The following is a 72,089-nucleotide window of genomic DNA, read 5'->3' as shown; positions in this document are numbered from 1 at the left end:
CTTCTACCACTAACCTAGCTCCTAGAATAAATGCATCAAAACTTAGCACAGCGTATCGGAACCTACATTAGTTTAGCGTATATCTACCTAGTAATGTATAACACCTAATTTAGCGTATTGCAACGTATTATAACGTATCACAGTGTACCAATGCGTACATCAACCCCTCATCTTTCAATACGCTAGGGTACACTAATAGCGCAACAATGACCGGGCCTTAATGTACTAAAATACATACATATACACATGTATACAGTTAAAGAACATGCCCTTACCTATCTTATAATTATCTGCTTCAACATATATTTCAGAAAAAGTAGACATATATGAAAATGTCAAAAATGAACGACATTCATTTCTGGAATTGTCAACTATTCAAATGCATTGTATGTTAAATGATCATGATGATATCATGCTTACCTTACAAATATCACGTGATCCAATTAATAAGTAGTTGTGTTAATCATAATCCCCTCTGGCAATCACTTGACGATTACAAAGTTAAGTTCGTTGTGTTACATATCACAATGTTCATAAGTGTAAATTTAAGTCTAATAATTTGCAAAATAACCAAGAATATAGGAATTAGACAATGAATGTACCAGTAAATAAAGTATCAGCTTTCACGCTGATATCATACAACGTAGAGATCAGAATCAGCAAACCATATCTCGTATTTCAACATATGATTAAAGCACCTGTTGAAAGGCTGCTTTTATGACTGCTGATGACGTAACACTGATCACATGACCTTGCTGATGCTGTACCCGGGTCGGCAACTGGGTAAACTGTATATATTTCCATGGTATAATGGTGGAATTTAACACTATTTCTGGTCGGTGACAACATTAGCCATAAAAGTCTATTAGGGTCATAATGAAAAATAAAATGAAATACTTCATGATATACAAAACGCGATACGGAGAGCCAAACGTTGACAGTAGAGTTTTAAAGTTTCATTTAAAATGGACTTAAGAAAACACCTTCGTTTTTGGGTATATTGCTGAATCGGTTTGATAAAAAAAATCTTGTTTATAACACACACTCCCTTTTAAGCAAGACAAATATCCCTTCACTAATCTGCTCAGGCTTTATGAAAGCATGCGATAGTTTACGAGATATCAACAAAATTGTAAACAGAAAACAGGTCCCTGACGAATTTAGTACACATGGCCAAACAGACATGCGACGGACGACGGACGACGGACAAAAGGCGATTAGAATAGGTCACTTGAGACTTAATCTCAGATAACGTAAAAATTGAAAATACCACGATTATATACTGGGGGTAGTAGAATCTTGAACAACTAAATTATAATCTCTTTGGATATGTTAGTGAGTTTGGTCACCCGAAGGCATGTCTATATTTAGTCAGAGCCTTCAAAGAGCATCCATGTCATCCTCAGTTTCAGGGGAGTATTAATGATCATCACATTATTAAAAGTTGGTTTCCTTATCGTCCCAAAGGAAATGCCAGAAGTATTGCAAATACGCTGATATGAATCTGTGCAGACATGTGCGTTCTATTCTCATAAATAAGGTTTTATAAAGTATAACAGAGTACCAAAGCGTACATCAACCCCTCATCTTTCAATACGCTAGGGTACACTAATAGCGCAACAATGACCGGGCCTTAATGTACTAAAATACATACATATACACATGTATACAGTTAAAGAACATGCCCTTACCTATCTTATAATTATCTGCTTCAACATATATTTCAGAAAAAGTAGACATACATGAAAATGTCAAACATGAACGACATTCATTTCAGGAATTGTCAATTATTCAAATGCATTGTATGTTAAATGATTTATTGATATCATGTTTACCCTACAAATATCACTTAATTATCAAATTAGTTAGTAGTTGTGTTAATCATAATCCCCTCTGGCATTCACTTGACGATTACAAAGTTAAGTTCGTTATGTCACATATCACAATATTCATAAGTGTAAATTTAAGTCTAATAATTTGCAAAATAACCAAGAATATAGGAATTAGACAATGAATGTACCAGTAATTAAAGTATCAGCTTTCACGCTGATATCATACAACGTAGAGATCAGAATCAGCAAACCATATCTCGTATTTCAACATATGATTAAAGCACCTGTTGAAAGGCTGCTTTTATGACTGCTGATGACGTAACACTGATCACATGACCTTGCTGATGCTGTACCCGGGTCGGCAACTGGGTAAACTGTATATATTTCCATGGTATAATGGTGGAATTTAACACTATTTCTGGTCGGTGACAACATTAGCCATAAAAGTCTATTAGGGTCATAATGAAAAAAAGTATACTTCATGATATACAAAACGCGATACGGACAGCCAAACGTTGACAGTAGAGTTTTAAAGTTTCATTTAAAATGGACATAAGAAAACACCTTCGTTTTTGGGTATATTGCTGAATCGTTTTTATAAAAAAAAATCTTGTTTATAACACACACTCCCTTTTAAGCAAGACAAATATTCCTTCACTAATCTGCTCAGGCTTTATGAAAGCATGCGATAGTTTACGAGATATAAACAAAATTGTAAACAGAAAACAGGTCCCTGACGAATTTAGTACACATGGCCAAACAGACATACAACGGACGACGGACGGACGACGGACAAAAGGCGATTAGAATAGGTCACTTGAGACTTCATCTCAGATAACGTAAAAATTGAAAATACCACGATTATATACTGGGGGTAGTAGAATCTTGAACAACTAAATTATAATCTCTTTGGATATGTTAGTGAGTTTGGTCACCCGAAGGCATTTCTTTATTTATTCAGAGCCTTCAAAGAGCATCCATGTTATCCACAGTTTTAGGGGAGTATTAATCATCACATTATTAAAAGTTGGTTTCCTTGTCGCCCCAAAGGAAATGCCAGAAGTATTGCAAATACGCTGATATGAATCTGTGCAGACATGTGCGTTCTTTTCTCATAAATAAGGTTTTAAAAAGTATAACAGAGTACCAAAGCGTACCTCCATCCCTTATCTTTTACCTACGCTAGGGTACGCTAATAGCGCAACAATGACCGGGCCTTTTGTTCTACAATACATTAATATACACATTTCTAGAGTTAAAGAACATGTCCTTACTTATCTTACAGTTATCTGGTTCAACATATAGTTCAAACCATATAGGATTACATGATATGGTCAAACATGATTGACATTCATTTCTAGAATTGTCAATAATTCAAATACATTGTATTTCTTATAATTATAATAGTATCAAGCTTACCTTACGTGATCCAATTAATAATTAGTTGTGTTAATAATAATCCCCTCTGGTGGTCACTTGACAACTTCAAAAATTTTGAAAGTGATGTCAAAATGTTCAGATGTATAAAGTTAAAACTAATAAAACAAATCCGAGGGTATATGAATTAGACTCCTAATTAAAGTGTCCCAGCGTTTACGTTGATATCATACAATGTAGAGATCAGAGTCAGCAAACGATATCTCGAATTTCAACATCTGATTACAACACCTGCTGGGAGGCTGCTTTTATGACAGCTGATGACGTAATACTGATCACATTATCTTACTGGCGCTGTACCCGGCAACTGGGTAGATTGTGTACATGTTTCCACGGTATAATGGTGGAATTTAACACTTTGTCATTTAAATGGTCTATGACAATGTTAGCTATAAAGGTTTATTTGTGTCATATTGAAAAAAATGAAACATTTTTCTTAATAAAACGTGGAATTATCTCGTTTTAACGCGGTATCTTTGTCGTTTAAACACGTAGTCACTTCGTTTTAACGAGTTAGTTGTATCATTTTAATGCGATTTTTTTTTCTCATTCGTTTTAACGCGTTAGTTATCTCGTTTTCACGCGTTAGTTTTCTCATTTTAACGCCTTAACTATTTCGTTGCTTTTAACGCGTTCGTTACCTCGTTTTAACGCTTTAACTATCTCTTTGGTTTTAACGTTAGTTATCTCGTTTTAACGCCTTAACTATCTCGTTTATTTTAACGCGTTTGTTATCCCGTATTAACGCCTTATTTATCTCCTTCTTTTAGACGCGTTAGTTATGTCATTTTAACGCCTTTGCTATCTCGTTTCTTTTAACGCCTTAACTATCTCATTAGTTTTAACGCGTTAGTTATTTCATATTAACGCCTGAGCTATCTCCTTCGTTTTAACAGGTTAATTATCTCATTTTAACGCCTTAACTATCTCGTTGGTTTTAACGCGTTAGTAATCTAGTTTTAACGCCTTAACTATCTCATTCGTTTTAACGCGTTAGTTATCTCGTTTTAACGCGTTAACTATATCATTTTAACGCGTTAATTATTTCATTGGTTTTAACGCGTTAATTATCTTGTTTTAACGCCTCAACTGTCTCGTTCGTTGTAACAAGATAGTTATCTTTTTAACGCCTTAACTATCTCGTTCGTTTTAACGCGTTAGTTATCTCGTTTTAACGCCTTAACTATCTCGTTCATTTTAACGCGAAATTTACCTCGCTTTAACGAGATAATTAAAAACGAGATAGCTAATGTGTTAAAATGAAATACTTTAATCAGACAACTAACATGTTACAACTAGATAATTCGTTTTTATCTCGTTATAACGTGTCTGCTAACGCGTATTAACCATATATCTATCGCGGTTTAACGAGACAATTGTTTTAGTTTGTGTGACTCTACTAGGATTTCGTAAATGAAACTCCTTTTTATCCTAAAAAAGTTTATATGGTGAGTTATATCAAGAAGAAAAAAAAAAATTTTACTGTGGAAGTAATTTCTTGGTTAGAAAATATCTTTTAGAGTTTCAACAAAGTTAAATCATTCGCAACTTAAAACAACCATGTTGTATACAAAATACTTAATATTAATAATTAAACTACAATGAAGTTAAGTTGTTTGTTGTTTTTTGGGCTTAAGGACTTGTTAAGAGCCTGGTCCATTGCTTTATATACATAATTAGCTAGGTTTGTTAAAAAGATGCTCCACGGCCTACAGAGCATAAATGATAATCATCATTGGGATAACTGATGTTTAATCGTGTATTTATGTCTCTATTTAACACAAAAATACAAAACTAATTTCTTTGTTTTTGGTTCATGCGCAATTATTTTCTCATTCCATATAGCGCTTTGTGCCATGGATTTTTGGTCGGGACGGAAATGATTAATTTTAATACTTTTATCTTGAAGTAAATTAAGAAGCTCAAACTTTTTACTGATAGTAATGGTGTAAAGTAAGTAACTGGAAAAAAATACTAATTCGTCTGCTTCTGTTTTTGATAGAGAAAACATACCATTCATCAGCGGAGGAGTATCTTTAATGAATATTTTGGGAGTCTGCGGTATACTCGTTTTGTGTCTATAGTTGAATTATTGTCATGTTATAGTGATAATCTCATTGAAACATGCTGTTAAAGACACCAAACGTCAATATATGTTTATCTATTGGAAGTATAACAGTAAACAGTGTAATTTCCATTAATCAACTACACCATGCAATGCTATTCGTAACATATTCAATAATGAAATTAAACATGTCAAAAGTACACCATGACAAAAGCGAGAGAGGAACAAAGGATACCGAAAACTCGCATACGGCGTCGTTTGCATTGATTAACTACATCATGTAAGGCAAAAAATGTCTGTTTAGGATTTCCCGACCCCAAATTTTTTCCCATTTTTTACGAAAAAAAAGTCGGGATTTCGATCTCAGACTCCGGTTCCGGCCATTATTTTAGAATGAAAGACACTAAAAAAATCACCGTGAATTTTACCAAAGAAACATCGCCACCAATGTCATACCAATGCAGAAATATAACATATGTTTAAATACAAGTTTTCGGAACAAGATGGCTATATGCATCATGTGTATCGCACACGTTCCAACCCTATATGTGAAAATAGTTTTAATGGTGTCCTTTTTTCAAACAGTTATGATCGATGATAATCGATTTGAATTTTTTCAAAAAACGCACTGAAAAGCTTTTTATTAAGTTTCAATTTTGGTGCATATTGGGTTATTTTTACATATTGGCACGCTTCATACCTGCCATTTTGAAGGAAGAAAAAATAAAAAAAACAAATACCAGTAAATATATAAAGCCATGGTTATATGTTTGTTACATGAAGCGACGGATTTTTGGAACAATACCTAAAGTCTTGATACACATGTAAATTGAAACGTTTGTTGGTATCCTACACCAGTCCATCCGCGGTCCCAGGTGTACAGGGAAACATCGACAGTCGGTGTGACGGCGAGACGAACCTCGATCCCAGTGTATATCGCACTGACATTCATTTGCTGCGTTATCATGAAAAATTTATCATTGAAATCCTTCCAATATGATTGGTGTCGCCAGACGTCGAGGCGGAAATATTGGCCAACAAAAAAAAAGATATTTTTCCAGACACTGCATATTCCTATTGGCGCAGACAAGAGTTCAGATAACTTCCACGCTTGGTCATTGGTGTGCATTTTTGATGCTATCTATGTACTGTACCCAGAGGTATGATATTGCTACAGTGTATTTACACCTGGACCGTTGAGGACCCCAGAAAGTTCCAACCTTATATCGGAAAATAGTTTAAATGATATCAATTTTTAAAACGTTATGATCGACGATAATCGATTTAAATAAAACAAACACACTGACTCAGAAAAAGCTTTTAATTAAATTTCAATTTCGGTACATATTGGGTTGTTTTTTACATATTGGCACGCCTCATACCTGCCATTTTGAAGGAAGAAAAACTTAAAAATAAATACCGGTAAATAACTAAAGCCATGTTTATATGTATGTTACATGAAATGACGGATTTTTGGAACAATACCCAAAGTCTTGATTACACATGTAAATGGAAAAGTTGGTTGGTATCCTACCCCAGTCCATCCTCGGTCCCAAGTGTAAGGGGAAGCATCAACAGTCGGTGTGACGGCGAGGTGAACCTCGATCCCAGGTGTATATCGCACTGTGTCGCCAGACGTCGAGGCGGAAACATTGACCAACTAAAAATATTTTTACAGACACTGCATATACCTATCGGTGCAGACAAGACTTACACGCTTGGTCATTGGTGTGCGATTTTTTAATGCTATCTATTTACTGTGCCAGGGGTAGGACAGTGCTACCTTATATTTACAACTGGATCGAAGGGACCCCAGAAAGTTCCAACCCTATATGTGAAAATAGTTTTAATGATATCCATGTTTAAAAAGTTATGATCGATCATAATCGATTTAAATAAAAAAGCGCATTGAAAAGCTTTTTATTTGAGGTGTGGTTGCAAAATCCGCACACGCTCCGATTTTTTTTCAAATTTTGCATTTTTAAAGGTCTAGGTATATATTATAAGACTATTTCATATGTGGATATGAAGGATAGGGATATTCTACCCGAGGGTCACAAAATGTAGTGAAACCTGAGGCTTGCTTATCGTTTTTGTCCACACTTTTAAACCATTCTAAAACATTCTATATACAATTTTTGTATATAATCCTGTAACAAATACTTTACAATAAGAGAAATCCGGGAAAATAGCATTTTATAGGCTGAAATGTAGCTAGGATAAGTTTATAAAACATCAATATTTGTCCAAGATGACTGTAAATTTAAAATTGATCATGGAAACCATAATAAAACAGTTAGTGATAGAATTTTGTACACTTACATAAATACTATAAAATTAGTGGAATTTTATTCTTGCATTTTCCCTATCAGTACAAAACAACCTAACAATAATATATGCTCTTCGGTGGAACAAATAATTTCTTTTTACATTAAAAATCAAATAGTTATTGGAAAGAAATATATTTTCGTCAGCAACTTAAAATCAAAAGATACGAATTCAGGTTGTTCATCACTCTTATATAGATACAAACTATTTTGAATTGAATTAAAAATGATTCAAGAGGGGAACAGAGTTACGATTGATTTTCAAATAAAATAACTTTAATCTAAAAAAAAATACCAGCACCCCAAAGGCTACAATCTTAACTTTGACAAATCAGGGGGCCTTTATTTCGTTACAATGACAACAAAGTATTTTTAAAACCGTTAATACCTCATTCGGCATGTTCCATAACCCATATGTACCAATTTCCACTTATACCACATAATATCTAAATTTTAACCAATCAGAGGGCTTCATTTTTTTCTCCATGGCAACCAATTTTTTTGAAAGTGATACCATGCTATTCAGCGTACCTCATAACCTCTTTATACCAATTTTCGCTTTATTATGACATCATTTAAATTTCAGCCAATCAAAGGCCCCCGTTTTGTTACCATGGCAACCAATATTTCGAAAGGTGTTTCCATGATATTTAGCATCTGAAATTTTTATTGTACAATAAATTTCGCTTACATAGGACTAAGGGATCAAAAACTTGAAATATATAGCTAGATAAACTTACAAAGACGTTGTCCGCTGCTACCAGCACTTTTTATTTTCAAATCACTCAAAAACTGTTTTCTCGGATTTTAATTTCGAAACTAATTCACAAAAAGACAGAAAATGAAATGAGAATATTTTTAATGCGTGATAAAATTGTGGACAAAACCCGTGACAGGGTGAAATAAGATGACAAAAAAAAAGCAATGTTTCGTTTTCGTTTTTTCCCCAAAGTGCTAATTTTTCGTAAACAATATTATTTCAAACACAATTTTGCGTTAAAAATCTAAAGAAAACGCCTTAGATATAAAGTATACGATCTACTCAAATGATTTATGAATAAAAAAAATGTAGAATATTTTACAAAGGCTAACCTATTTTGGCATGTTTGTGCAGGTAATTTTAATGAAAATAAATATGAAGAATTCCAGCGCTTTGGGCCTTTTTAAGATTACTAAAGGAAAAAGTAGTGTCCTTTTGAAGGAATAGGTAGTGGAACTTTCGATATGCAAAGTTTTAAGAAAATTTGACTGTGGGCAGTTTTTATGGGATTTTTAACATAAGCTTGAACAACCTATTTTTTAATAAAAGTTTTAGTTCCAACCATATATGTGAAAATAATTTTAATGATGTCCATGTTTAAACAGTTATGATCGATAATAATCGATTTAAATAAAATAAAAAACGCACTGAAAAGCTTTTTATTAAATTTCAATTTTGTACATAATGAATTGCTGTTACGTTTAGAAGGAAGTAAAATTTAAAAATAAATACCGATAAATAAATAAAGCCATGTTTATATGTTTGTTTCATGAAGCGACGGATTTTTGAAACAATAAACAAAGTCTCGATTACATTTGTAAATGGAAACGTTTATTTGCTTATGTAAAAGGAAGCATCAACAGTCGGTGTGACGGCAAGGTCAACCTCGATCCCATGTGTATATCGCGCTGATATTCATTTGCTGCGTTATCATGAAAAATTTATCATTGAAATCATTCTATGATTGGTGTCGCCAGACGTCGAGGCGGAAATATTGGCCAACTAAAAAAAGATATTTTTACAGACACTGCATATTCCTATTGGCGCAGACAAGAGTTCAGATAACTTCCACGTTTGGTCATTGGTGTGCGATTTTTTTTATGCAATCAATGTACTGTATACAGGGGTATGACAGTGCTACAGTGTATTTACACGTGGACCGAGGAGGACCCCAGAAAGTTTTGAGGATTTTTTTCATCCACCAAAACCCAAGCATGTCCTGAATAACGATACTATTTAAAAGCCCACTACCTTTCCGATGAACACTATATAGGTTTCTTAAAAACATTAATAACATAAGAAATACATATCGATGGCCTAAGATGAGGTAACAATACCAAACATATGCAAGATTTCCTGCGTAATATATGATAACTGTGGGTATTTATCTCGCTGTTTTGCTGTCTGGCGTAGTAGTATTCAACTACTGCGCGGTATTTAGGACGACGACGGGAAACATAAGACGGACTCGCGTTATGAAAATTAACATTTTATTTATTTTAATTTTTTTTCATGTGATGATGATGAGTATAGTATTAACGGTAATTTAATAACATTTGAGACCCTACAAAATTATCAATGTCGTTTTACACTGCCATTTTCAAAATTAAAAGCCATTTCGGAAGGTAGTGGGCCTAAAGTCATGGTAATAATGCGAACGACCATTTCTGTCGGATTCATATTTGCGCGTATGCGATTTTTGCCTAAACTCAAATATATCTTATATAGTCTTTTTTTCTCTGCAGAATATTGCCTATTGATATATATATTATAAAATTCATGTGAGTGTGGCGCTCATACACGTGATCATTTTGAAATATTCAAGATGACGTCCAAGATGACCGCCGAATATTGAAATTTTCAATAGTTCCTTCAGAAATCACCTAAAACTATCACTGTAAAAGTTCAAAATCATATATAACAAACATTGAAACTCTCCTTATCTCATTTTAAAGCTTTCTATGATACAACTGGTAATAACGGAAGTAAAATTTACTATTTACATGAATACAACAGACCATGTTGACGAACAAAATAGCTCCAAATAAAACAAAACGATTAAAAGTTATCCTTCGTACAAAATACAGGTTTGATAAAAACACTAATGACAAGTTGAATGTCAAATACAAGGTTTAACATAATAACGAAACGGGAAAAAACTAGCGAGTTCTGCTCCTGTTCAATATGTCTGATATAGGGTTTTTTTCTCTTACGAACATTACCTATTGCTATGTACATACATATTATATATATATAAACATCGAGATAAGTGTGGAGCTCACAACCTTGAGTATTTGTTTATTTAAGATGGCGTCTAAAATAATCACTAGAATCATAAAATTGTAATCATTCACACCGAAGAACGATTTCAACTGTTTACATTTGCGCTTTATGAGTTAAATCAACTGTTTACATTTGCGCTTTATGAGTTAAATGTAAAGTCCTGGTCATACTTGCGCATATAGCGTACCATAACGTATTGGGAGACTAACTACCGCAGCGTAGCTTATTCTACAAAAGCGTACATTAACGTACTTTAACTTATCTGAGCGTATAGACTAGCGCACCACGATTTGACGTAGCGCGATTTTAGATTTTGAACATGCATAAAATTGTGGTACGCTTATCAAATTTGATATTAAGCGTAGCGTCTCGTACCGTAACGTAATACAATGTACATTTGCGTGCCTGAACGTATTGATAAGCGTGCCGTAACGTACCGATAACGTAGCACCGCCGCCTGCTTCAACGTTAATTTTTTTATTATTTTAAAGTACTCTTAGGCACATTATAGTACGAAGAACAATGTTATGTTAGCTACATGCTACATCCCTAATCATGCATTGATGTAGGATGTGATGCACTAAGATACGCTATGCCATGCTAGCTTCTAGGCTGAGATAGATGACGGTATGCTGATGTACGCTAGTTGTGAATCCCTGCAGACGTATCCGTTGTAGTCTCAAAAATAAGGTACCGGAACGTGCATTAGCGTATTACATCGTAGGACAACCTAGATCAATGTACAATGTAGCGTGTCACTGCGTGTCAAAGAATACCTCAGTGTAGTTCTACAATAACCTAACTCCTAAAATAAGCGTATCAAAGCGTAGGACAGCATATCATAACCTAAATTAGCGTATTTCTTCCTAATAATACCCTTTAGAGTAGCTATTAATGCTCTTTATTTTTCAAAACTCCAAGACTCCATGGCGAACAAATATAGCTGCTTATATTTGTCATAGTCGTCCAAGATGGCCGCTAAATATTGAAAAATGACATAGTCCCTTCGAAAAGCCAACCACAAAACAATTTATCTCATTTCAAGATTTTTATGGTTCAACGGTTAATTTCTTCAATGATATACAATATATATGGCAATACAAAAATATGACGGATGAAATAGTACAAAGTTAAAAAAAAAATGATTAAATTGTGATCTTTACTCTTTAAACTGGAAGTATTTCCATGCATGTTGAATGCCAAATACAAGATTAAGGTAATTATATATAATATATAGGGACGGAACTATACATATATTTTTTAAAAGTAATCTTTGATAATTACTCAATCCAAGATGGGTGACCAAAATGATCGCCAAAATCTTTCATAAATCATCTATTATAACTTGGACTCGACTTTTGCCCTGTCTTAAATATCTTGCTTACTTTTTCCGCTGGATGTTAATAAGTATGTAATAATATCCAGGTGGGCGTGAAGTGCACTTTGACCTCTGAAATCGCGAATAAGTTGTTAAACATTTAAGCCCAATGAAACAACTTTTATGGATTCATTAGCGATGTGTTTGGTTTCCATTAACGCTTTTATTATTGAATATCAAGGTGGCAGACACATGATATGGCCGTCAGTAGCTAAGGATATGTATTGCCTGCCTATTAATATTCAAAAATTACTTTTGGTCTTGTCAAACACTCAGAATGATCTTATTTTGAAGGTTTATCTCCTGGAGGTGGAAAGGCGGAGAAAGGGGACAAAGCACAATGTAGAACAGCCTTCTGTTTGGCTTGTGAAACAGGTGGAACTGAGGAAAGCAAATCGTCCATGAACATAAACACAGAATATGTATATGAAGCCAGTCTTCTTCGATATTGCGTCATGAAATCATGGATTTAAACCTCTCATCGCAATAAAATTCACAGTACCATGGGGAAAAAATTGCGAGGGAACCAATAAAAGGAGAATATCAAGTATGACGAGTTGATGACAAAGTGCAGGACTGTATGTCTCTTCATTGTTGCAGCGGTTTATTACTCAATCGACTTGAATGCAGCGGGCACTTGAAGCGCAGCCATCAGACGTTTGGAAGATTCTTCAGTCTATGGGAACGAGGATTCGACCCAATGTTGAAGTCTACGTAGACGAGTGTTGGTTGGCCACCATTGTTTTCCCATCAGTCGCTTCATGCTATAGTTAAAAGTCGAAACCATTCACGTAACAGCCAAGGGCATCATCCATTTATACGAAATGTTGTTAGTTGTCATAAATGACGCGCTTCAATGTTTATCTTGTAATATATAGACATCTGATCAAAAGTATGGCAATGGTTTCAATGAAAAAGAATGGGATTGCATCAAATTGAAAATAACAAGTTCAAATATAAAAAAACATAAGTGGATTCCTTTACAGACTTAAATCATACATGGTTTATAAAAGTCATTTTTATTTATTTTCATAATCAAGCAATTAAAGTATGCATTAAAACCGTAGGTATTTTGTTCATTTGCAAAAATTGTTAGAATTGTTAGAATTTAGTTTACTTTTCAAAGTCTGTTTGGTTTCATTTCATTATTTATATCTCTAGATTGATTCATTTAATTTGACATGATCCTTATCTATCTTTGAATGTAAATAAACAGGCAATACATATCTTAAGCTATTGACAACCATATGTGTCTGGTATCTTGGAATTTCGAACAATAAAAACGTTCATGGAAACCTTACATGTAACTATTGAATCCATAAAGTACAAATGTTAATATCACCTGGTGTTTATTTCGGTGTGAATGTTTAACATCAGATTCCATTGGCCATCTTGGACACCATTTTGAATATTTCAGAATGCTCCAGAGTGTGAGCTCCACACCACACCGACTTTGATATTATTATATACATACTAACAGGCATTATTCAACAGAGAAACCTATTAGATATTTGTGGTCGGTCTAAAAACCGCTAGTTAGCGTCCAGACTATAACAGATGATTTATTTAAAATGTTTGCGGCCATTTAGCCCGCCATTTTCAACCAAGTAATTATCAAAAATTATTTCCAAAATACTTACATTGCATTATGCCGTCTCTTTATTTTTTTTAACCTTGTATTTCACGTTGATCATGCATGAATTTACGTCTATTTGAAAGTAAGGAGAACTATCAAATCTGTTTTAGGACTTTTTTTCTATTTTATCCGCCATCTTGTTTTTTTCGTATCGATGTACATAATCGCCTGAAATGAGATCAATATATGTACAGTATTGCGGTTGCCTTGTATCTGCGTTATGAAGGAAGTATGGAAATTTCCAAAGTATAGCGAATATTTTGAACACACATGGCAGCTACGGCCATTTTTATGTTCGTCATCTTGAAATTGTAAATAATAATGGATAATCTACATATAGCTAATAATGTACAAATGTAAATAGTTAGTAATCTTTTTATTAGGTGTGACTTATTATTCAAATGATAAGTATTAAGATTGTCCGATAATTGTCCAAAATCACGTTAGCTCTTTTGATCACTAAAGCTTTCAGACATCTGCCATGTAAGCAAATATTATCATCGGCGATAAATATGTTATTGACATACCATTAGCTGTCAATCAAACTAACAGTGTCCTTAACTATATACTCTGTATTGCATGCACGGGTACATGTGTATAATCAGTATGGGGCGTAGGTGATCAGGCATTCGAATTATTTTTTTTATCGATTGAGCCATAATGATCAGATAGTGATAATGAATGACGTTCGGCATGGTTTATGTTGGGTATCACTGTTACGGAAACCTTTATTGAAATTTTATCGATCTGTTATCAGCTTATTGTTTATTCATATTGACACAAACAAACTAAACCATAAATCATAATGGCATAAATATCAGAAGTAGTTTTAAATCACGAATGCAATGAATTTGATATGCATACAGCTTATATGGCAGTTATCGTTATTACCCGGAATTTGTTTCAAATCAACTACTTTGAACGTGAGGACAATTAAAAATGTATACCACAGTCGACATTATATCCTACATTAGTCACACCAAAGTCATTGTCTGACCATTGCCTCCTTGTCTGACCATTGTCTCATGGCCTGACCATTATCTCATTGTCTGACCATTGTCTCATTGTCTGACCATTGTCTCATTGTCTGACCATTGACTTATTGTCTGACCATTGTCTCATCGCCTTATCATTGTCTGACCATTGTCTCATTGTCTGACCATTGCTTCATTGTCGGATCATCGTCTCTTTGTCTGACCAATTGGATATTTGATTATATTTAACGTAATATAAAGGTAAATTCATTCATGTTAGGAAATTTGATAGTCCTTTATATCAACGTACTAGATGCTCAATATCATGTATCTAGGCCTTCTAGAACTTGACAAGATGTTGCTTAAATATTTGAAAATAAGGACTGATTCCAAGTGTCAATTACGTGTGTCTGGTAACGTACTTTTAAATCTATTGCATCTATAATGTATCCTCTCACAAGAACAGAGAAAAAAACAATCAGTTAACAGGTTCTGTCTCGAAATGCTCTTCATTCTTGTTACAGTGGAAATGTTATCAAAGAGGTATCTTAGCTAATTGTTGATTTTTTTCTTAATTCACTCTGTGGATTAAGACCCCTAGCCATCATCACACAGGTATTGAACTTCAAACGTCAAGATCGCTTGATGTCTCTGCACTTCTAGTCTGTCCTCTCCAATATTTCTTGCTGAGTGGCTTCTCCTGTCCTGCATATTGCTTTTGTAAATTACCCAAAGATTTGTTTTCCTCTCTCTACCTTTCACGTCTGATTCTGTAAGCATAACGTTCAGGAAAACTTCATCTTCTAATTCCCACTGGAAAGCACTTAACACTCTGGCATACAACCCAGGAATGAACATTCTTTCAGTTAAGGCAATCACTTGACCTAACATCTCTCATAGGAAATCTTCACAGAAATAAAGGACATTTTTGCAACTTTAGATTGTATTCTTAACACTTCTGTAATGATGAAAATATATCCAGAAATTAAGAAAGGTTCCTCAAGACATTTTCGCTTTGACTTAAGATTTGTAATGCTTTCCTGTAGTTTAAGATACGAAATTTACTTAAATTAAGAAATCTTCGAGAAACTGAGCCTTGATGACTCCTGCTACGTAGCAAATCTCACTTTGAATAATTCAGTCATCAGTTTTCGTCTGCTTGGAGTTAATATCTTAAATCATCCTTGTTTTCCAGGTGCATGATCTTTTGCAAAATCATCCCAATGAGGTATTGCTGAAGTTGTTTGCACTCTAGAAGACTTGAAATATGTATACCACTTTGTCTTATCGGGTCCTCATCTACATCGTCCTTAGAATAGGTGGCATTACATAGTAATTGAAGATCGTCTAGCTCAGCTTATAAACAGTAGGCTGGACTTTTGGTTAAGCTCATTCTCATTTCTACTAGTATTTAAATAAAGGTTGTACGTTAAGAAAGCAGGCCATTCCATAGACTGACTGAACCAAGAATTCATTCCGACAATTTCTCATACCGGATTTTCCCTTAATGTTATGAGTGAGATGTTGTTGCAACTCGTCTAAGATCAGTTTGTAAGGTATACAGACGAGAAGGTCCGGCCAAGAGACAATGATATCCCATTCTTGATCCTTCTTTCCTTGATGAGCTGGCCGAAATCAATGATATATTCAATACAACCCTGTAAGTCTTCCATTCTATCGATATGAATAGTGCCATTAATCTGTCAAGTATGGCAAAGACCATCTCCTCTCACATTCACAAAAAAATCTTCTTGATTCAGTTGATGTTTCTTTCAAACCAAATATTCCCTACCATTTTAGAAGTTCCGAACATATTCTACATAGATCGTGTACGTCAATTATACCAATGACGATGTAAATCTATTCCATCATTGGCACCTTTCCTTAAATCGCTAGTAATTATCCAATAAAAACCAGACTTCTGCTTTTCGCTTTTTGACCTTGTGTTTGTCATATGATATTATCCATACATGAACAGGTATCGTATCAGGAGAATCCACACATTTAGAGAACATCCTGTGAAGTCTTCATAACTAGTTTCAAAGATAGCAACATGTTGAAAATGCTGTTTTCAGATTCATTTCAATACACTCATTGATTGATTTTTCCCATGTATGCACAATATGACCATGGTCAATGTGCATGGAAGACTAGAAGAGTTTTAAAGTTCAGCGGCAACAACTATTTGCAGACCGATTACAAAAACAGAATCGGATAATGGTGAAAGTATAACAAACATTTAACAGAATCGAATTAGTTAACAATCAACTTTAATGATATTTGTATAAAGGTATATACACCATTAGCTTAGAAGTTAATCAATCCTCTCCACTGTGATTCCTTTATCAGGGTACAGTGTCCAGATGAAGAAGGAATCCCTATAGATCTAGAGAGGCCTTAATTACTGTTAACAACCGCTAACAGTTTGTAAAATATGGGTTTTTTATAGAACAAATCAAATCAAAAATATTTACTTCCCTGTACGGCCGAGCAAAGGTTACGTACGTACATCCTCTATCCAATTGTACCTGTAATATTTATGTTTACGTGCATGCACCACAATTCTTTTATTTTTCTCCAAATATGCAGCAAACCATATAGTAGTTGAATAAACTAGAACACTAACACGTCAGAAAGGGCCCCGTTCAATCTGCTTTACGAACAGGAAAATAGTAATATACTGTACTCTCCCAAAACACGCATACCTCACACTTCACACACGCATGACGCAGTATACATGGAGGTCGTCCTTAAATGAGACTAGTTGTTAATAGCACGTTAATAAAGAAATAAAGAGGACTTAACTTTTGATGTTACCCTTACAATACACCATTAAACTCTTTTAAACTTTATGACACTATGACCCTAAGTGACAGTCAAGGTCATGCATATGAACAAGCTCAGCCTATTTGACCCCCAAGTAAATTGCAAGTCCATTGCCAATAGCAGGTCTCTAAGACAAGGAGTCAATAGCTTTTCAAGATTTTATTTTATTTGATACCAAACAAGAGAATGCCCAATATCAGGTCTCTAGGCCTCTTTGTTATTGACAAGAACTTTGAAACTTTGAAATATATTAGTTTGTTTGACCCCGGTGAATGACAGTCAAGGTTATTCATTGAACAAACTTGGTTACTCTTTATCCTTGCATGCTACCATCACAATATGAGTAGCTAGGCCTTTCTTTTATTGAAAAGGAATCGTTTGAATGAAACGTTCACAAGCAGCAGACGGCTGACGACAACGGACGAAATACGATGACGATAGATCATCAGATGACCTAATAAAAATTGTAGATATTTAGATTTCGAGACATCAACGAGACTGACACCTCAGAGGTGTGCATCCGTAAAATGTCTCGACATATTACCACAAGCCTTCCACCATTGGGTTTGAATCCCATGTTGGGCAACTGCCAGGTACTGATCGCTGGTCAGTGCTTTTTTCCGAGTACTCCGGTTTTCATCCATCATCTCCCTAAATGACCCTGGTTGTTGATAAAACTTTAAAATAATCAACCAATTACAGAACCCGGAGAAAACCAACTGATCTAATAATGTACATTATAAGATATAACTTTAACGTAACGAAGAAAATGATATATAAGTGTATCTTATAGAGTAGTTGACACTCAGTAAATTTATTACTTTAATTGATGTTATTGACGTCCAGACCTGTTTTGTGACCGTTATTAGCGCCCCCTTTTGTTGTGTGGACGTTATTGGCGCTCTTTCCTTGTTGTGTGGGCGTTATTAGTGCTACCTATTTGTAGTGTGGACGTTATTGGCGCCCCTGCTTGTTGTTTGGACGTTATTGGCGCTCCCTCCTTGTTGTTTGGACGTTATTGGTGCTCCCTCCTTGTTGTTTGGACGTTATTGGCGCTCCCTCCCTGTTGTGTGGACGTTATTGGCGCTCCCTCCCTGTTGTGTGGACGTTATTGGCGCCCCTGCTTGTTGTGTGGACGTTATTGGCGCTACCTATTTGTTGTGTGGACGTTATTGGCGCTCCCTCCATGTTGTGTGGACGTTATTGGCGCTCCCTCCTTGTTGTGTGGACGTTATTGCATTAATGACAGTGACAAATACTTATTCCTCTTGTTGTTTAAAATGAGATACTACTTTCCAATAAATCAATTCGTTATTAAAAGAGCATAAACACAAACTTCAAAAGAAATATTAAGTAGTTTATTCCATAACATGTGTTAATCCCAATAAGCACTATCTATAACCTCCTGAATTTATTTTTAGAAAATAAATATTTGCAAAATATTTTTTTTATAATTTGATTTTATTTTCCAAAACGAAAATATTTACATATATATTCATCTAATTGTTCAGAATTTTTGGTTGTTATAAATATGGTACAGTAATCATTTAAATATAATATCAAAATCAAAATAACTTGGTACACGATTCACATGACAACATTGTCATAGAGTCCAGCTCTGTTCACTTATTTCAAACTAAATGAAGTCTCTGCTCGGCATTTCTTGGCACCTTGTAATTACATTTACGATCACAACAGATCACCAAAACTGGAGGCTGATGCACTGTGTATAAACAATCCTGACGTCATCAATGTGTTTATAACAATATTCTGTACCACTCCTTCCTGTTGATTGACCCTTGACCTTCGTCCAGTTTAGAAGTCTAGTCCTTCAGAGCCCGAATCCCCTGTAGTGAAAAAATATTGAAAACTTAAACAACTGCAATAATATTTGATGTTCGCCTACATTCAACATAGCCGATGTAAGTGACGAATTGATGCTTTTAAAATGGTTCCTGTGCATACAAGTATATGCCATGAATTGTGTTTGTAGCACTTTTTTAGCTAGTAAATTTTGAATTTCTAAACCATATTGTTTAAAAAGTAATGATGCCGACAACAAATATATGAATTAAGCTTAATAATATCGAATATTACATTAGAAAAAAAGTTCAAGATTGCACCTTTTTCCGAAATGGTATTGACAGTTTGAGTATACCACACTCCCCCTCCCTTGTTGATTCAATCTAGTGTTGTATGATATTCTAGTATTATTTATAAACAATGTGCATGTATCATTCATTTCAATTGAGAATTAACTTGAATAGATTTTCTATGTTATGGACATATAACACAAAAATCTGAGTGTACTTTTAAAAAATTGCCAAGCATTATCTCAGCCAATCTAAAGCAACAAGCTGGTTTGTATTACTGATTACATTGGTAGAAAGGTATCGATTTTAAACATATCTTGTTTAACACGATTCGATTTCCGTAAATACCCGATAGAATGATTTAGGATATACACTTATTAAATAACATTGATTCTTTATATGCAGTTGAACCTCACTAAGCTTTTTAACCTAAAAAAACTTGTTTAATTAAAACGTAGCATATATAGATATAGGTAGAGAAAGGGAGATAACACGGTATTGAAATAAAATCTAACACATACATAACTATTGATCAGTCAAAATACAGATACCACGTCAGACTCTAATTTTAGATTTAAAAAACCTGAGTGTCCATGTGGTTATCGGTTTCTCTCTTAGTTGATACTAGTCGGGCTAATACTGCCCCATAAATGCAGATCCGCCGGAAACGCCATTCAGTTTTAGAAACATAGATTATAGACAAATCCCTTCTAATGATTTAAGTAAAATTTTGAAAAAGTTCTTCAATCATTTATACAATTTTATGTCATAGTACTCGTTTCTCTTGCGTTGAAAGTTTTGTATTCTACACTAAAACAACTTGTATATTGTGTGTTTTTTTAACTTAGTTACTAGTTAACATAGTCACTGATACTCCACTCACTACAGTATGTATTCCACTAACTAGCTGACGGTTTTTTTACTTTTTACTTTTTTGATTTCACTTGTCTCTAATCTATACGTATTATTTAACCTGAATTTAACATTTCTCTTTGCTTTCGTTAACTATTACATTGCGGATAATAATCAAACATATCACGTGCCATATGATGTATTATACTTTGTATATTGTGCAGTATATCTTTGACTAATTTGCTAATTTTTCTACAATTGTCTTTCAGTATACCCATTAAGATGTGTTTACATTACAAATTACTCTAATGTTTGACTATACTTTTTTTAGATACTCACATAAAACGTACAAATAAGAAGACCGTAACCGTCAATGCTGAGTAGTTTTATGTTGATATATCGCCATCCACACGACATCAACCTTTGAAAAAATCCAACATCTTTATAAGAACAAGCTCTCGAATTAAGACCAAAAGCAGTTGCCAACATAATGGAATATTTTCTGAGTTGTATGAAGAATATTACACCTTCTTCTGGAAGTAAGGTGTGTTATCCTAAATGAAACAAGATCATGATGTATTTCAGTATCTTTAAGATATGTTTACATTACGAATTATTCTTATGCTCCACCATTACTATTACATGTACTAAATTGATTTAGTTTCGGTATTTATATTATTACATGAAATTTGCTTATCTACTTACATTAGATGTACCGCTGAGAAGAGCGTAACCGCCAATGCTGAGAAGTTTTATGTAAATATATCGTCATCCACAAGATATCAACCTTTGAAAAACAATCAACGTCTTTATCAGAATAAACTCCTAATTCAAAATCAACAGCAGAAACAAACATTATAAAATATTTGCTGAGTTGTATGTAAAATAAGATACAGCCATGCTGGAAAGTAAGATGTGTTCTCCTAAATGAAACAAAATCATGATGTATTTCATAACAGCAGATTTGCGTTGAACTATTTTATATTTATTTGTAAAAATACATTTAGCATATGTAGATATATGTAGAGAAAGGGATATAACACGGTATTGAAATAAATTCTCCAACACATACATGACTATTGATCGATCAAAATACAGATACCACGTCTAATTTTAGATTAAAAACCTGAGTGTCCATGTTGTTATCCGTTTCTCTCGTAGTGTATGATAGTCGGAGTAATAATCCCCCATAAATGCAGATTCACCGGAAGCGCCATTGAGTTATAGAAACATAGATTATATACAAATCCCTTCTAATGATTTAAGTAAAATTTTGAAAATGTTCTTCAATCATTTATACGATTTTACGTCAAAGTATATGTTTCGCTTGCGTTGAAAGTTTTGTACTCTACACTAAAACAAGATGTATATCGTGTGGTTTTTTTAACTTAGTTACTAGCTAACATAGTCACTGATACTCAACTCACTATAGTATGTATTCCACTTATTAGCTGACTTTTTTACTTTTTTTATTTTACTTGTCTCTTATATTTGCATGCAACATCTAAATAAAATAAATTTAACATTTTCACTTAGTTTCAGTGAACTATTACAATGCAGATTATAATCAAACATATCACTGCCGTAGGACGAATTAAAATGAATAGTATGCTGCTAATATAACATCTATATTGCGCACCTTTGACTAATTTGCTAAATTTTCTGACAATTATCTTTCATTATACCCATTAAGATTTGTTAATATTACGACTTATATACTTACATACTAAGTACCAACGAGAGGAATGTAACCGTCAATGCTGCGTAGTTTTATGTTAATATATCGCCATCCACAAGACATCAACCTTTGAAAACATCCAACATCTTTATAAGAATAAACTCTCGAATTAAGATCAAAAGCAGTTGCCAACATAATGGAATATTTTCTGAGTTACTGAAGAATATTACACCTTCTTCTGGAAAGTAAGGTGTGTTATCCTAAATGAAACAAAATCATGATGTATTTCAGTATCTTTAAGATATGTTTACATTACGAATCATTCTTATGCTCCACCATTACTATCACATGTACTAAATTGATTAAGATTCAGTATTTATATTACCACATGAACTTTGCGTATCTACTTACATTAGATGTACCGCTGAGAAGAGCGTATCCGCCAATGCTGAGTAGTTTTATGTTAATATATCGTCATTCTAAAGACTGATACCTTTGAAAAACAATCAACGTCTTTATCAGAGCAAACTCTTTATTCAAAACCAATAGCAGAAACAGACATTATGAAATATTTGCAGTTGTATGAAGAATAGGAGACCTTCTTCGGGAAAGTAATGTGTGTTCTCCTAAAAGAAACAAAATCATGATGTATATCATAACAGCAGATTTTCCATGAACTAATTTATATTTATATGTAAAAATATACTGTAAACATTTCTTCGCTACTAATAAATTTCTCGTGTTTCGTTTCCAATTAAAGTTCACGGAGGTAAATTTCCACATATAATTAACATTGTTTTTTTTCTTATAGATATATGTATTTACGGACATAAACCTTCGATGATTAACATTGATTGCAAAATTTGCAAAACTAAATTGCACGCGAAAGAATTACAATTGATGGTAATGTTTTAAAAGCGGGAAAAAGAAGGTAGTTATTCATATGATACGTAAAGCTTACCCTATGTGTCCGCTTAAGGTTTGTCTTGCTTCATCCAGAATAAATCCTGTTTCCTATTGTAAATAGCTCAGCAACCTTAATAAAGCTTATATAATTATCAGTATACATTTATAAATGTCATCAATTCAAATTATGTATACCTTCATATCAATAATACAAAATCAACATTCATAAAAAGTATATAAAAAGTTCATTAATAACAATATTGATTCAATAAAAAATCAGTTAAATGAAAAATAATAACATCATGAACATCTTTTGTTCAAATGACCTTAGCTCATTCCTCCGTATAAAAATACACAAAACGTATTTTCTTTCAGTGACTCCGCAAAAGATTATAAAAACTTCCAACGAAAAAACATAATGCGAAAAACATGAAATAGGCTATAAAGATATAAAATCACAGGTATTTCATATAGATAAAATATCTTTCTGCATCCATCAGTTATATGTGCCATAATGTACCATAGTCTTGAATCAAGCAGAGCTTTTAATATGTTTTTACAACCAAAGGTTATCACCATTTTGAGAATTACAATATTTACAATGCAAAGTAATTGTAAATGGATTTATGCAGGTATGTTTCCATGTAAACATACATAAGACATACACAGTAAGAATCTTACAGTGTTTAAATTCTGTGTTGTAACTAATGGCATCATAAAGGTGTATTTGGCCATTTAAATGATTTTAACAGCTTAATTCATCAAACCTTATGGTTTTCAATAGATTACTGAAGAACAAAATATGTCAAAATTTTGATTCCATCCAGTTATGGCACATATAACTTTAAAAATATTTGAAATCTCACGTTATATAAAAAGACAAAAATGATCAACGTAAATGATTCGCAAAATATTTCTTTCCAACAGAAAGATATGCTTAATAACAATTGAAAATTGTAAATGTTATATGTATATACAATATTACTTGTGAGAAATACATTCAATGTAGCCAAATATAGTTTAGGAATAGAAACGATGCTCCATGTGAATGGTAAATTAAGATTATTCGGTTTTTGAAGTAATTTCAAATAAGTATCGGGAATTTGATGTAGACCTAAACATATTAAAAAATATCTACATTTTGCCACAGAGACTCATATTACTCTAATGGTAAACATAATCAGCATTATGTGTGAATAAATGCAGTTTAGACTTGGTGAAGTAATACATATATACATTGATGGGGGTCTTGTTAACTGACGCCAATTTAGTACGCGGGGGGAAAATTGACTATGTAGTTAATGAATGGACCAGTTTAGTTATGAAATTACATATATATAAAAATATCACAGTGACCTTGGCTGTTGTGGTTAAATGGTCGAAGTGGATTTTAAAATGTTCACTCGAATCTGAACTATGTTTTACTGTGAAATAGAAAGCATGACGTAAATATAACATTTAAAGGATTGTTAGATTGCATTCATTGGGCGCAATTTTTTTATCTCCCACCCGGGTTGCATTAATATTTCCAATAATTGCAATCTAACAATCCTTTAATTATTCCTTACAGAACATATTGAACGAAAAATGTGATAATGATGTGCAATCAAAGGGAGGTTAATCGTACATATCAATCTATCTATATGTCTGTATTACAAAATTTTGCCTATTTCTAAAATGTTAAGTTTGACATCACTCCTAATCAGCTTTCAACAAAAATATAAATAAAATACAAATGAAATGGTACAATGACAACAACTATGATGTATTCCTCTCAGATTTTGAAATTGTTCTTAACATCGGAGTCTATACGATATAGGACTTATAGGATCACGCAGACGATTTGTCCTCTAAGTGATGACTTAGTACAAATATTATAATGACAATTTGTCCTCTAAGTGATGGCTTAGTACAAATATTATAATGACGATTTGTCCTCTAAGTGATGGCTTAGTACAAATATTATAATGACGATTTGTCCTCTAAGTGATGGCTTAGTACAAATATTATAATGACGATTTGTCCTCTAAGTGATGGCTTAGTACAAATATTATAATGACGATTTGTCCTCTAAGTGATGGCTTAGTACAAATATTATAATGACAATTTGTCCTCTAAGTGATGGCTTAGTACAAATATTATAATGACAATTTGTCCTCTAAGTGATGGCTTAGTACAAATATTATAATGACGATTTGTCCTCTAAGTGATGGCTTAGTACAAATATTATAATGACGATTTGTCCTCTAAGTGATGGCTTAGTACAAATATTATAATGACGATTTGTCCTCTAAGTGATGGCTTAGTACAAATATTATAATGACGATTTGTCCTCTAAGTGATGGCTTAGTACAAATATTATAAATGACGATTTGTCCTCTAAGTGATGGCTTAGTACAAATATTTTAATGACGATTTGTCCGCTAAGTGATGGCTTAGTACAAATATTATAATGACGATTTGTCCTCTAAGTGATGTCTTAGTACAAATATTATAATGACGATTTGTCCTCTAAGTGATGGCTTAGTACAAATATTATAATGACGATTTGTCCTCTAAGTGATGGCTTAGTACAAATATTATAATGACGATTTGTCCTCTAAGTGATGGCTTAGTACAAATATTATAATGACGATTTGTCCTCTAAGTGATGGCTTAGTACAAATATTATAATGACGATTTGTCCTCTAAGTGATGGCTTAGTACAAATATTATAATGACGATTTGTCCTCTAAGTGATGGCTTAGTACAAATATTATAATGACGATTTGTCCTCTAAGTGATGGCTTAGTACAATTATTATAATGACGATTTGTCCTCTAAGTGATGGCTTAGTACAAATATTATAATGACGATTTGTCCTCTAAGTGATGGCTTAGTACAAATGTTATAATGACATTGTTGTTTATGATCAACCAAAAATATGTTCTCACTGTGAGTTGGAAAGTAAAGATATAATGAGGAAAGACAGTGATAGACATGTGTTCGCTTTAAAACAATGCCGCGGTATGGTAATACCGCGATACACATCTATAGTGTAGTTATTTACCTGTCACGTTCAGGTTTGTATATGTTTGCGTGTTTATATATTAGTGGAGATTTAATACAATACCATATTCTGTAAATTCGTTCTTATTTTAGGAATATGTTGGTGCAATGTTGAATCCACGCATTCACCTTAATGGCTAAAATATAATACAGATAAATTCAATTAACGCCATCATATTTAGTGCCGCAGTATTTCTGTCGCGAAAATCGATAACCGCTAAAATATATACGTTTTCAGTAAGCGAAGATATCCAGGCCGCAAATAATTCTATCCACCTTTTACAGTAATGTGACGGTATTTAGTGATTGTAAACTTTTAAAAGTTAAAGTAAAAATCGTTAACCTTGAATGCTGATTTTGAAAAATGACATAATGTTTGATGTTCAAAATGCTCGGTCAAAGATGTTTAAAGTTTTTTTGTTTTTTTAAGCAAGTATGGTTATGTATAAATATATGACAAATGTCTGCTTTACGTTTGTTTGTTTTGTAACAATTGTCAGATTTATGTTTGCTTGTTTGGTAATAATTCTGATTTGTGTTTGCTTATAACAAAGGTTGTCAAGTTTTTTTGTGGGGAAACATTTTTACGAAAGTATGTTTGAGTATCTTTGAATGGGAAATAATATATGGTACTAATGTGTTTGTAAGAATTGTTCCGGTAAACCTGGATGAATTAATAATTATCTCAGGTCATATGCTTGACAGAAGTAATATCTACATGGAGTTATAAGATATATGGATCGAAGTTCCAGTTGTCCGAAGTGATCAGGTTTCCCTCAGTGGGATTACGGTCGCTGTGGCACGCTGGGAATTTCTGATGCGCGAGATGAACTGTTTGAACTCCCTTGTGAGTCTGCCGACATCCATGAGTATGATCACCGTAGGGATTACACACAGGATCAGCACCCCACCATAACCGATGTTGGCTGCGGACTGCCGGTCGTCAGGGGCACTGGTTAGTTTCCGCTTGAACGAAGAAAGCTTCTTTGGATCCACCTTCAACTGCTCTTTCAACTTACTGATGCTGTTCTCCATCTCCGCTTCGTTAACCGAGGTGCTTTTAATGCAGGGGCATGAGGAACAAGACAATGACAATGTTTCTGAAACTAGAAACACAGTGATTTATTATTTTCACTTGCATTGTGTGTGTAGCAGTTTGAACTATGTTACCGTACAGATATGAAATTCAAATTCGATTTTTTTCAAAGTGATGCAAATATTCCTGTGATGTATACTTAAAGCATGCCTATATATAATTTAAATATTGTAATATGTATAGCGTGCTTTACCTATTCAACCGTACATATAATTTTTCTTTTAAACATTTTAAAGATACACTGCATGTGGTCATCGAATTTATAATGGTTTCATATTTGTTTTAATGATAACATCCAAACCTGTCGGAAGTGACGTTTGAGTCAGATCGACGGAAGTGACGTCAATTGACAGAGGGGGTGTTGACTGGGACGACGTGTCCGGGCCTGTCACAAATTCTATGTTGCTAGGTTCAGTAAAACTCGGTTCTAAGGTGCTGGGATGAAACGGCGTAACTGTACTGGCTGTCATGGTCAGTGTAACTCCTGCAGTGGATGAGGGAGCAATACTTGATGTCGTCGAAGGTGTTACAACTTGTGTTGTCTGTACGTTGAATGAACTTACAGAGGTAGGGCAAATGTTCTGTAAGTTGCTTCTCTTAGCTGTTACGTCAATAGCGACAGTAGTTCTGATCATATCTAAATATAAACATATTCTAGTTTAAGGTTTTACTGAATTAATTTAACTTAAAGAGGTAGGGCAAATGTTCTGTTAGTTGTTTCTCCTAGCTGTTACGTCATTATCGACAGTAGTTATGATCATATCTAAATGAAACGCATTTACTTTCAATCGACATTTAACTTCATGAACACGTCTATATCAAAACTATATATGCTTTATAAATATTTAATGTTCGTCCATTTTTTATGTATCACACTAAATACATGTAGTTATTAGATAAGGAAAATAACTCCTATAGCTATATTATCAATACATCCTAAGGTCATATTATTAAGTTCGGTTATAGAACTTTCTAGAATATTATCATGTATAAACATACATGTTTGTTAACATGTTGATTATCCGTGCGTTCCATTTGCAGATACAACTGGTACGAACCCGTTGTATCTGAAATGGAACGCGCTGTACCAGCCGAATCGAACCGGTACAAGTGGTTCGTTTTCAGAAGCGTGCCACTTGTATCCAAGATGGCGAACCCGAGATTCTTCATTTGTCACCGGAATGTTGTCTTTGTTGAAAACAAGACAGAGCGTATTTTTGTCCGATAAAATTACATGGATCGTTTATTTCAATGTGAGCTGAAACTATTTAAAACCTAAAACGTCGTCGTAAATAGTAGCATCATATGTGCTTTTATATACATGATATACATGTATATGGATTTGATACACTGGATTATTATTTGAATGTGTTCAATTTTACAACAACAAAAGTTGTTTTTGAAAATTCCTACGGTTTAATGCAAAATATTGAAAGCCAATGGTGAATACTCCTATCATCGGACTAATTAACAAATGGACGAACAAGATAGTCTTACCTCTTAGGTATTTGCTAGATTTCGTTCCTGTGTCCGACTTTCCATTAACAAAGGAATAAAGATTGCACGTATTTGTTCTGATTGCTACTCCTGGACAGCTGGCCCCGTCTTTAATACATTTATGATAGCAGTCTGTGGTATCAATGTCAGGAAATTGGCCAGTAACTGTTTCTACACCATCTACTATATCAAGAGAGGTGAAGCAGTTTACGATTTCTGAAATAGAATTCAGTATGCATATTCCTTAATCCACTATTGATTCATTACAATATTTGTGTTATTAGGTAAGATGTGGCAACGTAAAACATTGATTGACAGAGACAACAACATGAACCAATTGACCTGTCTGTAATTAAAAACGACATTTTCCTTAATCTATGAAACATCGGCAATTGTTACCAAGCCTTAATCACCATTATAAATGTCAAACATATCAAAAATATGAAAATTTTACAAATATTACTTCGATGTCAGGTCTAAGTAATTCTATCCAACAAGTTTGTTTCCTTATCACATGATTGATTAAATCAATGTATCATTTTTAAGAAATGGTGGAAATGAATATCAAAATAAGAAAAATACCGCCTAAAGTTGATTTCTTGCACAAGAACGGCTTAGGTGAGTTGCATGATTCTGTTATGAGTTTTGTTTCGCCATCAAATAAAAAACATGCGTCATTTGTCACTGTATCATCGGCAAGGAACGTCGCATCGATGTCCTCACAGTTATGTTGCCACTTAGTATTCCCACTATGTTGATATCCACCCAGCCATACAACACTGCATCAAATAATAATAAAGTGAAAAACATAAACTTTGCGTTAAAGATAACTTCATTGAATTTAAGGTGTTAGTCTCACCTTCCCATTTTGTGTTGTTCAATATTATTTATTCTTGTTCTATGAAGTAAATATGTTGTTATCCGAAGAAATTGAACCAGTCGTTTTTTTTCTAATTCGATGATCAAAATTGTGAAGATCAACTGTTATGGAAAAATAATAGAATAAAAAGAGAAATAGTTGTTTTTATTTGGTCAATTTTCAAGAGAGAGCATTTTAGCACCATAAACTCTTTATTTTTCATTGAAAAGGATGTTAATCAGAAAAGAGTTATTTCCCCTATTATGTATATACTTTTTATGCATTCACTGTAGGTTTTCCTGTTACAATATAGCCTAGCTGTCAATCGTTTTAGTTTTTATATGAATAACAATGGTTAATCAATATATATTCAACATGATATGTAAGTGGGGTTATCAGTGTTGTTATTTTTAAAACTAATCAAATCATTCATTCATAACTTTAAACTTCAGAAAAGGGATATTAATCAATTCACGATCATTTAAATGCTTGAAGAGCGTCTGCATGAAAAATCATGTGCTGTCTTCCTATCATGAGACTACATTCTTAAATGCTCGCGCATAAAACGGAAAGGATGGGAAGACGGTGGATATGTATAGTTTAATACTGTTTGATATGGATAGCAACACCATAAACTCACAAACATTTAAATTTTCTCTCTCTAAGTGACATTTAACAGTACTTATCGAAGAAGTTATATTGATACAACGATACCATCAATGCGAGAGAGTCATATAACACCAAACTTACTCTTCTATTTATCGAGCCGCAGAGGCTGACTTCATGGTTCATTCCCACTCAGCCAACACATTGTTTTCGCTATATAAACTTTACCTGAGTTTACCTGTGGAAAAAATGGCTATAGTATGTATCAACACTAATTCAAGTGTAATTCAGTCGTAAAGATAAACGAGTAAGCAGAATTTGGATGTACCATATCGAAATAAAAACCCTTATGATATTACAAAATGTTATGTGAATTGGACTGTACCACATGTAACCCTTATAATGTATAAGTGATATAACTTTTTTAAGATATTGATATTGATCATTAAGTGGTCAACGAACAATATATCATGTTTAAATAATAGTATTTTTTTTAAATCAATGTCTCAAAATAAGGAAATAGGTTAATGTGCATTGAATTATGATATAATTTTTATGAATTATTTTTGTCTTTGTTATTTAATTTATCAGTAATATATAGTTTTTTATCTATTTTTGTTTGTCTTTTGTGTGTGTGTGCTTTTTTCATATAAATGTATATATTATATATATATGTATATTAATTAATCCCAAAGAAATATTCCGGATACATTGCATCAAATTTACAATGTATATTTGCAAACGAGTTTACACTTTTTAGCTCATCAGTTTCATATCTACAATATATATCCCAACGTCACTCCAACTTTGCATCAATTTGCAATTGTTTTGAAGAAAGTTGATTTTTTTTTATATTTGTTTCAGATTTTGAGAATTCATTAAAGTAAATAATGTTGTGGCAATCTTCTGACAAAGAGCAGATTTAATAAATCTACACTAACTGAGGAATACATTAAATAGTTATTATAACGGAAATCATATAAATTTACCCGATTTGTTTATCAATTCACGATAATAAGTATCTTTACCACAGGAATATCATTATCTTCAAGAAAAAAGACATTTATAGTTTCAATTGTATTATGACATATAAGAGGTTCTCTGTGACATCAGATTATCAAACCAAAAAAAATTAGATAATCAAATTGTACTGTTTTGTTATCAAACTATACACTTAATTGCTTCTAATGTGTACACTAGATATAATATATACATGTACATGTAATGTAGGTATATATATATATGTGTGTGTTCCTCTTAAGTTAAACTTAAGAGGAACACACATATAGATATATACCTATATTTTCATAATGGTTGGCATTACTTTCTGTCATATTCTGGTAATAGGCTAAATATATATATTTCTAAGATAATCATATATATAATATACAATTTATTGGTAACTTCATTAACCTACGTATAAGAAAAGATTAATGAAAAACACCTAATTACTATATTACAGCAATATTATATCTAAAGCAAAAGAGAGTCTTTCATAACAATATAAATGTTTTAAAGTCCAGGAAAGTTACTCAAAATCAGACTTTATTCAGTCCAAAATGTATGTTTTGCATAAATCTCAGGAAAAAAATGGTGAAATTCAAGGGGAAGAATATTACAATAATGAACTTGGATATGTTTGAAATGCATATCTCCCCCTTCCCCCCCCCCCCTCTCGTACTCTCCCCCGGAGGTTTATCTAATAAAAGGGGGAAAGTTCTGTTTTTTAATTTTAACTAAAATTTTATTTCTAAATGCTCAGAAAGCAAATATATGATTGTTAGATTACCATCAGGATGTGAAAGATTTAACTATTGTACATGTAAGTTTTGTGTATAAGATAGATCTTTACATATATGTAAGGTGATTTTAAAAAAATCATAAAAAACAATCAAAAGAAGAATACTAAATTACTTACTGTAATTTTATGGTACAGGTGTAGCACAGGTGAATACAGGTAAGGTATTTTCTAAAACAGACTAAAACTTAAATGTAATTAGTCCGTATTGTTCTCTATTGTTACTCCCCTCAGTGTTAAAATAGGATATGTTGGCTGAGTGGAAGGACACCGACTGCATAAATACCTTTTAAAGTTGGAAACTATCCAGTTTTCCAGGGAAATGAGGAAGCCATAATGTGTGGGTGTTGATTGATGTGTGAAGGCGTGCAAGTTTGTGTTTAACAATAAAAATGTACAACTAAAGATCAATCTGTCTATTTATCATTTCTATACAAATTTGAAATACCTTGGAGGACTGACAAACAAATTCTTGAGACTTTGAACCATCAGTTTACTAATGTAGCTGTTCTCTGAGGACTGTGTTATGTGAGCTAGGGTCATATTTCCTGCCTCACAAATTGTCTGAGCATCAAACCAGGTTTCTGACTGATTATAGAACTTGTACAAACACCATTTGTAATCTGAAAAAAATAATGAATTTTTAATGGCTAAAATTATCGTTCGTCACTTTATAAACATAAACCAGATAATGACCCGATATAACATTTGCACATGTACAAAATACAATACAATAAAAAATTCTAAAATAAAACTTTTATCGGGTACTACAGTATAAACCATGTACAAGCACTATCGATAATTTAAATCTATTGGACCCCGCCCCTCCTGCGCCATCGCCATTATTTTATACTTTGTTCCCCTTTCCCAAATGATGTTTCAGGACATAATTGGTTACAATCAACGCATAATTAAATGGTAATTACAATTTAAACGATCTACCTCCGACAAACCCTCCCCACTAAGGATTATTCTAGCTAAATTTGGTCGCAATCAATGAATAACTTTATGAGTAGGTTTAATTAAAGGATTTACTTCTATTTTCCCTACTGAGAACCGCCTCCCTACCCCAGCGGCTTCAGAGCCAAGATATACAAACTCTATTCTCCTTCCCCTAGGGATATTTCTAGCTATATTTGGTGACATTCCATGCAGAACTCAATAACAACTATTTGTGTAACGATTTAAAGAAAATGTTTACAGACAGACGGACACCAACCCGGAGGACGGAAGACGTTTGAGTTGATTGCATATTGTATGATTTCCAGATTAACCGTTTAACATATTACCTATGTCATTACGTATGTTCATATTATATCCATTGCGTATCGATTGTCATTATTTTGTGAAAGTAATATCACAATCAATACCTATCTGCAAGGGATGATAACTCTGTAATTTGCAGAGACGGAATATGTCACAATGGTAACGTTTGATTCAATCGCTGTTTACTTATTATAAGATACACACTATGTTATAACATAATCCACCTGAAATACAGTCACTTCATGTATGTTTTGTCAATAAGCCACTTGGATAATGACTTGTATCGCTTTTCGTTGAATTCGCTTGCCAGGAAATATATCGTAACAGCATGAATTGATGTCAGCCAAGATCTTGACAAAATGGCTGCCTCCCCATTTATATGAACTTTTTTATGAAACTTGTCTCAAGGTTTACGTGTTGCTTGCATAGATTCACGAGAACAAAAACTTCTTATTAATAAGGATAATTTCTTGTGAGATTTCAGTCTTGTTGGAACCCCCCTTCAACCAAAATTTAACATAATTGATTTTTAATCTGTTTATTGTCCGTTGTCTATGTGTAGCAATGTAACACATGAAGAATGTTAGACTTCTAATGTGGACAGATATGCTATAAAATCATTACTGCCGTTGAACCCTATCTGTGAACGCCGAAAGTATAATGCAATTACGAGAAGTATCGATAGTACATGATCAAAGACAAGTACTTCTCGGCGTCGAGAATGAAAACTTTTTTTCATTGATTGGTTCGTTATAAGATGGCGTGGCCAAATATGACTTGAAGGGCACATGGGTTTGGATATTACAATTTGGTGTTTGTGCCGAAAATGGACGGTAAACAATTACAATATTCTAAGACTGATCAAATTATCGTCGGTGTTATTTTCTTTATTAATTAGTACCCGGCTTAGTTTTCATTATCGACAATATGAATTCGGGAAGGTCAGGAAACTCATTATCTATACATAAAATCTACCCTGCATGCAGTTCATGTAATGTACGACTCATAGTACTGTACGTACATGTAGAAATCTTCATCTTACATCTCTGGTATATTTGGTATATGTTGTCTATTATACTGAAAGGTTATAATTTTGTCACATGCATAGGCCTATAACATCTAATTTTAAATTGTAGGCGAATGTTTGTGACACAAGGAAATTAAGACGAGGGGTTTGTTTAAATTTTAATGCGTTTCAAATTTGACCCGAATATAAATTTACGATTACAAATTAGAAACCGTTAGGATTTCAGTAATAAACTGATACAAATTACAATGTATGTGTTAAATGCAATACAGATAAATGATAGCTTATAATTAGGTACCGTGAAACTCGTCATGATATAATAAACTAGGAGTTTTTAAAAAGGAAAGGTAGATTCTTAGACGAAAAACCGTTATGATTTCGATACAATATCTGCTAAATGAGTTTTAGTGATAAAGAATGTATAATTGATATAAAACACCTCTTATGGTAAAGAACTTAATTTCAACGATAATATAAATTACAACACAATTTTTAAATCTTTGTGAATTTGATATAATTAGGTTTTGAAAATAATTAAATTTATCATCTAACATTTAAAGTCGGATGACTTCAAAAAAAGGAAACTTTTATAAAATGCCAACATGTTACTATCTCCAAATATTATATAAAAAAATAAACCAAGAAATAATGATTTAAACATAATTCGGTAAAACCCACATGAATCTATATCCGGGGCTAAACTCGTAATGAAATTTTGATATTTCTTAGATGTTTTAGATATTGCCGAGAATTTGGTTTTGTGACATATCATTTTGTGAATAAAGCGAATCTGTATGACCATGACAGACATTATTGATTTTATGAAAGTCAACAGCTACAGACAAAATTGATTAAAAATTGTAAGTTTCAAGTAAATGAAATCAAGTTGATTTCAAACTCTCCATTCCACAAGCAGATAAGCTGAATTACACATGAAATATATTATCAGGTTATAAGGTTTATGATCAATCATAGTTTTGGCCTCGCTCATGCATAGTTACGAGCACTATGACAATTTTAATTAGGTGATTGTCAAAAACCTAGAGAAATGTTTTTACAAATGGGCTGGTAATTCATAGTTACGGGACTTATAGATGTGTAAGATGAATTTTGAAAGGAAAATCATCGCTCTTTCAGGCGGTAGTAGCCGTTTTTATGAAGATGTGCTAGAAATGTGTTTTTTATAGCCGTTAAAGGTAGGCAAGTTAGACATTTAGCAACAACGTTCAGCTGACGTTTGATCTTCATCAAATGAGACTTCAATCATTTGTAACTCCGCTTACTTCAAGTTCAGCCAATCCTCGCCACCTTAGGGTGAGTGGGACGCGACTATCTTGTTGCGTCACTTCATTCAATACAATGTACACTCGCTACAGTAGTATAGTACTTTCGTCGTTCACAGATAGGGTTCAACGGCAGTAAGAAATCTCCCCATTTTGTGGCCATTTTGCAAACAAAAATGCTTCTTACGTTTTGTAGTCAAAATTCTACCTTTTTACTCTTTACTACCTTTTTAATCACCATATTTCAGTTAATTAAACATATTTTGATCTTTTTAAGAGAAAATTTGTAAAATAACTTATATCGTAATGGGACAATACACCAAGTACACTGACCCCCAATTTTAATTTATGATGGTTTTTATAACTGTTTTACGTTCTAATGTAAAATATATTAACAAAACTATATTCATCACATAATTTAAATAATTCACATCCTACATGATACCTAACTGGTGTGTGTCTTATGTTTCTATAGGTTATGAAATTACGGTAAAAGATTATTCCCGCGCTGACGTAATTTCAGTAGGAATATTACAAAAAGTTACGTTCCATAACAACTAGCACTGCACAAATATTATCTGGTATCACAAGTAATTTATTTTCACGCAAGTTTGAAAACAATATTTTTCTTACTCGATTTAAAAAAAAAGCAATATTGTAATAAAAAAATCAGTAAACGTGACAAAAATGGATACGTTTTAATGTACGATTCCGTTGATTTATCAAGGCATTATGTTTTCCAAAACGCAACTTCAACGTACCTCCTATTGTGACGTCAACATAACGTCGGGATTTCGCGCCATTCTTGTATTTCATTTTCAATTAAAGTATGAATAAAGATAATCAACCAATTAGGAATTCTGGCCTTTTTTGCGTTGGAATTCTTTGAAATGTATTTTGCTGTTGTTAGGTGAAAAATTAGTATAGCCGACATAAATGTATCGATTCGTCTTTGTGTGATGGAAGTGTTCATACAATTTGATTAAAGCATCCCATTAGGGGTCACGTTCTGGAGACCTTTGGAAAATGGCTAATCAAATGGGACTAATTCCTGTACCAAGTCATACTCGATAACGTTTGTGCGGGACTAGTATCTCCAGTGGTGATGGAACGTAACTATTTGTAATCTTCCCGCTGTAATGACGTTAGCGCAGGATATCATCTTTTAACGTCATTCCATCACCAATATTATGTTGCCCAAAGACCACAAGAAAGCTTAATGTATATGTATACTCGAACGAAATGGCGTTATCAATTGATGTAACAATGTGTAGAATATATAGTTGATCTGAAGTACGCGTGGTAAATGGTCATCTGAACATGACTCCTTATGTTTCAGATCCTCTTTTTAACGGGGTGGCTATAAGGATCTGTATTCTAATTAAATTAGTGTTCATAGAATATAGAAAATAGAAAACACAGAAATAAAACGATATATTAAAATAAATCGTTCCAAACAAATCTACGTATCAATCGTCGATTAAAAAGCCATGTCTTAATACATTCATCCTTTCATTCTGGATGGGAATAAAGATAAGACGAGGAAAATTGTTTATACTAGTCAAATGTTTTCTTACCGATAAAATCCTCTTCAAACAGTAGGCTACATTCACTGCAGCTCTGGGGTGCTGCAACGCAATCAGATACAACAGTGAGATGGAAGACATGTAAGGCTCGAATGTTGTCATCGTGATAGTGGTAAGGTGTTTCGGAGTAGGATACTGACAGTCGTACCAGGGGTTGTCACCGTGATAGTGGTAAGGTGTTTCGGAGTAGGATACTGGCAGTCGTACCAGGGGTTGTCACCGTGATAGTGGTAAGGTGTTTCGGGGTAGGATACTGACAGTCGTACCAGGGGTTGTCACCGTGATAGTGGTAAGGTGTTTCGGAGTAGGATACTGGCAGTCGTACCAGGGGTTGTCACCGTGATAGTGGTAAGGTGTTTCGGAGAAGGATACTGGCAATCGTACCAGAGGTTGTCACCGTGATAGTGGTAAGGTGTTTCGGAGAAGGATACGGACAGTCGTACCAGAGGTTGTCACCGTGATAGTGGTAAGGTGTGTTTCGGAGAAGATACTGACAGTCGTACCAGGGGTTGTCACCGTGATAGTGGTAAGGTGTTTCGGAGAAGGATACTGACAGTCGTACCAGAGGTTGTCATCGTGATAGTGGTAAAGTGTTTCGGAGAAGGATACTGGCAATCGTACCAGAGGTTGTCACAGTGATAGTGGTAAGGTGTTTCGGAGAAGGATACTGACAGTCGTACCAGGGGTTGGCATCGTGATAGTGGTAAGGTGTTTCGGGGGAGGATACTGACAGTCGTACCAGGGGTTGTCACCGTGATAGTGGTAAGGTGTTTCGGAGAAGGATACTGACAGTCGTACCAGAGGTTGTCATCGTGATAGTGGTAAGGTGTTTCGGAGAAGGATACTGGCAATCGTACCAGAGGTTGTCACCGTGATAGTGGTAAGGTGTTTCGGAGAAGGATACTGACAGTCGTACCAGGGGTTGTCACCGTGATAGTGGTAAGGTGTTTCGGAGTAGGATACTGACAGTCGTACCAGGGGTTGTCACCGTGATAGTGGTAAGGTGTTTCGGAGAAGGATACTGACAGTCGTACCAGAGGTTGTCATCGTGATAGTGGTAAGGTGTTTCGGAGAAGGATACTGGCAATCGTACCAGAGGTTGTCACCGTGATAGTGGTAAGGTGTTTCGGAGAAGGATACTGGCAGTCGTACCAGAGGTTGACATCGTGATAGTGGTAAGGTGTTTCGGAAAAGGATACTGACAGTCGACGGGTTTCACGAGTGTTTCGTCACCGTGTGATAGTGGTAAGGTGTTTCGGAGAAGGATACTGGCAGTCGTACCAGAGGTTGTCACCGTGATAGTGGTAAGGTGTTTCGGAGAAGGATACTGGCAGTCGTACCAGAGGTTGTCATCGTGATAGTGGTAAGGTGTTTCGGAAAAGGATACTGACAGTCGAACCAGAGGTTGTCACCGTGATAGTGGTAAGGTGTTTCGGAGAAGGATACTGGCAGTCGTACCAGGGGTTGTCACCGTGATAGTGGTAAGGTGTTTCGGAGAAGGATACTGGCAGTCGTACCAGAGGTTGTCATCGTGATAGTGGTAAGGTGTTTTGGAGTAGGATACTGGCAGTCGTACAAAGGGTTGTCACCGTGATAGTGGTAAGGTGTCTCGGAGTAGGATTCTGACAGTCGAACCAGGGTTTGGTGACAAAGTATAATTCTTAATAATAATGTCTGTGACATATCTTATTATTTTCGATATATTCTGAAAACTACTATATACAATTGTATGTCAATATCAGATATCGTACATATGTATCAGATATCTTTAAACGTAGACTATATCCTGTTAACATATATATATTTGTTTTAAATGAAAGAACCAAATTTGATAATACAAACTTACTAGCAGTTGCTGAGATCCATAAATTAGACAACGTGACGGCCAACGAAAAGCTTATCAAGGCACGAAAGAGGAACATCCTGAAAATCTAGAAATAAAAAAAAATATAAATAATTCGTTTTGTACAACTGGCGATATATAAAGATTTTATTTTAATTTAAACCACACCATGAATGAGAAGTATAATGACAGTCAAGTTTTAATTGCTGAATATTAAACCTGATAATTACATTATAGGTGTATAATATGTTATCATCAGGTGGAACTTGATAAGTATAATAAAATAAACGAAATCAACGTATAAATCTGACTAAATTGCAAATGTTATACTTTAGCAAGTTAATTGTTATGCTTTGTATTAAAGATTACATACGTAGATAGATATGCGGCTGTAATGTTAACCTGAGAAATTCAAGACGGTGGCTGCTTATCTTTTAAGTCTATCATTTCCCTGGTATATAGAGAGTTCTGTTTGTTAAGATCTAGTCGCGTTATAATTTGAATATCAGTCCAAAATATAATTCTTAACCTTTATTTAAGGATTAACTTGAATATATTTTTATATTATGGATATCGCTGTAACATCAACATCATATTCAATTTATTCCTTTTAATTCAATTAACATAAGTTAATCTCTTCCACATTACCTTTACATTCAGACTATTTTCTACGAAATCATTGCGCTGTTATCTCAGTCGATCAGGTGCAACATTACAAACATTAATGCCATTTTTACTTGATGGGCTGAAATTTAAATGTCACCCTCTTTCTGGTGATTATCTCCATTTTATTTAAGTTGTTCCTCACATGTGTGGAAGGGCATAAGTCCTAGCTACGAAATTAGCTTATTTTGTGCTTGTAACGTATAGCAAGCTTAATCGTAATGTATTATAATTTGTTAGTTTTTTTCTAGGATCAAATTTGTCTAATTTGATCAACATCTTGTTTTGATTGGTTGCTGATGACGGAATGATATCGCAGGCTTTTGATTGGTTGGAATGGCCGAAGGGCACGCATCCCTATTCTTGATCAGCAGTCATCTTTAATTTTCTTTTCACGTATAATATCTGAGAAGTTATTCAAACCCACCCTAAAACCACCCTTACAAGTGACAATTAATTGTTTTTGTTCGCAGTGACAATTTTCGTGTCCATATATTTTTTAATGTTTATTTGATAGTTTATACATTGTAGTTGCTAATATTGTATGGTTGCAACAACTTTGTATTAAAAATCATTATTTCATGTTTTAATCCACATTGTGAATCATTAGTAATAAATTTAAAAGCCACCCTTTTTTCCCAATCATTTACGCAAGCTCTCAACGTAGACAAATAATAAAACCATACTACTACAACAATGTAAATCAAATTGATCAATTAAAAGCCCACACATTTCATGGATTGCGATACTTTTTGCCTTCATCATCAAATTTATGAAAATTTTAATCACAAATCAATAGTTTAATCATATCAATATTGTCAATTGTAATTAAATTTGGATATATGGAAGATCCAAAAATAGTAATATTAGACAAAATGTTTAGTACTCAAAACAAAATTAAAGTTTTTGACCCCTAAGACCTTGAATGACAGTCAAGGCCATTCATTTGAACAAACTCGGCTTTTCATCCAAGCAAACTACAGAGCCGATTTGACCCTAAGTAAGATACAGGTGAATGGCCAACACCAGGTCTCTAGGCCTCATTGTTAATGTCAAAAAGTCAATTTCGTTTAAAGATTTCAGTTTATATGACCCCAAACAAGATACATCTGTACACGCCATTAACAGGTATTTAGGCATTTTAGCCTATTTGACCCCTGTGACCTTAAATGACAGTCAAGGTTATTCATTCGAATAAATTTGGTCACTATTTATCCCTGTATGTTACAATTACAATATATGTAACCTAACTAAGCCTTTCGGTTATTGAGAAGGAGTCGTATGGATGAAAAAGTATACGACCAGACAGCTGACGACGACGGACGAAATACGATGAGTATAGATCATCAGGTGACCTAATACAAAATTTAGTTATTTAGATGTTTTTAATGCAATTAAGCTGAAAACACGAGGATTACATAATATTTGTCTCTGTAAAATGACCTCATAATCACTTTAATTTGATGATATCAAGTTTATGATTAATTTAGTTTTCCGTCCGTCCATTAGACAGTAAGGATCGTTTATTAACACGTTCTGGTTTCGAAAGTGAAAAAGCTGGAGTACTTGGTTGGGGGCCATGGTGGGGGTGGTTAAGATGTCTCAACATATTACCACAAGCACTCCACTATTAAGTCACCAGTTTGAATGCAGATGCTAGGTACTGACCAATGGTCAGTCGATTTTCTCCGAGTAGTTTGGCTTTCCTTCATCATCTCCTTATATGAACATGGCTGTTAATATTTCAAACCAAAGTGGAGTACCCGGAAAAAAACAACGGGTCTAGACACCCGGATTTAGATACCCGGAAAAACAACGGATCTATATACCACCACTGTACACGATATCGATAGCGCCAGTAAAATATACAGTACAGCAACCGCAAGTTTCCTTAAAACCCAAGTGTCCCTTTAGTGTCCAAGCTACAAGCCCCATTTCCTCATCGCTATGCCACGCTTGCTGCTAGTTTACACTAGGCCACGCTATGTGATAGGTTAAGAAAATTGATGAATATTGTTCGGCGTAGAGCTAGATTGTTTTACGACAAAATAAATTTGGAAAATGGTCCTAAGGTTCTTGTTCTTAAGGTTTTAAGAACAATTTCTTAGGATTTAAAACCCAACCTTAAGTTCCAAATGAGCCACCATACCCTTCAAAAAGAACAAACTAGTTTGTTATTAATTTATTATTACTTCTTATTTATTTTCTGTAGGTTTTGAATTGACCTTTGTTACAAACAAACTCAACTCAACAGGCATCACATATACATATTGTATCTTTATCTGAATATGAAATACACTTGCGTAACATAATATATGCAGACATATGCATTCTAATCTCTAAACATAAGGTACAAAAGCGTACGCTAGCATGTTACAGCGTGAAGGAACCAATATTAGCGTGTTCCATCGTACCAAAGCGTATATTACCTAAATGTTCGTCTACCACCACCACCACTTAAAATGTGTACCAAAGCGTATTCGTACCTTAGTGTACTTCTACCACTAGCACAACTCCACAAATAAGCGCATCAAAGCGTAGCACAGCCTATCAGAATCTGAATTAGTGTATCTCTACCCAGTAATACCCTCATCGTTACACCTAATTTAGCGTATTGCAACTAATTATAACGTATCACAGTGTTACCAAAGCGCCCTCATTTCTTAAATACGTCATAGTACGATAATAGCGCAAAAAATATATATGTTTAGTCCTTATGATTACTTAGCTTACAATTGTCTGTTTCAATATATGTATTTCAGACAATGTAGGTATACATAAAAAAGGCCAAACATGATTGACCATTCATTTCTAGAATTGCCAACTGTTCAAATATGTAAACTAGTAATAATGATAATGATATCCTGCTTACCTTGCAAATATCGCGTGATCCAATTAATAAGTAGTTATCCCCCTCTGGCAATCACTTGACGTAATATCACAATGTTCATTAGTGTAAAAACTAAGACTAATAAAACAAAACCGAGAGTATAGGAATTAGACAATGATTGTACTCCTAATTAAAGTGCCCCATCGTTCACACTGATATCATACAACGTAGAGATTAGAATCAGCAAACCATATCTCGTATTTCAGCATATGATTAAAGCGTCCGCTGGGAGGCTGCTTTTATGACTGCTGATGACGTAACACTAATCACATGATATTACTGATGTTGTACCCGGGTCGGCAACTGGATGTTTCCACGGTATAATGGTGGAATTTTACACATCTCGTTCGTTTTAACACGTTAGTTATCTCATTTTAAATAGATGGTTAACTCGTAATTTTCTCGTTAAAAACAGACAACTAACGTGCTAAAACCAGATAATTCGTTTTTATCTCGTTCTAACTTGACTACTAACGCCTATATATCTTATATATATAGTGGTTTTAACGAGAAAAGAATTTATTTTATTTTTCAAAGTGACTCTAATAGGTTTTCGTAAAGGACACTCCTTGATATCTTTAAAAGAGTTTATTTGTTGAGTTATATAAAAAAGAGAAATACTACTGTGGAAGTCATTTGTCGGTTAGAAAAGACATCGTTTCCAGTTTCAGCAAATTAATTTATTTTGCTTTTGGTGCATGCGCAATCATTACCTCATTCCATAAACACAATGCAATGGATTTTTTTCGTGACGCAATTAATTATTTCTAATACCTTTATCTTGAAAAAAACAAGCTCAAACTTGTTACTGATGGTAATGGTGTAAAATAAGTAACTTTTGTAACTGGAGAAAAATACTAATTCGTCTGCTCCTGTTTCCTGTTTCTGATAGAGCGAAAATAACATTCGTCAGTAGTGGATTATCTTTAATGTATATTTTGGGAGTCTGTGGTATACTCGTTTTGTGTCTATAGTTGAATTATTGTCATGTTATAGTGATAATCTCATTGAGGCATGCTGTTAAAGACACCAAACGTCAATATATGTTTATCTATTGTAAGTTTAACCGCAAACAGTGTAATTTTCATTAATAAACTACACCATGCAATGCTATTCTTAACATATTCAATAATGGAAATAAACATGTCAAAAGTACAGCATGACAAAAGTGAGAGAGGAACAAAGGATACCGAAAACTCGCATGAGGTATGCTGGTAAATTAATCTTAACACCGTGAATTTAAGAAAGGAAACATTGCCGCAGATTTCATAACTACAATGTATTGTGAAATACAGCAGTTTAGCAGTTTTCGGGACACGATGGCTATAGTCAAACATGTGAAAGCCATCCTATATGCAAATTCAGTTTTAATGATGACGATGTTTAAACAGTTGTAATGGATGATAATCGATTTAAATGAAAAATGTATTGATAAGCTTTTTACTAAATTTCAAATTTTGTACATATTGGGTTGATTTAACATATTCGCTCGCTTCATACTTGCCTCTTTGAATAATGGTCTAAAGTATACTTTATAAACTTTACTTAAGGATTAACTTTAATAGATTTTTTTATGTTATAGAAAAACCTATAACATCAATATTCTATTCCGTTTATTCCTTATAATAAATTAACTGAAGTTAATCTCTTGAACATGTATTTAAGGATTATTTTTTTATGAAAGGTTAATCGTCATATATTGTAATTATACTTGGTTTTTTTTCTCGCATCTAATTTGTCAAACCTGGAAGTTACAAATTTGTAAAGTATGACGATGTAAACAATGATATGTTTTCATAATAATTTGGACCAGGAATCTTTCATGTGATCTTCTGATTGGCTGCTGATGACAAAATGATATCGCAGGATTTTGATTGATTTTTGTTCGCAATGGCGGTTTTTGGTCCACCTCGCTTGGCCTGCATAATTTTGATAGGTTTGTTATTGTTTATTTGATAGTGATTTATAGTTGCTAATATTGTGTGATTGCAACTACTTTGCATCGAAAATCATTAATTCATTTTTAATCTACACAGTTGATTATAAATAATAAATCTAAATGCCATTTTTTCCCAATTATTGGCAAAAGCTCTCAACCTAGAGAAACAATAGGTACATACCATCACAACAATGTAAATCAAATTGATAAATTAATAGCCTACACATTTCAAAAATAACGATACCTTTTGGTAACATCTAAAAATTTATATTATATATGTTGTGCTTTATAAAGAAAAACCTACTACTGTGGAAGTCATTTATTGGATAGAAACAATATCCTCTTCGGATCAGCAAAATCCAATCCTTCGCAACGAAAAACAACCAGGTTGTATACAAAATGCATAATGTCGATAATCATACTACAAAGACGTTTAAATGTTGTTGGTTGGTTACATGGGATTGATGACTTGGGAAGAACTAAGGTCATTTGAACGGAATCCGCTGTATCCATTCCATAAGCTAGGTTATGTATTTTGGAAGTCTGCTGTATGTTCGTTTTGTGTCTATAGTTGAATACTTGTTATTTCATGGTTAAATTACTGTTAAAGACACCAAACGTCAATATATGTTCATCTATTGAAATTATAACAGTATACAATATCGTTTTTATTGATTAACAAATTCACGTAATGTAATTTCATAATATATTCAATAGTGAAAACAGATGTCAAATGTACAGCATAACAAAAGTCAAAAGATATTTTGAAACTCGTCAGGCGGGCTGGTGAATGATTCTGATATGTAATCCTAACAGTGTACATTAAACGAAGGAAACACCGTCAATGTCATATTAAACGGGAATAAACAATGTTATTTATTAAACACTTGTTAAATCCGAAGGCTGTCGAGGTCAAATTTCGAAGCCGAAATAGAAATATCTGATGAGTTTCATTAATGGTAGTATTGTTTACATAGCGGCTCAAATTATGCGACGAATTTGAATCACTTCAAAACTAGATAAAGATGATGATTGATTTTCCTCATTATGATACATTTTGTAATTGGTTAATTTCATAGAAATACGGCACTTTCCGAGAAGAAAACATTACAACATAATAATAGCAATTATATGATTTATTATTAAATGTTTATAGTACAGGCTGCATAAACTAGAACACTAACACGTCAGAAACGGCAATGTTTAATATACTTTACTATTAGTAATATACCACACTCTTTTATTTGACGCGATACTTTTCTTATATTAACGAGTTTAACTATTTAGATATCTCGTTTTAACGCGTTGGTTATCTAGTTTGAACTAGATAACTTAATCATTTAAAAGATGTCATTAACACATTGAAATGATATACATATATGTAACTAACGGGTTAAAACGAGATAAATCATCGCGTTAAAACGAGATAATTTCCTTGTTTTAACGAGATTAACAACGCATATTTTAAGGAGAAAAAATCATTTGATTTTCCAGAGTGACGCCTATATAGGCTTACGTAATTTTTGTATGTTACATCAAGACTGTGTTGAAGTCATTTATTGGAAAGTTAAAATATCTTCTAAGGATAACCAAAATTAAATCATTTGCAACTAAAAACAACAATGTGGTATACAAAAAACATAATATTAATAATTAAGGATGTTAGGTTGTTGGTTGGTTAATTGGGTTAAGAGCCTCTTCCAATACATTATTTAAGCAGGAAACTGAAAGTAGATTGGATATATATATTTATATAATATATATTTCCATTCTACTTTCAGTTTTTAGCTAGGTTTGTGAATGTATATTTTTGGAGTCTGCATTATACACGTCTTGTGTCTATAGGATTAGGGACTTGTTAAGAGCTAAGGTCATTTCATTGGGATCCCCTGTAACCGTTACATTAGCTATGTTGTATATTTTTGCTGTATACAGGTTGGTGTCTAGAGTTGAATTCTTGTCATTTCATAGTAATAATCTCATTGAAGTTTACTGTTAAAGACACCAAACGTCAATATATGTTCATCTATTGAAATTATAACAGTATACGATGTCGTTTTTTATTGATTAACCCATTCACGAAATGCAATTCGTAGAATATTCAGTATGAAACAAATTTGTAGAAAGTACAGCATGAAAAAAGTCAGAGGAACAAGAGAAACATTGAAAATGGTCAGGATTGCTGGTGATTAGATCTGCATAGCGTATATTTAGCGAAGGAAACACCGTCAATTTCATATGAAATCGGAAATAAACAACGTTAATTATCACAATCTTGTTTAATCCGAAAGCTGTTCATGTCAAATTTCGGAAACGAAATAGAAATGTTTGATGAGTATCATTAATCGTGGTTTTGTTGACATATAAATGACTCTAAAAATGCGACGAATTTGAAACCCTTCAACAATGGGTCACGATGACACATTTCTAAAGTTAAAGAACATGTCTTTAATTATCTTACAGTTATCTGTTTCAACGTATAGTTCAGACAATGTAGGCATACATGATATGGTCAAACATGATTGACATTCATTTCTAGAATTTTCAACTATTCAAATATATTGTATTTCTAATAATTATAATAGTATCAAGCTTACCTTACGTGATCCAATTAATACAAAGTTGTGTTAATAATAATCCCCTCTGGCGGTCACTTGACAACTTCAAAAAACTTGAAAGTAATATCACAATGATTAGATGTATTAAGTTAAAACTTATAAAACAAATCCGAGGGTATAGGAATTAGAATCCTAATTAAAGTATCCCAGCGTTCACGCTGATATCATACAATGTAGAGATCAGAATCAGCAAACCATATCTCGTGTTTCAACATCTGATTAAAGCACCTGTTGGGAGGCTGCTTTTATCACTGCTGATGACGTAATAATGATCACATGATCTTACTGGCGCTGTACCCGGCAACTGGGTAAATAGTGTACATGTTTCCACGGTATAATGGTGGAATTTTACAATTTTTCATTTACTGGTCGGTGTCAACTTAAGCTATACAAGTCATATTGAAAAATAAAATGAAACACTTTTCTTATTACAACGTGATAATTATCTCGTTAACTATCTCGTTTTAACGCGTTATCTATGTCGTTTTAACACGTAGTTACTATGTTGCAATGTAGTTGTATCATTTTAATGCCATACTTTTTCACGCTTTAACGAGTTAGTTATCGTGTTTTAACACGTTAACGATCTTGTTCGTTAAAACGCGTTTGTTATCTCGTTAAAACGCCTTTACCATCTCCTTCGTTTAAACGCATTATTATCTCGATTTAACGCCTAAACTATCTCCTTCGTTCAAACGCGTTAGTTATCTCGTTTTAACACCTTAACTATCTTATTCGTTTAAACGCGTTATTATCTCGTTTTAGCGCCTTAATTATCTCCTTCGTTTAAACGCGGTAGTTATTTCGTTTTAACCCCTTAACTATCTTGTTCGTTTAAACGCGGTAGTTATCTCGTTTTAACGCCTTAACTATCTCATTCGTTTTAAAACACGTTAGTTATCTCGTTTTAAAGCCTTAACTATCTTCTTCGTTTTAACACGTTAGTTATCTCGTTTTAACACGTTAGTTATCTCGTTTTAACGCGTTAGTTATCTCGTTTTAACGCCTTGACTATCTCGTTCATTATCTCGTTCATTTTAGCGCGATAGTTACCTCGTTTTAACGAGATAATTAAAAACGTTAAACCGAGATCAGTATCTCTTTAGAACGATATAGCTAATTCGTTAAAATGAGATAATTCACTCAGATAACTAACATGTTACAACCAGATAATTCGTTTTTATCTCGTTCTAACTTGACTACTAACGCGTATATATCTTATATTTATAGCGGTTTAACGAGAAAAGAATTTCTTTTATTTTTCAAAGTGACTCTAATAGGTTTTCGTAAAGGACACTCCTTAGTATCTTAAAAAGAGTTTATTTGTTGAGTTATATAAAAAAAGAAAAATACTACTGTGGAAGTCATTTGTCGGTTAGAAAAAATATCCCTTCCAGATTCAGCAAATTATAATTATTTTTTTTTTTTTTTTTTGCTTTTGGTGCATGCCTAATCATTACCTCATTCCATAAACACAATGCCATGGATTTTTTTTCGTGACGCAATTAATTATTTTTTATACCTTAATCTTGAAAAAAAACAAGAAGCTCAAACTTGTTACTGATGGTAATGGTAAGTAACTTTTGTAACTAGAGAAAAATACTAATTCGTCTGCTCCTGTTTTTGATAGAGCATAAAAAGCATTCGTCAGCGGAGGAGTATCTTTAATGTATATTTTGGGAGTCTGTGGTTTACTCGTTTTGTGTCTATAGTTGAATTATTGTCATGTTATAGTGATAATCTCATTGAGGCATATTGTTAAAGACACCAAACGTCAATATATGTTTATCTATTGGAAGTGTAACGGTAAACAGTGTAATTTTCATTAATCAACTACACCATGCAATGCTATTCGTAACATATTCAATAATGAAAATAAACATGTCAAAAGTACACCATGACAAAAGCAAGAGAGGAACAAAGGATACCGAAAACTCGCATGAGGTATGCAGGTAAATTGGTCACGTAAAGTAATCTTAACACCGTGAATAATTATATTAGGTTTTTTCTCGGATCTAATTTGTCTAACTTGGAAGTTACAAATTAAAGAATGATATCGTAGGATTTTGATTGGTTTTTGTTCGCAATGGCGGCTTTTGAGTCCACCTCGCTTAGGCCTGCATAATTTTGATAGGTTTGTTATTGTTTATTTGATAGTGATTTATAGTTGTTAATATTGTATGATTGCAAATACTTTGCATCGAAAACATTATTTCATTTTTTTAATCTACACGGTTGATTATTAATTATAATAATAAATTTAAAGTTATATGTGCCGTAACTGGACGAAAATTTTGACATGTTATTTTTTCTTCATTAATCTATTGAAAACCACATGGTTTGATGAATTTATCCGTGAACATTATTCAAATGCATCCAGATGTCTGACAAACGTTAGTTGCAACACAGAATTTAAGTACTGTAAAATTGTTGGTTTTTATGCCTTATGTATGTTTATATGGAAACATACATGTAGAAATCACTTTACAATGACTAATAACATTATACAAATGCTAAATGAAATTGTAGACCACGATTTGGCTTTATGGTCCGACCGTATGCACTCATTTCACTTCATTATACATGTACATATAATGATTTTCGGCAGTACTGCCAAAAATCATTTTCAGCTCTTATATGTACTCGTAAAATTAAAACGTAATTCTCAAAATGTTGGTAACTTTTGGTAATAAATAACATATCAAAAGCTCATCTTGATTCGTGAGTATGAAAAATACGGCACATATAACTTTAAATGCCATTGTTTTACCGATTATTGACAAAAGCTCTCAACCTAGAGAAACAATAGGTACATGCCATCACAACAATGTAAATCAAATTGATAAATTAATAGCCCACACATTTCATAAATAACGATACCTTTTGGTAACATCTAAACATTTATATTATATATGTTGTGCTTTATAAAGAAAAACCTACTACTGTGGAAGTCATTTATTGGATAGAAACAATATCCTCTTCGGATCAGCAAAATTCAATCCTTTGCAACGAAAAACAACCATGTTGTATACAAAATGCATAATGTCGATAATCAAACTACAAAGACGTTTAAAAGTTGTTGGTTGGTTACATGGGATTAATGACTTGGGAAGAACTAAGGTCATTTGAACGGAATCCGCTGTATCCATTCCATAAGCTAGGTTATATATTTTGGAAGTCTGCTGTATGTTCGTTTTGTGTCTATAGTTGAATACTTGTTATTTCATGGTTAAATTACTGTTAAAGACACCAAACGTCAATATATGTTCATCTACTGAAATTATAACACTATACGATATGGTTTTTATTATTAACTAATTCACGTAATGTAATTTCATAATATATTCAATAGTGAAAACAGATGTCAAATGTACAGCATAACAAAAGTCAAAAGATATTTTGAAACTCGTCAGGCGGGCTGGTGAATGATTCTGATATGTAATCCTAACAGTGTACATTAAACGAAGGAAACACCGTCAATGTCATATTAAACGGGAATAAACAATGTTATTTATTAAACACTTGTTAAATCCGAAGGCTGTCTAGGTCAAATTTCGAAACCGAAATAGAAATATCTGATGAGTTTCATTAATGGTAGTATTGTTTACATAGCGGCTCAAATTATGCGACGAATTTGAATCACTTAAAAAATAGATAAAGATGATGATTGATTTTCCTCATTATGATACATTTTGTAATTGGTTAATTTCATAGAAATACCGCACTTTCCGAGAAGAAAACATTACAACATAATAATAGCAATTATATGATTTATTATTAAATGTTTATAGTACAGGCTGCATAAACTAGAACACTAACACGTCAGAAACGGCAATGTTTAATATACTTTACTATTAGTAATATACCACACTCTTTTATTTGACGCGATACTTTTCTTATATTAACGAGTTTAACTATTTAGATATCTCGTTTTAACGCGTTGGTTATCTTGTTTGAACTAGATAACTTAATCATTTAAAAGATGTCATTAACACATTGAAATGATATACATATATGTAACTAACGGGTTAAAACGAGATAAATCATCGCGTTAAAACGAGATAATTTCCTTGTTTTAACGAGATTAACAACGCATATTTTAAGGAGAAAAAATCATTTGATTTTCCAGAGTGACGCCTATATAGGCTTACGTAATTTTTGTATGTTACATCAAGACTGTGTTGAAGTCATTTATTGGAAAGTTAAAATATCTTCTAAGGATAACCAAAATTAAATCATTTGCAACTAAAAACAACAATGTGGTATACAAAAAACATAATATTAATAATTAAGGATGTTAGGTTGTTGGTTGGTTAATTGGGTTAAGAGCCTCTTCCAATACATTATTTAAGCAGGAAACTGAAAGTAGATTGGATATATATATTTATATAATATATATTTCCATTCTACTTTCAGTTTTTAGCTAGGTTTGTGAATGTATATTTTTGGAGTCTGCATTATACACGTCTTGTGTCTATAGGATTAGGGACTTGTTAAGAGCTAAGGTCATTTCATTGGGATCCCCTGTAACCGTTACATTAGCTATGTTGTATATTTTTGCTGTATACAGGTTGGTGTCTAGAGTTGAATTCTTGTCATTTCATAGTAATAATCTCATTGAAGTTTACTGTTAAAGACACCAAACGTCAATAAATGTTCATCTATTGAAATTATAATAGTATACGATGTCGTTTTTTATTGATTAACCCATTCACGAAATGCAATTCGTAGAATATTCAGTATGAAACAAATTTGTAGAAAGTACAGCATGAAAAAAGTCAGAGGAACAAGAGAAACATTGAAAATGGTCAGGATTGCTGGTGATTAGATCTGCATAGCGTATATTTAGCGAAGGAAACACCGTCAATTTCATATGAAATCGGAAATAAACAACGTTAATTATCACAATCTTGTTTAATCCGAAAGCTGTTCATGTCAAATTTCGGAAACGAAATAGAAATGTTTGATGAGTATCATTAATCGTGGTTTTGTTGACATATAAATGACTCTAAAAATGCGACGAATTTGAAACCCTTCAACAATGGGTCACGATGACACATTTCTAAAGTTAAAGAACATGTCTTTAATTATCTTACAGTTATCTGTTTCAACGTATAGTTCAGACAATGTAGCATACATGATATGGTCAAACATGATTGACATTCATTTCTAGAATTGTCAACTATTCAAATATATTGTATTTCTAATAATTATAATAGTATCAAGCTTACCTTACGTGATCCAATTAATACAAAGTTGTGTTAATAATAATCCCCTCTGGCGGTCACTTGACAACTTCAAAAAACTTGAAAGTATATCACAATGATTAGATGTATTAAGTTAAAACTTATAAAACAAATCCGAGGGTATAGGAATTAGAATCCTAATTAAAGTATCCCAGCGTTCACGCTGATATCATACAATGTAGAGATCAGAATCAGCAAACCATATCTCGTGTTTCAACATCTGATTAAAGCACCTGTTGGGAGGCTGCTTTTATCACTGCTGATGACGTAATAATGATCACATGATCTTACTGGCGCTGTACCCGGCAACTGGGTAAATAGTGTACATGTTTCCACGGTATAATGGTGGAATTTTACAATTTTTCATTTACTGGTCGGTGTCAACTTAAGCTATACAAGTCATATTGAAAAATAAAATGAAACACTTTTCTTATTACAACGTGATAATTATCTCGTTAACTATCTCGTTTTAACGCGTTATCTATGTCGTTTTAACACGTAGTTACTATGTTGCAATGTAGTTGTATCATTTTAATGCCATACTTTTTCACGCTTTAACGAGTTAGTTATCGTGTTTTAACACGTTAACGATCTTGTTCGTTAAAACGCGTTTGTTATCTCATTAAAACGCCTTTACCATCTCCTTCGTTTAAACGCATTATTATCTCGATTTAACGCCTAAACTATCTCCTTCGTTCAAACGCGTTAGTTATCTCGTTTTAACACCTTAACTATCTTATTCGTTTAAACGCGTTATTATCTCGTTTTAGCGCCTTAATTATCTCCTTCGTTTAAACGCGGTAGTTATTTCGTTTTAACCCCTTAACTATCTTGTTCGTTTAAACGCGGTAGTTATCTCGTTTTAACGCCTTAACTATCTCATTCGTTTTAAAACACGTTAGTTATCTCGTTTTAAAGCCTTAACTATCTTCTTCGTTTTAACACGTTAGTTATCTCGTTTTAACACGTTAGTTATCTCGTTTTAACGCGTTAGTTATCTCGTTTTAACGCCTTGACTATCTCGTTCATTATCTCGTTCATTTTAGCGCGATAGTTACCTCGTTTTAACGAGATAATTAAAAACGTTAAACCGAGATCAGTATCTCTTTAGAACGATATAGCTAATTCGTTAAAATGAGATAATTCACTCAGATAACTAACATGTTACAACCAGATAATTCGTTTTTATCTCGTTCTAACTTGACTACTAACGCGTATATATCTTATATTTATAGCGGTTTAACGAGAAAAGAATTTCTTTTATTTTTCAAAGTGACTCTAATAGGTTTTCGTAAAGGACACTCCTTAGTATCTTAAAAAGAGTTTATTTGTTGAGTTATATAAAAAAAGAAAAATACTACTGTGGAAGTCATTTGTCGGTTAGAAAAAAATATCCCTTCCAGATTCAGCAAATTATTATTATTTTTTTTTTTTTTTTTTGCTTTTGGTGCATGCCTAATCATTACCTCATTCCATAAACACAATGCCATGGATTTTTTTTCGTGACGCAATTAATTATTTTTTATACCTTAATCTTGAAAAAAAAACAAGAAGCTCAAACTTGTTACTGATGGTAATGGTAAGTAACTTTTGTAACTAGAGAAAAATACTAATTCGTCTGCTCCTGTTTTTGATAGAGCATAAAAAGCATTCGTCAGCGGAGGAGTATCTTTAATGTATATTTTGGGAGTCTGTGGTTTACTCGTTTTGTGTCTATAGTTGAATTATTGTCATGTTATAGTGATAATCTCATTGAGGCATATTGTTAAAGACACCAAACGTCAATATATGTTTATCTATTGGAAGTGTAACGGTAAACAGTGTAATTTTCATTAATCAACTACACCATGCAATGCTATTCGTAACATATTCAATAATGAAAATAAACATGTCAAAAGTACACCATGACAAAAGCAAGAGAGGAACAAAGGATACCGAAAACTCGCATGAGGTATGCAGGTAAATTGGTCACGTAAAGTAATCTTAACACCGTGAATAATTATATTAGGTTTTTTCTCGGATCTAATTTGTCTAACTTGGAAGTTACAAATTAAAGAATGATATCGTAGGATTTTGATTGGTTTTTGTTCGCAATGGCGGCTTTTGAGTCCACCTCGCTTAGGCCTGCATAATTTTGATAGGTTTGTTATTGTTTATTTGATAGTGATTTATAGTTGTTAATATTGTATGATTGCAAATACTTTGCATCGAAAACATTATTTCATTTTTTTTAATCTACACGGTTGATTATTAATTATAATAATAAATTTAAAGTTATATGTGCCGTAACTGGACGAAAATTTTGACATGTATTTTTTTCTTCATAATCTATTGAAAACCACATGGTTTGATGAATTTATCCGTGAACATTATTCAAATGCATCCAGATGTCTGACAAACGTTAGTTGCAACACAGAATTTAAGTACTGTAAAATTTGTTGATTTTTATGCCTTATGTATGTTTATATGGAAACATACATGTAGAAATCACTTTACAATGACTAATAACATTATACAAATGCTAAATGAAATTGTAGACCACGATTTGGCTTTATGGTCCGACCGTATGCACTCATTTCACTTCATTATACATGTACATATAATGATTTTCGGCAGTACTGCCAAAAATCATTTTCAGCTCTTATATGTACTCGTAAAATTAAAACGTAATTCTCAAAATGTTGGTAACTTTTGGTAATAAATAACATATCAAAAGCTCATCTTGATTCGTGAGTATGAAAAATACGGCACATATAACTTTAAATGCCATTGTTTTACCGATTATTGACAAAAGCTCTCAACCTAGAGAAACACTAGGTACATGCCATCACAACAATGTAAATCAAATTGATAAATTAATAGCCCACACATTTCATAAATAACGATACCTTTTGGTAACATCTAAACATTTATATTATATATGTTGTGCTTTATAAAGAAAAACCTACTACTGTGGAAGTCATTTATTGGATAGAAACAATATCCTCTTCGGATCAGCAAAATTCAATCCTTTGCAACGAAAAACAACCATGTTGTATACAAAATGCATAATGTCGATAATCAAACTACAAAGACGTTTAAAAGTTGTTGGTTAGTTACATGGGATTGATGACTTGGGAAGAACTAAGGTCATTTGAACGGAATCCCCTGTATCCATTCTATAAGCTTTAATTTATTTTGGAAGTCTGCTGTATGTTGGTTTTGTGTCTATAGTTGAATACTTGTTATTTCATGGTTAAATTACTGTTAAAGACACCAAACGTCTATTATGTTCATCTATTGAAATTATAACAGTATACAATATCGTTTTTATTGATTAACAAATTCACGTAATGTAATTTCATAATATATTCAATAGTGAAAACAGATGTCAAATGTACAGCATAACAAAAGTCAAAAGATATTTTGAAACTCGTCAGGCGGGCTGGTGAATGATTCTGATATGTAATCCTAACAGTGTACATTAAACGAAGGAAACACCGTCAATGTCATATTAAACGGGAATAAACAATGTTATTTATTAAACACTTGTTAAATCCGAAGGCTGTCGAGGTCAAATTTCGAAGCCGAAATAGAAATATCTGATGAGTTTCATTAATGGTAGTATTGTTTACATAGCGGTTTACATAGCTCAAATTATGCGACGAATTTGAATCACTTCAAAACTAGATAAAGATGATGATTGATTTTCCTCATTATGATACATTTTTAATTGGTTAATTTCACAGAAATACCGCACTTTCCGAGAAGAAAACATTACAACATAATAATATCAATTATGTAATTTATTATTAAATGTTTATAGTAGCTGCATAACCTAGAACAATAACACGTCAGAAACGGCAATGTTTAATATACTTTACTATTAGTAATATACCACAATCTTGTATTTGACGTGATACTTTTCTTATATTAACAAGTTTAACTATTTAGATATCTCGTTTTAACGCGTTGGTTATCTTGTTTGAACTAGATAACTTACTCATTTAAACGATGTCATTAACGCATTGAAACGATATACATATATGTAACTAACGGGTTAAAACGAGATAAATCATCGCGTTAAAACGAGATAATTTCCTTGTTTTAACGAGATTAACAACGCATATTTTAAGGAGAAAAAATCATTTGATTTTCCAGAGTGACGCCTATATAGGCTTACGTAATTTTTGTATGTTACATCAAGACTGTGTTGAAGTCATTTATTGGAAAGTTAAAATATCTTACTAAGGATAACCAAAATTAAATCATTTGCAACTAAAAACAACAATACAAAAAACATAATATTAATAATTAAGGATGTTAGGTTGTTGGTTGGTTAATTGGGTTAAGAGCCTCTTCCAATACATTATTTAAGCAGGAAACTGAAAGTAGATTGGATATATATATTTATATAATATATATTTCCATTCTACTTTCAGTTTTTTAGCTAGGTTTGTGAATGTATATTTTTGGAGTCTGCATTATACACGTCTTGTGTCTATAGGATTAGGGACTTGTTAAGAGCTAAGGTCATTTCATTGGGATCCCCTGTAACCGTTACATTAGCTATGTTGTATATTTTTGCTGTATACAGGTTGGTGTCTAGAGTTGAATTCTTGTCATTTCATAGTAATAATCTCATTGAAGTTTACTGTTAAAGACACCAAACGTCAATATATGTTCATCTATTGAAATTATAACAGTATACGATGTCGTTTTTTATTGATTAACTCATTCACGAAATGCAATTCGTAGAATATTCAGTATGAAACAAATTTGTAGAAAGTACAGCATGAAAAAGTCAGAGGAACAAGAGAAACATTGAAAATGGTTAGGATTGCTGGTGATTAGATCTGCATAGCGTATATTTAGCGAAGGAAACACCGTCAATTTCATATGAAATCGGAAATAAACAACGTTAATTATCACAATCTTGTTTAATCCGAAAGCTGTTCATGTCAAATTTCGGAAACGAAATAGAAATGTTTGATGAGTATCATTAATCGTGGTTTTGTTGACATATAAATGACTCTAAAAATGCGACGAATTTGAAACCCTTCAACAATGGGTCACGATGACACATTTCTAAAGTTAAAGAACATGTCTTTAATTATCTTACAGTTATCTGTTTCAACGTATAGTTCAGACAATGTAGGCATACATGATATGGTCAAACATGATTGACATTCATTTCTAGAATTGTCAACTATTCAAATATATTGTATTTCTAATAATTATAATAGTATCAAGCTTACCTTACGTGATCCAGTTAATACAAAGTTGTGTTAATAATAATCCCCTCTTGCGGTCACTTGACAACTTCAAAAAACTTGAAAGTAATATCACAATGATTAGATGTATTAAGTTAAAACTTATAAAACAAATCCGAGGGTATAGGAATTAGAATCCTAATTAAAGTATCCCAGCGTTCACGCTGATATCATACAATGTAGAGATCAGAATCAGCAAACCATATCTCGTGTTTCAACGTCTGATTAAAGCACCTGTTGGGAGGCTGCTTTTATCACTGCTGATGACGTAATAATGATCACATGATCTTACTGGCGCTGTACCCGGCAACTGGGTAAATAGTGTACATGTTTCCACGGTATAATGGTGGAATTTTACAATTTTTCATTTACTGGTCGGTGTCAACTTAAGCTATACAAGTCATATTGAAAAATAAAATGAAACACTTTTCTTATTACAACGTGATAATTATCTCGTTAACTATCTCGTTTTAACGCGTTATCTATGTCGTTTTAACACGTAGTTACTATGTTGCAATGTAGTTGTATCATTTTAATGCCATACTTTTTCACGCTTTAACGAGTTAGTTATCGTGTTTTAACACGTTAACGATCTTGTTCGTTAAAACGCGTTTGTTATCTCATTAAAACGCCTTTACCATCTTCTTCGTTTAAACGCATTATTATCTCGATTTAACGCCTAAACTATCTCCTTCGTTCAAACGCGTTAGTTATCTCGTTTTAACACCTTAACTATCTTATTCGTTTAAACGCGTTATTATCTCGTTTTAGCGCCTTAATTATCTCCTTCGTTTAAACGCGGTAGTTATTTCGTTTTAACCCCTTAACTATCTTGTTCGTTTAAACGCGGTAGTTATCTCGTTTTAGCGCCTTAACTATCTCATTCGTTTTAAAACACGTTACTTATCTCGTTTTAAAGCCTTAACTATCTTCTTCGTTTTAACACGTTAGTTATCTCGTTTTAACGCGTTAGTTATCTCGTTTTAGCGCCTTGACTATCTCGTTCATTATCTCGTTCATTTTAGCGCGATAGTTACCTCGTTTTAACGAGATAATTAAAAACGTTAAACCGAGATCAGTATCTCTTTAGAACGATATAGCTAATTCGTTAAAATGAGATAATTCACTCAGATAACTAACATGTTACAACCAGATAATTCGTTTTTATCTCGTTCTAACTTGACTACTAACGCGTATATATCTTATATTTATAGCGGTTTAACGAGAAAAGAATTTCTTTTATTTTTCAAAGTGACTCTAATAGGTTTTCGTAAAGGACACTCCTTAGTATCTTAAAAAGAGTTTATTTGTTGAGTTATATAAAAAAAGAAAAATACTACTGTGGAAGTCATTTGTCGGTTAGAAAAAATATCCCTTCCAGATTCAGCAAATTATTATTTTTTTTTTTTTTTTTTTGCTTTTGGTGCATGCCTAATCATTACCTCATTCCATAAACACAATGCCATGGATTTTTTTTCGTGACGCAATTAATTATTTTTATACCTTAATCTTGAAAAAAAACAAGAAGCTCAAACTTGTTACTGATGGTAATGGTAAGTAACTTTTGTAACTAGAGAAAAAATACTAATTCGTCTGCTCCTGTTTTTGATAGAGCATAAAAAGCATTCGTCAGCGGAGGAGTATCTTTAATGTATATTTTGGGAGTCTGTGGTTTACTCGTTTTGTGTCTATAGTTGAATTATTGTCATGTTATAGTGATAATCTCATTGAGGCATATTGTTAAAGACACCAAACGTCAATATATGTTTATCTATTGGAAGTGTAACGGTAAACAGTGTAATTTTCATTAATCAACTACACCATGCAATGCTATTCGTAACATATTCAATAATGAAAATAAACATGTCAAAAGTACACCATGACAAAAGCAAGAGAGGAACAAAGGATACCGAAAACTCGCATGAGGTATGCAGGTAAATTGGTCACGTAAAGTAATCTTAACACCGTGAATAATTATATTAGGTTTTTTCTCGGATCTAATTTGTCTAACTTGGAAGTTACAAATTAAAGAATGATATCGTAGGATTTTGATTGGTTTTTGTTCGCAATGGCGGCTTTTGAGTCCACCTCGCTTAGGCCTGCATAATTTTGATAGGTTTGTTATTGTATATTTGATAGTGATTTATAGTTGTTAATATTGTATGATTGCAAATACTTTGCATCGAAAACATTATTTCATTTTTTTTAATCTACACGGTTGATTATTAATTATAATAATAAATTTAAAGTTATATGTGCCGTAACTGGACGAAAATTTTGACATGTTATTTTTTCTTCATTAATCTATTGAAAACCACATGGTTTGATGAATTTATCCGTGAACATTATTCAAATGCATCCAGATGTCTGACAAACGTTAGTTGCAACACAGAATTTAAGTACTGTAAAATTGTTGATTTTTATGCCTTATGTATGTTTATATGGAAACATACATGTAGAAATCACTTTACAATGACTAATAACATTATACAAATGCTAAATGAAATTGTAGACCACGATTTGGCTTTATGGTCCGACCGTATGCACTCATTTCACTTCATTATACATGTACATATAATGATTTTCGGCAGTACTGCCAAAAATCATTTTCAGCTCTTATATGTACTCGTAAAATTAAAACGTAATTCTCAAAATGTTGGTAACTTTTGGTAATAAATAACATATCAAAAGCTCATCTTGATTCGTGAGTATGAAAAATACGGCACATATAACTTTAAATGCCATTGTTTTACCGATTATTGACAAAAGTTCTCAACCTAGAGAAACAATAGGTACATGCCATCACAACAATGTAAATCAAATTGATAAATTAATAGCCCACACATTTCATAAATAACGATACCTTTTGGTAACATCTAAACATTTATATTATATATGTTGTGCTTTATAAAGAAAAACCTACTACTGTGGAAGTCATTTATTGGATAGAAACAATATCCTCTTCGGATCAGCAAAATTCAATCCTTTGCAACGAAAAACAACCATGTTGTATACAAAATGCATAATGTCGATAATCAAACTACAAAGACGTTTAAAAGTTGTTGGTTAGTTACATGGGATTGATGACTTGGGAAGAACTAAGGTCATTTGAAAGGAATCCCCTGTATCCATTCTATAAGCTTTAATTTTTAATTATTAATTATTAAACACTTGTTAAATCCGAAGGCTGTCTAGGTCAAATTTCGAAACCGAAATAGAAATATCTGATGAGTTTCATTAATGGTAGTATTGTTTACATAGCGGCTCAAATTATGCGACGAATTTGAATCACTTTAACAATAGATAACGATGATAATTGATTTTCCTCATTTTGATACATTTTTAATTGGTTAATTTCACAGAAATACCGCACTTTCCGAGAAGAAAACATTACAACATAATAATATCAATTATGTAATTTATTATTAAATGTTTATAGTAGCTGCATAACCTAGAACAATAACACGTCAGAAACGGCAATGTTTAATATACTTTACTATTAGTAATATACCACAATCTTGTATTTGACGTGATACTTTTCTTATTTCATTTCATCAAATTTTATTGACATATTGGTGTTGTATTGTCAATAGGATTGAACAACAGGCTTAGCCTATACACATTCTCTCCTAAAGTGTACCGATGTTTATGGACACAATATATATATATATATAAATTAATTGAAATGAATTTTTATAACAGACATATAAGGGGTTTGTAAATAAAGGGGAATAACTCTTATAAACTCTCTCATACTTCTTTCACACATATACACAAAATAAGGTATAATTTACACATGTACTTAATTTATAATATATTATAGTTTGATTTATATTTATAATCTGGAGATTGGTAGTCTAGACCTGAAAGTCCATGTGCAAAGTTGCACAGGTCACTGCTACCAACTCTGTTATTTGAGATATATTTAGATTATAACATTATTTACAGATCGTGATAGTGTTATTAGATAGGTACATGATAAAATACAATTTGTACAATCTTGAAGTCATGCCTAAGCAGGATATAGTGTTTTATATGATTCGGCTAATCTCCATGATTTTCTCAATATTCCGTCATAGTCATGGCATACATTTATACTAATAAGACTATATCTTCAATCTATAACATATACAAGTTAAATCGATGGGATTTACCAATAAAGTTATGTACCTGATTTAATATTTGTCTATTTGTATGTCCATCACAGATAGGGCAGCCTTGGAGAAATACATTTACATTAATATGATTATGTCTTCCATAGGAATTAAGAGAGTTAAAGAGGAGTATTCTTGAATTGTTAAATAAAGGACATTCCAGAAAGTAATGTGAGACTGTTTCATGTTCAGTAGAGCAGTTACAAATTGGACTGTCAATAAGATGATCATGATATAAGTCAAAGTTTAGATTACTACAGGAGTTCCTTAGTTGACAGAGGACAATATTGGCTCTCCTGTCACCTTCTGTTTTGAAAATTTGTGTAGATTCACGGTCAGATAGAATATCTTTATTTAAATATATTTTGAACGCTTCAATAGAGGGTATATCAATTAGATCAGGATTAGATATGTTAACTGTGCGACACATAAAAGGGATAAAACTGTCAAAGTAATTATTTGTTCTACATAGTGGTGAGTTAAAAATTCTTTGCTGTCTTAGTGCATAGGGATTTTCATTATTAGTAAATGGTATTAGAATGTCTTGAAGATATTGTGGTGAGTGTCCATGTAGTATCTTGTATATCATAATGTGTTTGTGTTTATTTCTTCTTTCAGATAATGTTTCCCATCGTAATTCATTATATAGTTTTTGGTGTGATGTCCCTGATCTTAAACCTGTAATTATTCTAGCAGCTTCTAATTGTACTGATTCTAGTAAATCCTTTGCTTGCTGTGAGCAATTATCCCATATGATGTCTGCATATTCTAATATTGGTCGAATGAAACCTGTGTATATTTTGATTAAAGATTTTCTATGTATTTTATTTTTAACAAATCGTAGAATACTCAATCTATTATATGCTTTTTTGTATATATTTTGTATGTGTTCTTTCCAAGTGGCATCATCCTGAAGTGTAAGTCCTAGGTGTTGGTGAGATGTTGTGTCTGTGACTTGTTTACCTTGGAAATATAATGGAGGGTGATGAGTGTCCTGTTTTCTTGAGAATAATACTGATTTAGTCTTGTTTGGATTGAAATTGATATCCCAGGTAGTAGCCCAATGTGAAATATTAGTTAAGTCAACATTAAGAATTTGTGCAGCTTGTGCAGGGTTGTTATCAATTATGATATAAAGGGAAGTGTCATCAGCAAAGAGTTTTATATTAGTGTCTACTGTAGAAGTTATGTCATTAATGAAAAGTAGAAATAGTAGTGGCCCAAGGACCGATCCCTGGGGTACTCCTGCTTTAACATTTCTAAATTGTGAAAAATAACCTTCAGTGTTTACTCTTTGCATTCTGTCAGAGAGATAATTTTCAAACCAAAGAAGAAGATTTCCGTTGATACCATATGATTTTAGTTTAAATAGAAGACCTTTATGCCAAACCCGGTCAAAAGCTTTGCTTATATCACAAAATACAAATCTGAGTTCTTTTCCTTTATCCATATTACTGACAATTTCATGATAAATAAACAAAAGTTGGTTAACTGTAGAATCACCAGGTGTAAAGCCAGACTGGTTCTTTGTAATTACTTCATTTTGGACCAGAAAGTTATATAAATATTTAAATATAATTTTCTCTATGAGTTTACTGAAGCATGAGGTGATAGAGATTGGTCTATAGTTTGTTACTTCGTTAGTAGAACCATTCCCCTTATATATAGCATTAACATTTGTTCTTTTCCAGTTAGTGGGTATTATTCCAGATTGTAGGGTCTTATTAAATAGCAGTGTGAGTGGTAGTGTTAGAGACGTTTGGAGTTTTTTCACAATTCTAGGGATTATACCATCAGGACCAGGAGGTTTATTGGAATTAAGGATTTTAAGTTGGTCAGCAACATCTTGCTGAGTGATGTGGATATCAGACAGTGAGTTAGGAGGATTAGGTTGTGGAGTTTGCGGAAGCTCTATGTCAGGAGTTGAGGTGGCAATGTTAGTGAAATGTTTATTAAGAAGTTCAGCTTTATCAACAGGGTGATGGATTAATTGGTTATCTGATTTTAGTGGAGGAATGGAAAAGGATTTATCAGATATTTTTGTGATAGACCTTGCTATCTTCCACCATTTGTCCGGAGAAATATTATTATCATCCAGGGATTTTTCAAGATTTTCAATATATTTCAACTTTGCATCACGAATAAGGTCAATAGTTTCATTTCTTATAACTCGAAACCGTTCCCAGTAGTGAGGATTATTTGTTGTTTTTGCTTTACGGTGAATTCTCTGTCGTTGTCTCATTTTTAATCGAATTGTGTTATTCATCCATGGTTTATCATTTGGTCTTATAGTAATTGTTTTGGAAGGAATGAATCTATTGACCTGCTCATTAATTGCATCAATTATGGACTCATTATAAGTATTAGAATCTTGGATTAATGATAGGTTTAACCAATCTATATTACACAATGCATTATTAATTCCATCAAAATTAGCTTCATCATAATTTAGTATATTTTTTTTATAACTTACTTTTTTATAAACAGAGTAGGAAATTGATGCATGAACTGAAGAGTGATCACTACAAAATGGTGGAGACACAAAAGTATCTTTAATAATGCTTTGATTATTAGTAAATATAAAGTCAATGGATGTGGCACTTTCAAGTGTTATTCTTGTTGGTTCATTAATAAGGCTAACTAAATTATGCTTAGTAAGAAGTCTTGATAAATGGTCATTTAAGGGTACATTTAACATATCAATATTAATATCACCTGTCAGTACCACATCCATTGATGTATCAGTAGCTTTAGTCAAAGTATCGTCTAAACGATTCCAGTACTCAACATTACTCTCTGGTCTGTATAGGCAGCCTAGAAGAAAAACATGGTTATCAACTAAAACTTCAGACCAAATAAGTTCTATATCATCTCTTTCTAAATCCAATCTTCTATTCAAAACAACATTATTTTTACTATAAATTATAACACCACCTCCAGGTCCAGTAGTTCTGTCTTTCCTGAGAGGAGAAGAGTCAAAACAATGCATCTGAATATCTAAATTAGTTATAGATGTGTTTAAATGAGATTCTGTGATGCATATAATATCGCTATCCTCAAATTCTGTTTTCTACCAAGGCTGTCTTGTTTCTAAGGGACCTGACATTTATATGAACTAAATTTATATTCTGTAATGGCCCTGGGTTACTTTCTATATCGCAACACAGAATAAGCAAGAAAAAATGAATTACAAGGAGATATATTAAATTATGAAAACATAAACATACTAGTAGTAATTTAATAGAGATAAATGCATGGTGATCAGCTAGACGATGAAATCTAGATAACGTTGGAGTCGGGAGATCAACAGTCAAAAGAAGATTTGCAAGAATATATCTAATATTACCCATCATTGAGGAATGCATAGTAGAAACTACCGATCACCCAGCTCCACAGAATTATGCAGATTATTTGGATCCACTTAGTCATGACTTCAACGCAGATACTATAATAAAACAACACATTCACACACTTACATTCATGGTTATCAGAGAAACACATGTAAATAATCCAACCGGAAACTGACTCATCATAGTCCGGGTGCTTGGGACGCTTTGGTACACAGGGTCTAACTAAATATCGACTCGGATCTAGAACACTAGTTTCCGCTATCGTGAAACTGGCCTCATATATAGGCTAAGTTGTCATTTTATTTTTGAATTATACATATATATTTGGACAGATATTTTTTTCAATGACCAAAATATTGTTAGATGATAACAATTTTTTAACCATCCCTGTGTAAGAACACGTGAATAAACAACAACAACAAAATATATACATAGGAAACTGCCATTTTAGAAATTAAGTGGGTTTCAAGTAAGTTGATACTCTGAATAGTTTCACAATATTTTTCTGATAAGTCGATATAATTCATAAGCTATCAGATGAATGGGTATAAAAATATTGACAATCACATCCATATACACTAATATATATATTAGAAAAAAATATCAACACAGCATTCCTTTTCGCTAACGTTTTCACTAATATATATATATATATATATTTTCCCCAAAGAACAAAATATAGGTTAATGATAACAACTATTTAAACATACAGGTCCCTGTGTACCAAAACGTATATAAATGCGAGGTGCATGAGAAAAGATACTATACAACAACAATAATAATAATAAAAAAAAAAAAAAAAAAAAAAAATACAAAAGAAAACGCCATTTGAGAATTAAGTGAAGTTTCAAGTAAGTTGATACTCTGAACGGTTTCACAATATTTTTCTCATAAATAGGTATCATATATGAACTATCAGATGAATGGGTATAATAAATATTGGCAACCACATGCAGGTAGTATATTGTTGTGTTAATAATTATTAGCTAATATAGCTTATCGTATATTCAAAATTGAAGGCTACTTAGTATAGATACACATATATAGTTGGTAAATTACTCAACAGTGTGCATATATGAAATAGATTCCTGAGATTTCGTGGATTTCCAAATTGGACAGGAGTGAGAAGATATTTACAAATAACCACTCCCGCGATACTTTTCTTATATTAACAAGTTTAACTATTTAGATATCTCGTTTTAACGCGTTGGTTATCTTGTTTGAACTAGATAACTTACTCATTTAAACGATGTCATTAACGCATTGAAACGATATACATATATGTAACTAACGGGTTAAAACGAGATAAATCATCGCGTTAAAACGAGATAATTTCCTTGTTTTAACGAGATTAACAACGCATATTTTAAGGAGAAAAAAATCATTTGATTTTCCAGAGTGACGCCTATATAGGCTTACGTAATTTTTGTATATTACATCAAGACTGTGTTGAAGTCATTTATTGGAAAGTTAAAATATCTTCTAAGGATAACCAAAATTAAATCATTTGCAACTAAAAACAACAATGTGGTATATACAAAAAAACATAATATTAATAATTAAGGATGTTAGGTTGTTGGTTGGTTAATTGGGTTAAGAGCCTCTTCCAATACATTATTTAAGCAGGAAACTGAAAGTAGATTGGATACATATATTTATATAATATATATTTCCATTCTACTTTCAGTTTTTTAGCTAGGTTTGTGAATGTATATTTTTGGAGTCTACATTATACACGTCTTGTGTCTATAGGATTAAGGACTTGTTAAGAGCTAAGGTCATTTCATTGGGATCCCCTGTATCCGTTACATTAGCTATGTTGTATATTTTTGCTGTATACAAGTTGGTGTCTAGAGTTGAAATGTTGTCATTTCATAGTAATAATCTCATTGAAGTTTACTGTTAAAGACACCAAACGTCAATAAATGTTCATCTATTGAAATTATAATAGTATACGATGTCGTTTTTTATTGATTAACTCATTCACGAAATGCAATTCGTAGAATATTCAGTATGAAACAAATTTGTAGAAAGTACAGCATGAAAAAGTCAGAGGAACAAGAGAAACATTGAAAATGGTCAGGATTGCTGGTGATAAGATCTGCATAGCGTATATTTAGCGAAGGAAACACCGTCAATTTCATATGAAATCGGAAATAAACAACGTTAATTATCACAATCTTGTTTAATCCGAAAGCTGTTCATTTTAAAATATGGAAACGAAATAGAAATGTTTGATGAGTATCATTAATCGTGGTTTTGTTGACATATAAATGACTCAAAAACGCGACGAATTTGAAACCCTTCAACAATGGGTCACGATGACACATTTCTAAAGTTAAAGAACATGCCCTTAATTATCTTACAGTTATCTGTTTCAACATATAGTTCAGACAATGTAGCATACATGATATGGTCAAACATGATTGACATTCATTTCTAGAATTGTCAACTATTCAAATATATTGTATTTTTAACAATTATAATAGTATCAAGCTTACCTTACGTGATCCAATTAATAATTAGTTGTGTTAATAATAATCCCCTCTGGCGGTCACTTGACAACTTCAAAAATTTTGAAAGTTATATCACAATGTTCAGATGTATTAAGTTAAAACTAATGAAACAAAACCGACGGGGTAGGAATTAGAGTGTCCCAGCGTTCGCGCTGAAATCATTCAATGTAGAGATCAGAATCAGCAAACGATATATCGTATATCTCGTATTCCAACATATGATTAAAGCGTCCGCTGGGAGGCTGCTTTTATGTCTGCTCATGACGTAACATTAATCACATGATATTACTGATGCTGTACCCGGGTCGGCAACTGGATGTTTCCACGGTATAATGGTGGAATTTTACACATCTCGTTCGTTTTAACACGTTATTTATCTCATTTTAAATAGATGGTTAACTCGTAATTTTCTCGTTAAAAACAGACAACTAACGTGCTAAAACCAGATAATTCGTTTTTATCTCGTTCTAACTTGACTACTAACGCCTATATATCTTATATTTATAGCGGTTAAACGAGAAAAGAACTTCTTTTATTTTTCAAAGTGACTCTAATTTTTTTTCGTAAAGGACACTCCTTGGTATCTTCAAAAGAGTTTATTTGTTGAGTTATATAAAAAAGAGAAATACTACTGTGGAAGTCATTTGTCGGTTAGAAAAGATATCGTTTCCAGTTTCAGCAAATTAATTTATTTTGCTTTTGGTGCATGCGCAATCATTACCTCATTCCATAAACACAATGCAATGGATTTTTTTCGTGACGCAATTAATTGTTTCTAATACCTTTATCTTGAAAAAAACAAGCTCAAACTTGTTACTGATGGTAATGGTGTAAAATAAGTAACTTTTGTAACTGGAGAAAAATACTAATTCGTCTGCTCCTGTTTCCTGTTTTTGATAGAGCAAAAATAACATTCGTCAGTAGTGGATTATCTTTAATATATATTTTGGGAGTCTGTGGTATAATCGTTTTGTGTCTATAGTTGAATTATTGTCATGTTATAGTGATAATCTCATTATGGCATGCTGTTAAAGACACCAAACGTCAATATATGTTTATCTATTGTAAGTTTAACCGCAAACAGTGTAATTTTCATTAATAAACTACACCATGCAATGCTATTCTTAACATATTCAATAATGGAAATAAACATGTCAAAAGTACAGCATGACAAAAGTGAGAGAGGAACAAAGGATACCGAAAACTCGCATGAGGTATGCTGGTAAATTAATCTTAACACCGTGAATTTAAGAAAGGAAACATTGCCGCAGATTTCATAACTACAATGTATTGTGAAATACAGCAGTTTAGCAGTTTTCGGGACACGATGGCTATAGTCAAACATGTGAAAGCCATCCTATATGCAAATTCAGTTTTAATGATGACGATGTTTAAACAGTTGTAATGGATGATAATCGATTTAAATGAAAAATGTATTGATAAGCTTTTTACTAAATTTCAAATTTTGTACATATTGGGTTGATTTAACATATTCGCTCGCTTCATACTTGCCTCTTTGAATAATGGTCTAAAGTATACTTTATAAACTTTACTTAAGGATTAACTTTAATAGATTTTTTTATGTTATAGAAAAACCTATAACATCAATATTCTATTCCGTTTATTCCTTATAATAAATTAACTGAAGTTAATCTCTTGAACATGTATTTAAGGATTATTTTTTTATGAAAGGTTAATCGTCATATATTGTAATTATACTTGGGTTTTTTTCTCGGATCTAATTTGTCAAACCTGGAAGTTACAAATTTGTAAAGTATGACGATGTAAACAATGATATGTTTTCATAATAATTTGGACCAGGAATCTTTCATGTGATCTTCTGATTGGCTGCTGATGACAAAATGATATCGCAGGATTTTGATTGATTTTTGTTCGCAATGGCGGTTTTTGGTCCACCTCGCTTGGCCTGCATAATTTTGATATGTTTGTTATTGTTTATTTGATAGTGATTTATAGTTGCTAATATTGTGTGATTGCAACTACTTTGCATCGAAAATCATTAATTCATTTTTAATCTACACAGTTGATTATAAATAATAAATCTAAATGCCATATTTTTCCCAATTATTGGCAAAAGCTCTCAACCTAGAGAAACAATAGGTACATACCATCACAACAATGTAAATCAAATTGATAAATTAATAGCCCACACATTTCAAAAATAACGATACCTTTTGGTAACATCTAAAAATTTATATTATATATGTTGTGCTTTATAAAGAAAAACCTACTACTGTGGAAGTCATTTATTGGATAGAAACAATATCCTCTTCGGATCAGCAAAATCCAATCCTTCGCAACGAAAAACAACCAGGTTGTATATACAAAATGCATAATGTCGATAATCAAACTACAAAGACGTTTAAATGTTGTTGGTTGGTTACATGGGATTGATGACTTGGGAAGAACTAAGGTCATTTGAACGGAATCCGCTGTATCCATTCCATAAGCTAGGTTATGTATTTTGGAAGTCTGCTGTATGTTCGTTTTGTGTCTATAGTTGAATACTTGTTATTTCATGGTTAAATTACTGTTAAAGACACCAAACGTCAATATATGTTCATCTATTGAAATTATAACAGTATACAATATCGTTTTTATTGATTAACAAATTCACGTAATGTAATTTCATAATATATTCAATAGTGAAAACAGATGTCAAATGTACAGCATAACAAAAGTCAAAAGATATTTTGAAACTCGTCAGGCGGGCTGGTGAATGATTCTGATATGTAATCCTAACAGTGTATATTAACGAAGGAAACACCGTCAATGTCATATTAAACGGGAATAAACAATGTTATTTATTAAACACTTGTTAAATCCGAAGGCTGTCGAGGTCAAATTTCGAAGCCGAAATAGAAATATCTGATGAGTTTCATTAATGGTAGTATTGTTTACATAGCGGCTCAAATTATGCGACGAATTTGAATCACTTCAAAACTAGATAAAGATGATGATTGATTTTCCTCATTATGATACATTTTGTAATTGGTTAATTTCATAGAAATACGGCACTTTCCGAGAAGAAAACATTACAACATAATAATAGCAATTATATGATTTATTATTAAATGTTTATAGTACAGGCTGCATAAACTAGAACACTAACACGTCAGAAACGGCAATGTTTAATATACTTTACTATTAATAATATACCACACTCTTTTATTTGACGCGATACTTTTCTTATATTAACGAGTTTAACTATTTAGATATCTCGTTTTAACGCGTTGGTTATCTTGTTTGAACTAGATAACTTAATCATTTAAAAGATGTCATTAACACATTGAAATGATATACATATATGTAACTAACGGGTTAAAACGAGATAAATCATCGCGTTAAAACGAGATAATTTCCTTGTTTTAACGAGATTAACAACGCATATTTAAAGGAGAAAAAATCATTTGATTTTCCAGAGTGACGCCTATATAGGCTTACGTAATTTTTGTATGTTACATCAAGACTGTGTTGAAGTCATTTATTGGAAAGTTAAAATATCTTCTAAGGATAACCAAAATTAAATCATTTGCAACTAAAAACAACAATACAAAAAACATAATATTAATAATTAAGGATGTTAGGTTGTTGGTTGGTTAATTGGGTTAAGAGCCTCTTCCAATACATTATTTAAGCAGGAAACTGAAAGTAGATTGGATATATATATTTATATAATATATATTTCCATTCTACTTTCAGTTTTTAGCTAGGTTTGTGAATGTATATTTTTGGAGTCTGCATTATACACGTCTTGTGTCTATAGAAATAGGGACTTGTTAAGAGCTAAGGTCATTTCATTGGGATCCCCTGTAACCGTTACATTAGCTATGTTGTATATTTTTGCTGTATACAGGTTGGTGTCTAGAGTTGAATTCTTGTCATTTCATAGTAATAATCTCATTGAAGTTTACTGTTAAAGACACCAAACGTCAATATATGTTCATCTATTGAAATTATAACAGTATACGATGTCGTTTTTTATTGATTAACCCATTCACGAAATGCAATTCGTAGAATATTCAGTATGAAACAAATTTGTAGAAAGTACAGCATGAAAAAAGTCAGAGGAACAAGAGAAACATTGAAAATGGTCAGGATTGCTGGTGATTAGATCTGCATAGCGTGTATTTAGCGAAGGAAACACCGTCAATTTCATATGAAATCGGAAATAAACAACGTTAATTATCACAATCTTGTTTAATCCGAAAGCTGTTCATGTCAAATTTCGGAAACGAAATAGAAATGTTTGATGAGTATCATTAATCGTGGTTTTGTTGACATATAAATGACTCTAAAAATGCGACGAATTTGAAACCCTTCAACAATGGGTCACGATGACACATTTCTAAAGTTAAAGAACATGTCTTTAATTATCTTACAGTTATCTGTTTCAACGTATAGTTCAGACAATGTAGGCATACATGATATGGTCAAACATGATTGACATTCATTTCTAGAATTGTCAACTATTCAAATATATT

The 72,089-nt window shown here is 32.7% G+C and overlaps 1 protein-coding gene and 1 long non-coding RNA gene across 5 annotated transcripts; both read right to left on the bottom strand.

Moving 5' to 3' along the window:
* Positions 1–18,862: 18,862 nt before the first annotated feature.
* Positions 18,863–24,859, bottom strand: LOC138330045 (uncharacterized). The gene is made up of 6 exons (XR_011209514.1): positions 23,103–24,859; positions 22,553–22,634; positions 22,187–22,268; positions 21,169–21,250; positions 20,803–20,884; positions 18,863–19,365 (listed from the first exon to the last, which is right to left on the bottom strand). It is a non-coding gene; the product is annotated as an uncharacterized lncRNA (long non-coding RNA).
* Positions 24,860–25,553: 694 nt separating this feature from the next.
* LOC138330044 (mucin-3A-like) lies at positions 25,554–67,777 on the bottom strand. Of its 4 annotated transcripts, none has more exons than XM_069277419.1 (8): positions 47,046–47,267; positions 38,960–39,044; positions 37,105–37,155; positions 32,400–32,574; positions 29,271–29,467; positions 28,689–28,904; positions 27,493–27,675; positions 25,554–27,201 (listed from the first exon to the last, which is right to left on the bottom strand). In XM_069277419.1, the coding sequence occupies exons 2-8, from the start codon at positions 39,033–39,035 to the stop codon at positions 26,861–26,863; spliced, it is 1,239 nt and encodes a 412-aa protein (XP_069133520.1). In that variant the 5' UTR covers positions 39,036–39,044; positions 47,046–47,267; the 3' UTR covers positions 25,554–26,860. The 4 variants fall into 4 exon arrangements, with proteins under 4 accessions (XP_069133520.1, XP_069133518.1, XP_069133519.1 ...); XM_069277417.1 differs by lacking the exon at positions 47,046–47,267 and adding an exon at positions 67,570–67,777 and having other exon boundaries at positions 25,557–27,201; positions 27,493–27,828; XM_069277418.1 differs by lacking the exon at positions 47,046–47,267 and adding an exon at positions 57,550–57,769 and having other exon boundaries at positions 25,557–27,201; positions 27,493–27,828.
* Positions 67,778–72,089: the final 4,312 nt, after the last annotated feature.

Source organism: Argopecten irradians, chromosome 8 (assembly GCF_041381155.1).
Source record: "Argopecten irradians isolate NY chromosome 8, Ai_NY, whole genome shotgun sequence".
NCBI lineage: Eukaryota > Metazoa > Mollusca > Bivalvia > Pectinida > Pectinidae > Argopecten > Argopecten irradians.
Note: the sequence above shows the minus strand (reverse complement) of the source record. Positions and strands in the feature narration are given on the sequence as shown.

Bases quoted from the DNA above. Each gene is read 5' to 3' on its own strand.
- LOC138330044 (XM_069277417.1), bottom strand. From the start codon at position 39,035: ATGTTCCTCTTTCGTGCCTTGATAAGCTTTTCGTTGGCCGTCACGTTG. The intron at 32,575-37,104 runs GTAAGAAAACAT...TATTTTTTTCAG, and splicing joins GTTTGAAGAGGATTTTATCG to ATTACAAATGGTGTTTGTAC. The intron at 27,829-28,688 runs GTAAGACTATCT...GTTTATATTTAG, and splicing joins ATCTAGCAAATACCTAAGAG to ATATGATCAGAACTACTGTC.